General features: G+C 47.5%; 3 protein-coding genes across 5 annotated transcripts in view; all 3 read right to left on the reverse strand.

The window, feature by feature from the left end:
• Positions 1-806: 806 nt before the first annotated feature.
• CLEC19A (C-type lectin domain containing 19A) lies at positions 807-9342 on the reverse strand. Its single transcript, XM_061366753.1, has 5 exons — positions 8885-9342; positions 3539-3704; positions 2955-3048; positions 2095-2227; positions 807-1351 (listed from the first exon to the last, which is right to left on the reverse strand). Exons 1-5 carry the CDS (start codon positions 8973-8975, stop codon positions 1272-1274), a joined length of 564 nt encoding a protein of 187 aa, XP_061222737.1. The 5' UTR covers positions 8976-9342; the 3' UTR covers positions 807-1271.
• Positions 9343-12654: 3312 nt separating this feature from the next.
• SYT17 (synaptotagmin 17) lies at positions 12655-52966 on the reverse strand. Of its 3 annotated transcripts, none has more exons than XM_061366893.1 (8): positions 52837-52966; positions 49744-49761; positions 48192-48340; positions 42017-42165; positions 40992-41611; positions 29946-30066; positions 28997-29152; positions 12655-13832 (listed from the first exon to the last, which is right to left on the reverse strand). In XM_061366893.1, exons 1-8 carry the CDS (start codon positions 52849-52851, stop codon positions 13636-13638), a joined length of 1425 nt encoding a protein of 474 aa, XP_061222877.1. In that variant the 5' UTR covers positions 52852-52966; the 3' UTR covers positions 12655-13635. The 3 variants fall into 3 exon arrangements, with proteins under 3 accessions (XP_061222877.1, XP_061222858.1, XP_061222867.1); XM_061366874.1 differs by lacking the exon at positions 52837-52966 and adding an exon at positions 49901-50009; XM_061366883.1 differs by lacking the exons at positions 12655-13832; positions 28997-29152; positions 29946-30066; positions 52837-52966 and adding exons at positions 38629-39137; positions 49901-50214.
• A 14411-nt stretch (positions 52967-67377) lies between these two features.
• ITPRIPL2 (ITPRIP like 2) overlaps positions 67378-71412 on the reverse strand; it is a 5652-nt gene continuing 1617 nt past the window's right edge. The window contains exon 2 of the mRNA XM_061367754.1: positions 67378-71412. This exon is cut by the window's right edge and continues 1336 nt beyond it. Within this exon, the coding sequence (XP_061223738.1) occupies positions 71076-71412 (337 nt within the window). The 3' untranslated portion in view covers positions 67378-71075.

Genomic DNA, 71412 nt, shown 5'->3' on the forward strand with positions numbered 1-71412 from the left:
GTGGGACCAGAGCTCACACCACAGGGGCTCTGCAGGGAGCACCGGATTTATTGTGCTTGACTGGGACCAGCGGTGCCCTTGCACCCACATCCCCTGAAGGAGAAGCATGCTTCTGTCTCACCAGCACTGTCCTTCCATTGTGCCCTGGCACCACCACAGCCCCACTTGCACCCAAGCCCTGCAAATTCACCCATATGTAAGGACAGGATCCCACCTCCCTGCTAAGTAACTCAGACAAGGCACACTAAGGCCACCAGCACAACCACACACATCTCCCCAGACATGATATACCTGGAAGATAAAAGCACCTCTGTGATGCCAGCATGGAACTGGACATCAGCAATGACCGTGGGGATGACTGTCATCTCACTGGGGAACAGGGTCACACCAAAAGCTGTGAACTCTTCCCCCCTCCCACGGGAAGGTCTGTGAGGGCAGGCTGGCCCTCAGCTGGTGCACATCAGCCTTCACCCACCTGCCTTGTAGTTTGGACAGCTCAAGGCAGCCAGGACCAAACCCTGCTCACCTGCTGCAGGCAGGGATGCTGTGGATGTGTGGGGTGCTGAGTGACTCCACGTGGTGATGCTGTCTGGTTGATGGGGCCAGGTGAAGGACAGGGTCCTTCACAGGGTGCCCAGGTCCCCCAGAACCAGCAGAGTCAATGAAACAAACTCAGGTGTTTGATTCCCCCAACACACCTTTTTAATACGGAGCAGACCAGAGTAAAACCAGGGCCTTTGGCACAAGACTCCATATCCCAGGCAGTCGCTGTTACTCGAGCACTAGAAAGCTGGAGGAGCCTCCACCTGCTGTTTGCTGTTTATTTTAGAGGAGAGAAAAATAACACACACGAGAGGCATTTTGTATAACTTAACAGAAAATAACACTTCTCCTACACTCTTCCTTCCCAGGTGAACCGGCAGAATGATTTCCTACACATGGCTACTCTTTGGTGCTAACAGTTTGGTGTACTGGTAAAATCATGGGTTTCCACTAATACACTGCAATAGTTGATCTGAAACCCAAAGCCAGGCTCAGGCTCGGGGGGCTCCTTTGCTGTTTAATACAGCTCCCATCACTGGTTGCCCATGGGGAGGGTGAGCATCAGGTGGGGGGATCCACAGCACTCCAGGAGGGATACTGCAGCTGGGGTCTGGCTGGGGATGCTGAGCAGCTCCACGCTCTCACCACCCGTGCCACGTCCTGGCTGTTCTTCCCTGCCAATGGAGAGGTGACCCAAAATGAGGGGAGCTTGGGCAGCACCAGCAGCCTCAGTCCAGGGCCAGCGAGGGGATCTTGCAGACGAAAGGGAAGGCTCTGCCACAGGCATTGTCATTCCACGAGCGCAGTGCTACCCCACAAACAAAACAAGACATTAGCTCAGAAAACGCATGAGGGTGTATCCATGCAGCACCCTCCTGCCACTGTGGGAGGCTTTTCCTGCATGTGCTCCCGTTTGCACTGCTCCCATCCCTGTCCTGGGGATGCTGGCAGAGATGCCTGACCCAGGCACAAACATGGTAGCTGGAAGGCAGCTGCAAACACAGCTCTGTACCCTACAGAACATCAGCAGGGTGTCCACGGGCCAAGCATTTACGTATGTCCAGGGGGTCTGGATACACCCGACTGGTCTCCCTGGCAATGAGGGTGGGAAGTGGGATTTTTTGCACAAGCAGAGATTTTTGCACAGTGAAATGCCCCTGGCCTGAGGGAGGGAGGGAAAAGCTGGCAAAGGAATGGGTGTTCCCATGGGCCTCCTGTGTGGGAGGAGAAAGAGGAAAATTTGACCTTTGGCTAAATTTGGTAATTCTTCCAAGTGGATGATGCTCCCCTCCTCATTGACACTGCTACGGGAGGGGGAGCTGGGCTCTGGGCAGAGGGGAAGCAAGCATATGTGTGTGTGTGTGTGTATGGGGTGAAAGATAAAACACATCCCCTCTCTGCAAAGAAAAGAGAAAATAATCAAAAATTAAAATGCAAGTCCTCACCTACCAGCAAGCTCTTGAGAATAGATGAACCGCAGTGGGTTTAATGTACTGACATGCAAATGAAGCTTAAGGTGCCCTCAGTACTGGGCACCTCAACACCACTCACCACTGCTGTGCCGGTACCAGATCTGCACACAGTCCTCCTCCTCTGGGATGGAGTGGATCCCGTCGTCGGGCTGACTGCCATCCCAGTAGTGGTAGTCATAGGAGGAGCCATCCGTCCACTCAAAGTGACCCTCCTGGCACAGGGTGAGCAGAGAAAGCCGTGACTGCAGAGCCGCGCTTGCAGAGTGGGGGTCCCACTCCCATGTACCCCCATTCCCCATGGGAAGAGACTGCCACCACTCAGCAAAGGCCAAGCGGCTTGTCTGCGTTTTACAACTGAACACTTAGGCTGGAAAGCCCCAGCATTCACCGTGTCTCACCAGGGGAAGCTCAGAAATTGAACACATTTATTTTTTAACACACCCACCAAATCCTGTGTTCCTTCTATTTTTCCTTTTCCATTGCTTTCCCAATATCTACAAAACGTTCTCCTGATAGCCTCAGTTTTTCTTTGCTGCATATTAGACTATATATTTCCAACCTGTCAGCTTTGAAAAGCTACAGGGTATCACAAGAAAGCAATGAAACTTGGTGATTTTTGACATTGGAGATGTTTTCAGTTCATTTGCTCCTCTTGGACCAGCAATACAATACTCTTTCCATTAATCCATTCATAAAATATGATGTGAATAATCACTAATTATCAATCTATTCATTCTAGTAACACTTCTCATTCAAAATCAGACCAGAGGGGATGAAAATACAACTTTCCCCCGTGTGCTGCACAACAGACCCTACACCACCACCTGATCAATGGGGCTATAGGGAACAAAGAATAAAACCAAGTGGCTTTCCCAGGGGAAAGCACAGGGCACTGAAATTCTCAGAGCCATTTCCCACATGGCTGCAGGGAGCTCTTGCCTGCCTCAGGTCATTGAGTCCTGTCCAGATGTCGGTGGGGATTCCCGGCACACGGCTGTTCACCAGGTCATACACGAAGACGTTTTCTTCCCAGCTGGAAAACAGAGCAATGCAGAGCCACTGAGGGAGTGAGTCAGGCAAATGGTCACTCATGTCCCTAAGCATTCACCCTGTGGCATGGCCAAATGGGTTCCCCTCGTCTAATTGCTGCTGATTGCTTTCCTGGGTCTGTGCAAGAGGTGTGTAGTGTGGGGAAGAGTGGGGGGAGAGGGAATAGAGGAAAAAGCCTGTATAATCATGTTGTATTTCTTTCCTTTTTCAAGAGTAAAAACCTACAGGTTTGGGGAAATTTAGGGAATAATACATCAGTTTTCCTCCCAGGCCACGAAAGGGCATTTTTCACATTGCCTTAGTGTGCCCAGTGCATGAGAGTTGACCCAGTCGCTGCTGCAGAGGGATGCTGAGGCTGGGACATGACCCTGCAGCTGGCCCAGAGGATGTGCTGTGGGTGTGGGACTCTGTCCCTATTTTCCTTCTTCCCCAGGCTGTGCCAGCGTGGGATGACACATTTCTGCACCCCTCACCTGTGGATGGAGGTCAGCTTGGCTGATCTGATGCCAATGGAGAACTCGGCACAATAGAGGTCAGCTTCAGCCCAGGTCTTGTTGACGGGGAAGTACCGGTAGCAATGGCCCTCGTACTCTGTCCAGAAGAGCGGGCAGGAGTAGGCATGGACAGGCTCCGGCATGGCTGGGGGCAGAGCAGAGGACATCTGGCAGCTGATGGTGAAGCAGCATGGCCGGGCAGCCAAGCAGGCAACGAAGGCAGCAGTTCCCAGCCTGGCTCCCCCTCACCCAGGGCAAACAACTACCAAACACATGCATGGAGAAACCAACTTCTGTTGCAGAAGCCATGCAGAAGTTTGCAAAAGCCAGCCCACATTTTGTCAAATGGGTTTTTTGGTTTTAGCATCTGCCTAAATCAGGATGAGCACTTCAAGACAGTTTGACATCGGGTTAGACAGAGAGTGCTCAAAATAAAGGCACTGATATCTGCTGCTGGGGAAACCAAGATAAGGGCTTCTGTCACCTCTACCAGGCTCTACCGGAGCCGCCGTGCTGGGCTGGGAGCTGATAGTGAGGGGCTGTATGGTTATGGCTGCAATCTGCCCTCCTGCAAGGCCCCTTTGCACCTCCTCCCTTGAGCAACCCCCTCACCATCCCCTGTGTCCCTGGGCCCGGACACAGCCGTGCACGCACGCACGTGTTCAGTTTCAGCCCCATAAATAGCTGGGTGAGGAGCCTGCACCAGGAGCGGTGCCAGCCTATCTGCCTCCCATGGCCAGATAAGTGCTGGAGCCCATGGAGCTGATCTTCCTCCCTCACCACCTTTCAGCACAGCGGGGAAGTCACCCAAAAAGAGGCCATTGAGGGGCAGGACACATTTCTGGAGCCTTTGCAGTTGCCGCTGTGTAAACACTGCAGTGGTGTTAACACATCCCCCTGACCTCCCCCAAGTCCTGCTCCCCCCGTCGAGCAGGGAGGATGCAGCACACACACACACACCACACCACCCAGTACTAACCCCCAAATCTCATGTCACAGTGACTTAACTCTCCCAGCTGCTGGTGTTTGAGCCTTGGGGAACTGCCAGCTCCCCCAGTCAGTTCCTGCATCCCCATGGGGTCCTGGTGCAGGGTCAGTGCTGCTGCCAGAGTGAGGCGGGCAGGGCAGGGGAGCAGGGGGTGATGGCAGATGTCAGATGCCATGAAATTATCCAAGCAGGTAACAGGCTCAAGCCCGGAGAGGTCAGGGTGGTGCTACAGGACCTCGGGTGCTGGGGAATGGCTTTCCCTGAGGGTCTGGAGAGCAAAACCCTGCCAGCAGCAGCATGGGATGCAGGAGCAGTGCGGGCAGCATCAGCAGGGGGAAGAGGAGGCACAAGGTGAATTCAAAAGCAGTGGTGAGAGCATTCCCAGTGCTGAACCCTTCCCTCTGCTAGTGCTGACAGCTCTGGGTGATAATTCCATATTTCATCAGCTCTTTCCACGTGGGGATCTCTGAGAGCTTCACAAACAGCCTCCAGCCAGCCCCTGGGTCCCTCCTGTCACGCACAGTCCCCAGGCAACAAACACAGATGCAAAGAGACTTTTTTAACCTCCTGAGCAAGGGGCAGAGGCCAAGCTGACTGCAGAGCCCTGTGGGGCTATCACCCCACCTCAGCATCCCTTGACACCCCCTGTTGAGGATCTGTATCTGGTAGCAGCTCTGCACCTCACAGCAACAAACCCACCAAGAGCAGTGAGGGGCTCTCCCATCCTCATGGGCTGCAGAGGACAAAAGATAAGGCACACCAGGCTGGGAGAGCAGAATAGCTTTAGGAGAGCGTGGCTAACCTGCAGCTAGCTCAATGGCAATGCAGGGTTCAGCGGTCTGATTCATACATGGACCTCTTTGCATTTGGAAAACCCTTAGAACAGCCCTAGGAAATGGAAATTATTCTACTGTAGCAATAGTACCAGGAGCACTGAGAGGTCTGATGTGATTTCCTGGGAGCCAAGCCCTCCTCCCTCTGTGACACTGGCTAGGGATCCCTGTCCCCACCAAAAGAAAAGCAGAGCAAGGAACAGGGTCAGACTCATGCGATGAGGCTGTAGCTTTACCACCAAATCACAGATGAAGCATGTCCCCCCCATTCAGGAGACAGGACCGGGATCTGGTCTCAGCTTCTGTGACTCCATGTTGCTGCTCCCTCCTGCTGAAGGCACCCCGGCTGCCTGTGGCAGACAGACAACACCATCTCCCCCAGGAACAGGGATTTATTATAGAGACTGCAGCTCCTTGAGGAACTCTTCACCTCTAGCAGTCTGGTGGCAAAATTCACAGGGCTTAGCCCAGCAGCATCCCAGCAAACGGGGCCCTTCGCTCCCAGGTGCTAATTGCAGTGGGAGTCCTGATGCCCTGGCTCTGAGCCACTTCCATCAGCACCCCCATGGCCCATGAAAATCACCTTCCTTCTGTTCAGAGCAGCTGAAACTGAGTCAGAGATGGAGACAGTCCTTCTTTGTTATTCCGTACTGCTTCCCATTAGGTAGCATTAATTTGATGAGCTTCAGTGAACCAGAGGTGCCTGAAGGAATTTAAGGTTAAATATACCAAAAAGGAAAATACAGGAGGTCAGCGTTTAATTAGCATCTTTTCTCTTAGGTCAGGATCAGAGGCTTTGGCTGTCTCTTTGGAGAACTACTGCTCCCAGTTTTACAGGCAGGAACAACTGGGGGTGCTGCTTTATCTGGGGTCTTCCTTCCTTTGTTTATTTACGGTACAGCAGTTTTAATGTCAGGGCCGTGTTTTAATCCAGCGCACTCAGAGTAGGTGTCCTGACCCGGATGAGGAGAAGATTCATATCAGGAAGCCGTTACCAACTCAGAAAAGCTGGAAAATGAGAATTTCGGGCCACAGAGAGTTTCGTGCTCTCTGGGTTTGTGTCAGTGCCAACAAAACTGGAGCCTCCTCATTTCTTTACTAGCTGAGACCCACTGCAGAACCACCGGGAAAATCACTTGTGAGCCTCTTGCAGGAGCTGGCACTGCTTTGCCAGAAAGTTTCACATCCCCAAGTGGCCGCTTTCCAGTTAGAAATAATTCATGGCAAAAATCCCGGCTGGTATCATGAGTTGTTTTTATTCCAGGATGATACTGAACAAGATAAAATGCCAACTGTGTGACTCCCACTGCTGCAGCCAGCGAAGAGCAGGCTTTTTCCTGAACAGCTTCATCCCAAGGTGCAGTGGTGCCCCACCTCCAGTGATCCGCAGGTTTGAGATACAAAGCCTGGGGCTAGGACGAGGTTGGCAAGAGATGTCCATGCAAAGAAGACTCCTGGGGGGTTGCAGCTCCAACAAAGAGTTTTGGAAGCACAGCAGACCAGATCAGTGCTGGCAGCAGATGATCCTCTTGCTGCAGAGCATTGAAGAGCTCTGTTTCATCAACAGCTGATGACTTACCACAAAGTTTAGAGGTATTAAGAGACACCTCACTGAAACACATGGTCTTGAGACACCCTCCCTTGGCACATGCATAAGCTAATGCTGCCATCTGACCTGAAAAAAGCAAGTGAACCTCTTCAGCTCTTGGCAAGCAGCTGGGCCTGGAGGGTGTCCATCAACACTCAAGAGGCTTGTCTGAAGTTCATGCCAATGGAGAAGTGCTGAGGAGATCCCCATTGCGTGGAGGGCTGGGTCATTTCCAGGGCAGAGCTGCCTGCAGAGCCCCTCTGCTGGTGATGCTGAGAGTGTGGGATGGGGAGTGCTCCCCAGCTGACGGTCAGAGCTGGGGTCCAGGATGAGCATCCTGGTTCTCACCAACACTGAATCACCCCTAACCAGCACAGGCCCATGGGGAAGGCCAGCAGCATGGGTTTTACCCCATGTTGGCACTGCTGGGCAGAGGGTGATTATAGCAGATGGGTGAGACAACAGGGAAGGCCCAAGACCCCCCCCCAGAACAGCTTCAGCTAGGGGGTTCAAAGTGCTAGCTGAGCCAGACCTCCATCCCACCACAGCCTTGACACAACAACCAGCCCACACCCTCTTTATTGAATAAACCTTAAGAATAAAGAATAAAACAGGGGTTTGATGGGCAGGAGCATGTAGCAGGGGCTAAGACAGCACTATTGTGTGACACTGGGACACCTCAGGTCACCCATGGCTTTAAGGGGCACATCCTTAAGCCCTGACACTATAGGCATCACAGAGAAAATGTCCCACCTTCATGTTACTTGCAGTATTTGTCTTTCATTAAGAGATGACAAAGATGACCTTCAGAACAAGCAGATCAGGGATGGGGTTTTGGCCTCTGTGTGCCTGAGGGATCATACAGAGCTGCAGGGAATGGTATCCACTGATGGACATGAAGCTCATTTAATAACTGGGCAATATTTCACACTCTGAAGTTTCTTTAGGCACATGTTACAAATTTCCAAGTGAAATATTAAACACCAGTTGAAGCACATTGGAAGTGACATCCTTCAAACAGAGGGCTTTCCTTTTTAGAATCCTGTAATGAAACCAAGCTGGTTTTACAGCTTCCAATCTTCTGCCAGGTATGCTGGGCATTGTGAGGCTCCAGCAGACACCACAGCAGCCCTCCTGCAGCTGGCACTAATAGATAGGGGTTATCTTGCAGGGGTTTTTCCTCCTTAATTAGTTTTGGCCGAGCTCCCACGGATTAGGTGTCTGGCAGGAAAGCCGGGCTTGTATCGATCCTTTTTCTCACAGAGTCACTGAACGACACTCCGGGAGTCCCTTTCAGCTCACATTCCCATATAAATCTAAGCAGGGTGTGAACAAACTAACAGCAGACTCTCACTTGCACCAGCGACATGGAAAAGTTTGCAAGAAACTTCAGTGCACACAGCAGTGGCTATCAGTCACCAACAGCTCAAGAAAGTAAGAGGGAAATGAGAGGAATCCTGTATTTGTGTCCCCTTTTCACATGCAGTAAGCGTGAGTAAATAAACGGGGAGCCACAGCGGATGCCCCAGCCTGTCCTGATGGGCTGTGTGACTGCACCGCTCACACATGTGCCTCCCTGCAGTTATTTCTACCCCGGCCATTCACACACGATGGGGACAGCGAAGATCCACAGCACAGTGCCACGTGAGCACATGTTGCTGAAGGCAAAAGTGAACAGAAACAAAGCCAGCCCAGAGACAACTTCTGTAGCTTGGGAGAGAGGGACTGGGGCTGCTCTTGTCATGTTCCCACAGTGATGAAAGTTGATTTCAAGGCAAATCAGAGGTTTGTGGAGCAGTCAGAGAAAGTGGGAAGCCAGCTGCTGACCCTGCAGGTACGCACCCTCCTTCCCCAGCTAAAGGCATCACAGTTTAAGTTACCTTCACCCCCAGCCACAACCAATCCCTTGCACTCACCTTGGCTGATCTTTATGTTGGTCTGAGGGAACGCCTGGGCAGCGAACAACGCCGTGGAGAGGAGCGCACACACCTCCCACCCGGTGCCCATGGCCAGGAGGGAGGACAGCGCTCCCAGCCCCCGCAGGCAGCCGGCTGCAGGGGTCACCGCTCTGCCCGGGGCCTCCGAGCAGTGCCAGGGAGGCTGCCGGCGCGGAGCTGGATATAGGCGCTGTGCTGCTCCCTCCCCCAGAACAGCGGCTCTCCCGGCGACACACACCTCCCACCAGCGCTGCCGGATCCCGGCCGCGATCACCGCATCCCACCCCAAGGGACCTGCGCCCAGACCTTCGCCCCAGCCTGGCTCATGGGGTGCACGCCTCCTCCCAGAGAACCTTTGTCACACGCTGCAAGCAAGCAAGGAAATCCCTGACCTACCCCCAGTTGCTTCCTGAGACACGATTATGTGTCCTCACTTGAGCCCTACCCAGCTGGCTGCCTTCCCGCAGGGATGCTGGTGGGCATCAGCAGCCAGGTGCAGAGCAGAGAGGGGCTCGGGGCAGACCTCCACCTTGGGGTGACTGAGCAACATGCCCTTTGCCTGCTGTGCAAGGCTGGCAGCCCACCGAGCACAAGACAAGGTTAGGAGCTGGAAGCAAGGGCTGTGTTAACACAGGAAGCTGTGGCAGTTGGACACGCTGGGTCAGGCAGAGAGGGTGCCAGGGCTGCAGGGGAGCACTGCCTTGTGCAGGCTTGGCACAGCCTGTAATTGTGGGGTTTAACCCGTTTTGTGCTTTTATTTATTTATAACCAGCAACAGGCAATGCTTTGACACAATAAAACATCTTGGAAGAGGGCATCACCAGGTGTGCCGCAGGTCCAAGGCTGGTTCAGGGGCTCACACTCTGCCCATCTGCCAGGTCCATGCAGTCCTGTAACAGCAGAAAACCTTCAGCATCAGGCAGCAGTCCTACTGTTAACAGTCTGTATGACCTACCACGTCTCCTTCATGTGGTCAATTCTGGGGGAAATAAAATCCAGATTTTTAAAACTCACTGGTTAGGGAAAACAATATAGGCAAAATACTATGAAATTGTGTGGTCCTGCTCCATTTCCAGTTTACACCTTAAATGAGCATCGAATGAACTGCTTGGGAACACACTCAATGGTATTTCCTTCTTATTCTTAGCTACAGGTTAAAGTTTTCAGTATTTTCTGGGACTTCAGTTGGAACAACCCATTTTTACAGGCACGATTCAACTAGAAACAGTTTGGGGTGACACAAAGCTTTCAGTATAGTAAAACATCCAGACTTACTCCAGAGACAGTAACTAATTCAATTGACTTTCATATATTAAATTTTCTTTGCATTAAGTAAAACCTTCTAGGAAAACTCCTCCCCCTGTCCTCCCATTTGCAGCTCCATACATTCATCTGAAACTGCGTGTCTCAAGGAAAAGTCTGCTGATGCATCAGAGCACTAAAAAGAAGGAATTTTGATTAGGCATGCCTTCTCCCTTCTTAACTGTGTGCCATCCCCAGATAAAACCAGTGTTACAAGCAATTAACAGCAAACCATGGAACAAAACTCTTTGAGCATATTAATCTACTCCCAAAGCACAAGTGTTTATGCTTGAAGAGGGAGCAGAGACCCAGAGTAACTTTAATGCTGTCTCTAGCAGCAGACCCCCAGCGCAGGGGGAGCACTGAGCTCCCCATGCCCGGCACAGCAGCTGGACACCAGCTTTGCTCCCAGCGCAGGGAGAGTACACACACGTCACGCACGCAGAGCTGGCTGCAGCCCCAGCTGCACTTGGGGTTATCTTCTGATTTCACAAAGCATGAGATGTGCTTTACCTGCTGGATGCAGCCCCAGAAGCACAGACACGTCTCGTGTACTCAGCCCTTCTGCTCCTCTCCTGCCTCATGCTGTTTTCTGATTGCCCTCCAGGTCGGGAGCTCCTCAATGTGCTTTCCCTGACCTCCCCTCAGGGTTCCCTCACCAATTTTTGGCATCATATGTACATGACACCCCCCTCCCTGTGAAACAGATACCTCATGTCTCCAAGGACAGACTAAGGGGCAAGAGTGCCTTCTGTTCACTTTTATCCCCAACGCTTGAGCAAAGCATGTGGCAGGTCTCAGATCAGCTTCCACTGACGCCAGAGCTTTTGCTGCTGCCCACAGATACCACTTGGAAGAACACTAATGTCAATGGCAGTGACTGCTGAAACCACAGGCCCTTGTCTGAGCCCGAGTTACAGGAAGAGACTGGCCTCCTACAGTGTGTGTTTTCCCAGGACACACCATGGGCTCCCTCTCCACTGTGATTCATTGATGAGACAAACCAGGAGGAAGCCAGAGTGTTCTCTGGCTATCAACCTCACTGCAAGATTTGCTATCAACCTCACTGCAAGACAGAGGAGGAGTTTCACCTTGCAGAGAGGCAGGTTAGAATTGAAACCCACCATCCACAATATGCTCAGAAAGAGGACATCCTCTATCCAACACCGTGCCCTACCTGGGAGCAGGGTGTCCGCACTTTTAAGTTTCCCAAGCCACTGAGAGATAGCTTCTAGATATGGAGCAGAGACAGCATTTCTTGTAGCCTCTTGCATTCTCTGCATTCCTTCCTCCACAATGGCAGGGTCACCATATCAGACTTTGCTGTTGCATGGAGAACACACGTGGTAATGCTTTGAGTGCAGAAGAGAATGAAACACACACTGCAATGTAAACTGTAGGAGGTCCCAGGCTGAATCCTGGTATCAGAGTTACAACACAGACCTTCACGCTGGACCACAGACATCCTGGACAGCAGCAAGGATACTGACCAACACAGACATCTGCCCAAACAAGCACTAAGCTTTTTAACACTCAACTAACTGCAGCAGCCAAGCAACAAATGGAGGTGAAATAGTCACATGCATGTATTGTTTTCTTTCTAAAAACCAAAATATGAAAAGTAAGGAGACAATGGAACTTCATTCTGTGCCGCACTTGATGAACATAAGGGAGGGAGATGGCTGCTGCCCGCCCTACCACGTGCCAGCTCTAGATGGCTATTGCTCTGGAACCTGAGGACCAGCGTGGCTGCAGGAAGGCTCTGCACTGCAGGGTGCATGGAGTGGGCCATGGGCATGGGTAGAGGCCATGGGCTACCCCCAGTAACTTCACAGGTCACCTAGGGAGCCACAGCCCGAGGCCCTTCCACACCTCTGTTCCATCACAGCAGCACGGATGTGGCAGCAGAGCCAAACCGTCCGTAACACTGTGAGGCTTTCCAGTCCAACACAAATAAACACTGCTGAAGACAGAACAGATCCCTCCTCCTCCACAATTAACACATGGAAAGACAACAAAGTCACGAGCCAGTCCCAGCTCTCTCCTGGGCAATGCCTTTGTTGTTCCATTTCTTGAATGGGCTGTAAGCAAGGTACAGATTTTTATGCAGTCTCAATGTTGATAAAGAGAGCAATAAAAACCAATAATATAGGCCCACCCCTGCAAAGAATCAAAACCCAAACCTAGTGCAGAAACTTGACACTTCCACCTCGCAGTGTGTCAATGTGTTCTGGTTGGGAACCACACAGGTCCAGACCAATGGCTCACTCACTCCACCAGTCTCCATCATCTGGTCCCTAGTTTCTCTCAAATGGCTCCTGGTTCACCGCAGTGAGTAACAAGGGGGCAAAAGCCATCACCTTGGCTTTTCTTGTGCCACAAGTACAACGAATGGAGCTCAACACAAAAATGAATTCTGCCAACAAGTATCACCCCATTCTACGTGCCACAATTAAATAGAATTTTATTTTCAATAAATATACAATCTACATCAATACCAGACAATATGCTGTGAAAAAATAAAATGTACAGAAGCAACCAACAGGACAGCTTGACCGTAGCTAAGTTCACTTGGTGACCTGGAGAACTACCTGGGTTAACACACACAACACAGAAAGAGCCACTGCAGTCTGTGAGAGAATCGAAATCATGTATTTTGGGTCTTCTTAACTGCAAAAGTCCCCAGAGCAGGTTTCTTTTGCACAACACGGGTTTGAAAAGACATGAGCTGGCTTTCCCAGTACAAATGCTATTGGAAATGTTTACTTTGCTACATCATCACTGTACCTACTGGACGCACACAGGCTGCTATTGAGAGTGGCACATCTCACTGCTGACATGACATCGGATCCGTTTGACGCGGGGCCGCACGGCCGCACGCGTGCCCCAGCACACACATGTACATACTAACAGGAGCTTAACTCTGTTAAACTAGAACAAGGACAAAACTGGAGTCAGAATCGATTTCACCACAGGTTCTACCGCTTAAAAAAATACTCTAGCCTAATTACCACGTTCACCAACGAGAGCACACAGGTACTTATATCTCTGAGAGGATGAGCCATGGATTTGGACTGGAAGGACAGCGGAGGCAACTCCCAACTCCTCCACCCGCTCAGCGCTTGCTGCAGCACCTCCACACACAGCCTGCTCACACTCCACCATGCGGGATGAGAACAGCCAAGTGGTGCTGGGTGCGAGCTGCGAGAGGTCCAGCCAGGAGGGACACCGGTGGTCCCGGGGCAACAGCTGGGAGCCGGTGGGACATGGTTCACAGAGGCCAGCGTGGCCAGTTGGGTGCTGGCAGCTGCTTCAATCCAACAGAGCTGCCATGGGGTGCGTGTAGGGTGTGAGGTGGGGTGGTTCGGTCGGTGGTTTATTCATGTGCCTTGTCCACCTGCTTGGCCTGGGTGCTGTTAGTCCCCACCTCATGTTACCTCCAGGGATGCTGGAGACACGCGGTCGCACTCCTCCCGGGACCGCAGGCTGTGCCACTGCTCCACGGCCGTCCGGTGTGCATTGAGCATCCGACGCCAGTGGTTGGACTCAGGCGCCCCTGTTGAGTACTGCCCGATCACGATCCTCCCGATGAAGTCGTTGCTGCTCTTCACGTTGTGCCCATACACTGGAGGGAGCAGAGACAGAGACTGGTCAAGGCAAAAGCATTGCTTGTCCACCCAGAGCCCTGCCCCCAGAAAGCCAAACATCCTGCAAAAGCCCCCTCACCCAGCACACCAGATGCCAGTGTCATTGGTATATAGCTCAGCATCTCAAAAATGTTAGAGACAAATCAGGAGTTTGAAAGGGATAAGATAAGCTGTACTACCAACCGAAATACAATTCAAACAAATGACACAAATCGGCAGTTATCATGGTATTTAGCAAGAGTAGGTAAAGTAGAATCATGGAATGGCTTGGGCTGGAAGGGACCTGAAAGCTCACCCAGTTCCAGTCTCCCTGCCACAGGCAGGGACACCTCCCACTAGACCAGGTCAATCCAAACCCCGTCCAACCTTGCTCTGAAGTAGAATTATATCAGATAAAGGCATGACAAAAGCTCTGCTTGGTCACTGTGAAACAGTAAAAGCAGACAAGCAGCCTACATCTGTGTAAAGGAAGAAGCAGCATCTCAAGCTGTCCTCCTCCAAGCACAAGTGTCATGAACCATTCCAGGCTAATCAGTAGCCTTGCCAACCCAGACAGGAACCATACAGCTACAGGCTGTCAGCGGGATATTTATACAGAAACAGTTTGCCATAATTATCACTGCAGTTACTTGTTAGAAGTCCAGGAAAGCAACCAAAGGAAAGACATCATCCCAACACCCCATCCTTTGGATTAGCCCAGTCTCCTGGAACAAAAGACCACAGACAGCAGCAAACTCTAATGATGGGCCTGATCCCAGGAAAGTTAGCATGCTCCCACCGGACAGGAGCAACAGCACTTTGCAAATCGAAGCCCTGCCTCTGCTCATTAGAAAGTTGAACAGAGTCTGTGCAAGCTGCAGCCAGAATACCCACAGGCACTGGCTGGAATATCAAGGATTTAAAAATCTCCTCAGGGAAGAGAGGGATTTTTAAGAACAAATGTCTGCAGGGGCTCCAAATCCACCCAGGCTTGTGCACCAAGAGCAAGTTCAAAGGGAGGGAGCACCCTGGCATGGAGCCGTGAGCCTGGCATGGAGCCCAGCGCTGCCCCTGCCAGCAGCACCAGCTCCCCAGGGCTGCCAGAAACCAGCGCTGGCAGCAAAGCCGCAACTGGGATCCCTCATGGCAGCACGCCCTGGTGCAGCACGCACACTTCCAGGCGGGCAGCACCCCGAGCACTAAACACTCAACCTCACTTTTAGCTACGTGTCAAGGCTGTGTATTTCCTGTTATACCTGCCCCACAATTACTGTCATTAGTATGCATGCTACTCGGTATGTCTATTGTCTCCTTTCTCTGCAAAGGCTGGTTCCTAGCTACTGCATCAGTATGGGATCTTGCTCTGCGTGATGCAGGTACTACCTGCCAGTCCGTTCCCAAAAGAAGCTGTACAAGGTTACATCTCACTTTATACCTTCTGACAGCTCTGACACACACAGTTTATGGGCAGAAATGCTACTGCTCCTCAAATTACCTGGGGACATTTTTGATAATAGCAGTTGTTGAGATGTCTAAATCATTTCTCCAAACAATTACAATGAATAGCAACTATCCTGAGACTCTGACCATTGTAAGTTTACCTTCAAACTAGTTAATAATTAATTGGGGTACCACCCCCATTAAGAGGACTTCATCTCTTCTGCTTGTCGCCATCACTTACACAGAGGTGATGCTATCAGCTGTCTGTGACATGTTGCCGAGGAAGTGCCCCTGTCAAGAGGCGAGGCTGGTGTTGTTTGGAAAGGCCTCTTGAGGATGTGATGAAGAATTTTAAGCCATTCATCTCCAGCTAGTGCACAGCTTGTCAGTTATTAACAAGTTCTACTACAAGGCAAGGCTTCACAAGCGTTGCTATCATGACTGTGCTAAATGTCCTGCTATGATTTATTATGCTAGAGAAATCAAATATTGTAATAAAATCACATAAAAGTGCCCCCAAACCAAACACCTCCCTAGTTTTTTTATGTAGGATGAAAGAAGATGAAGCCTAATCCTGGGAGACAACACCAAGTAATTTAAATCAAGAAGTCTTAAAGGCCATCAATTAATCACAGGGTAAACTAACAGTGGAGAAGTACCCAAGGCGCACCTATTCTTCAAAACCAGTCCCTGTCAGGACTGTAAAGCAGGTAGGTGTGCTAACCTTGATTTCACTGTTGATCCAAGTACTTTGAATTTTTCTAAAGCATCTTGCTTTAGAAATGTCATCATGTCAAGTAATGAGCATGTTGATTCCTTTAGGGTATTAATGGGCTAATTATACAAGCATTGTCGCTTCTATTAACTAGTTTGGATAGCACAGAGGTAGACTTCTTGCTGAAGAACAGGGAAGACATTCAGAGAATCCCAGAACAGCAGAAGCTTCCCAGGGAATCCCTCCCCCTGAGCTCTGAGCAGGCTATAGTTAGCTCTTCTAAAATACTAACCTGCCTGATCCCAGACTCCACAATACTGCAACCACTGCAGCCAAGGCTGTCGGTAACTGAGATACCACAAGGCAGGGTTTCTTGGTTCCAGCAGTGCCTCGTCCCTGGTTGACACACCTAACGTTTGTGTGAGGAAGCAGTCCTCTATGTATTCCAGGAAGGTGACAGATGACATGTGAGCTGCTGCATTGCTCTTCCACCATTTCCCAAGGCTAAATGCTAAATGCTCACGCACCGACCATAAGAGGTGGCACTAGGTTCAACCTCTTGTATACAACCTTGCAGCTTCACTGCAGCAGCTTTCTGAAAAGATGAGTGATCTTTGTGTGCCAGAAATCCAGCTTCCCAAGCCTTTAAGACTCAAGGACGTGCCTTTCTTCCTTTATTCCCCTCTTTAAATGACCAGTATCTGCTAGGCAGATTTGCTGGTGGTTGAGCTGCACAGAGGTATTGTGTGGATCCTACCTAGGGGAAGGTACTTAAAGTTGGTACTGCAAAAGTAAGCCCTTTCCTTTGCTTACATTTGGGAGCATGATTTCCCCCATTGCTGTCACCAGTTCTTCCAAGAACAGCTTGGAAAGGAGACCTGTAGGAGCTGACACCTGCCCTGGCTGAAGGGGGCCTGCCGAAGCAGCAGGCATCCACAGGAAGACCTGAGACCAAGCTCACACCTTAGGAGGAAAAAGGCTCCTGCTCTTTCCTTTCAGCTTCTTCCACAGCAGGTAGAGGTGAAGCCCTTGTGGTCCAGCCCATGGGACAGCAGTTGGCACTGCACCACTCTCTGAGCACAGGTTATGGTACAAGTAGATGTACTCCATAGATGGAGCTGTATTCCCTGATGTCTGAGCATCCCCTTCCAGAGCCTGACAGGAGCTCAGAGTAGATTTCAGATTAAATCTTCCTTGGCCACAAAAAACCCAGTAACTCCATGGAGCTGCTTAGAAGCAGAAAATGAGGTAATTACCATTTAGGGTTTCAGACTGACCCAGACTCTGATTACGGACAGAAAGACACTGCTTTCCATTTAAGAAACCTATTCTCCTGACAGAAACTACACACCTGATGTCATGTGCTGTTATTCTACCATCACAGTAATTTACACAATAGCAACATCCATTTCTAGGCTAACACAGAACAAAAAGCAATTAAGGAAGCAGAGGTCAAACCAATTCCTTCTGCAGCTGCTCTTTACTGAGGGATGCATTTGGAAACAAAGAGACTTCTCTTAAAAAAAAAATTAAATCTCTTTATAATAGAAATACTGAAAAATAAAAGAAAATTTGGTTCACTTACATTCATTAAAAGGGTTGAATTCTGAGGACAAGTAACGTAATGTAAATAAACCATTTTCACGTTATATACTCATTGATGCAGTGCTCCTGCATGATCCACATCAGATTGATAAGGGCCTGGGTGCTACATTAAACTTTTCTTTGGGGTAGGGGCACATGTCCCTGTGGGGCTCCCATGTAGGAGGGGTGGTTGGGTCACAGCCCCATTGCCTGTCCTGCTCCTGTGGGGCTGAGCAGCATGGCACGGCAGGTACCAGGCAATGAACAGCCCAGAGCTGCACCCCATCAGCAGCAGGGACTGCCAGGAGATGCGCTGGGACTTGGAGCTCCAACATCTGGCTCCAGGGGCAACTGCAGCCTGAGCTTCCCCTTGTCCCCTACCAGCCTCACATGGAATTGCTTTTCATCAGTTTCCCATGTCACTGCATTACCTGGCGCTTGCCCCTGAACCATGAGGTTGCCTGGGTGGCATCAGACCTGGCACCAAATCCAGACAAAATGCCCTTTACCTTCCCTTTACCTCTATGCTGAGACTTCCAAACCAAGTAATTGTGAAGAGCATGACTGCACAGTGTTTGTGATTTATGAGTTATATGCAATAGTAAAATTTAAGCTGGCATTTCAAATATTAATTCATCCTTTGATTGAACACATTAGCTGCTTGAAATGACCAAGAAGGAGCACTAATCCAGAACATTTCCTTTCCTTAAGCTAACTTCAAAGCTATCAGTACCATTATGTGATGGGGGACAAACTTTAGCAGCAGCACCTTGCTCAGCTGGGGCCACAGAGCACCTGCATCTCCTGAAAACCCTCTGTCAGACGAGCCCAGCAGCTACTCAGCAGTTACGTGTGCGCTGCTCCGCTGAGTACAGCCACACCGGGCCTCTGCTGCCGCCTGCAGCTGCCGGAGCCCCTGCGGCAGCCTCCCCTCCACTGCTGCCTCTGCAGGGGGAAGATCTCCAGGCAGAGAAACCTCAGGGCACTGGAGTGGGTAAGAGCTCCGGCACCAAGAGTTTCACTCTACTCCAGTCACCTACATCTGTCCCCTGCAACGCAATTAAAACCATTTAGCTCTGAAGGAAATAACAAGCAGGAATGTGCCTCTGTTTTCCGTCTTCAGTGTAGGCATCATGCAGAACATCTTCATCCAGTTTATACTAGGTTTATACCCCCTGGTTTATACACTGGGTTATACACCTAGTTTACATCAGCTTATTTACAGCACAGTTACAGCACACCACCCCCCACTCTCTAACAGGCTGCCCCCAAAGTTTTCTACTTTTTAGGTTTTTTTTCAATGCAATTTGCTTGCACCCAGCATATTTTAAAAGGCCTTAAACAAGAGAGCACCCCTCACTGCCACTCATGTGCACCCCTCTGACACACAGTGTTGGCACACAACATGCCAGCTGGCACGATTACAGAGCCAGCCCACTGCTGCAGGCACAGCCACAGGAACCAGCATCCCAGTGGGAGAAACCCTGAAGGAATTGGAGGGCCCTGCTCTCTTCCTCTCCTCTACGGGATAAAGCTATTCATTCTAAATACTAGAGAGCAAAAATCCACCTCAACTTTTATAGCTGGTCTAGAGGAGAATATCTGATGCCTGGGTCAACCATCGGGCATGGAAGTTGTTAACTAAACCCTACCCGCCATCATACACCTGCAATTGCTGTTGCCACAGACTGTAGGAGTTTCCCTTGGTACCGCTGGCCCACCAAGCTAGGAACTGAATGAACACCTACACAGTAGATATTCTTACTGCAAGGGCTGTGCAGCACAGGCACACCTAACCCTGTAGCCATAAGCTGCAAAACACCAGCAACCTTCATCCACCAGCATCCTGCTCTAGCAGCCACCCTGCACACTGTGCCCAGACAAATCCTTGGAGTATAGCCAAACCAGGGGAAAAGGGAAAAGCAAGCAAAGGCATGGCCAGGGCTGCACACTGGCGATTGTGTCTCAGGTCTCAGCAGACCATGGGGTCTCTGTCAGGAACCACAATCTGTTGGCACTGACCCATCAGCACTTCCCCACCTTAGCGTCAGGACTTGGCAGGGGCTCAAGTGCTCTGTTTCACACACAGGCAATGCTTCCTCCCCCATCCTTTGCAGGCAGAAACCAGTGTCCAGGCTTTTCTATGCTGGCTGTTGAGCTCTGCCACCAGCTATAGTGGGTCTGAGCTATGAGGTTAAGCAGGTCTGAAAACTACTTCTGAACTGCTTGACATCAATATTGAAAAGCTGTTTAGCACAAGGAGGCTGCTGCTAGGAGCAGGCAGCAGCAGGACTAATAATGCATACTGCGAAGGTCACAGGTACAGACCAAATTCTGCCCCTTGCTCCGTGTGCATGGACCGTGATATTTAGTAGAGAAAAAAGAGAAGATGCAGTGATTTCATATCTATCCATTTAATCTCCATCAGGCTCTGATGTGCATGTAAATCTCGCTTCCCAGCATCTCCTCTATGAGGCTGCTCCCTGCAACATCTGCACCTGCCCAGCTCCATAGGGAATCAGGACCTCTTGAGCACATGGCCAAATCCTGGCCATGCACAGACCCATCACAGTATGCAGCTGCTGCTCCATAGAGGGGAACGCTACCACGGCAAGGCAACTCCCTTTAGAAAACCACTTTCCTCCTCCACCTCCTGTAAGCACAGCCCCTGTGCTCTGGCTTTGGCAGCTTGCGAAGGGGACCCTGCAGATGCACCCAGTGGTGCCCCCAAGCCAAGCATTTGCCTAACTGGGGTCTGACGTCAGACAGGGAGAAGAAAGTCCCATAGGAGAGAGCAGGGACCCAGGGAGCAGGGGAAACGCACAAGCATGTCTCACAGAGGTCTCAAGGACACCCAGGGATGACACCTCATGAAATTACCTCATCAGGAGATGCTGGAATAACAGACTGGATGCACCCACTGCAACAGCCCAGAGCAAACTGAAAAGCAGCACCTACAGCTGCCTTTTTTCCACCTCCAATTCCTCCTTTTATTTTTTCTTTGTTTTAATTGCATCTCCATTCTCTGCACTATGAGCCCCAGATCCAACAAAGCACATGAATGGCTTCATGCATATTTATACACCTCACAGGAGCAGGCTCCAGCACCAGTGCTGTACAGCACCTGTAAACACGGGCAGGGATGGTCACACAGGACAGGCAGCCTCTGCCAATAACTCATATGTTTCCTCCGACAGCCATGGAGCCAGGCACAGGCATTTCATCTCCAGACACTGCTCTGCCGCCCAGAGCGGCTCCTGCCATGGACATTTTTCATTTGATACCCAGAAGATTATGGCCTTGTGAGACGTTTGAACAATTTCTCTCACCACGGCATGAGCCAAACAAGATGAAACACTGAGGTCGAGACAGGCATGACACTGCTTAAATTAATGGGCTTGGCAAAATGAGCAAGCGCTGACGAGCAGCCTGGACAGAGGAGGGTTTGCTGCTTTCTTCAGGAGAAAAAGATTCCCAAACATTCCAGAAAGCTCCAGGACAAGTAGCTTCTGCCATGTCTGCAATGCGGTTATTAACTAAGTCTGTCCACTTGAAGAATCTAATTTTGCCTTCTAAGCAAGCAACAGATGAGCTCAGGAAGCGTCAGCATCTTGCTCTCACCAGGATTAACAGTGTTTCCTCCTTGTTAAAGCAGCGAGTCTGCAAAAAAAGCCAAAACCATCCCTGGAGCATCTTCCCTGGATGAGCCTGAACCACGATCGGGGCTGCAGGACCCACTTAGCACCTCCAATTGACCCCCACTGCCTGCTCTGCTGCCCGCTGCTCCAGGCTGACAAACACCACCTATCCTGGAGACCAGGAAGGCACAGGTGGGGACCTGGAGGATGGAGAGCAGTGGAGCAGGACTTTGAAGCCCATGCATCCCTCCTGCTGCACAGAGGCTCCTCCAGGCAGAGTGGTCACCAGGAGGCCAGGGTTTCCCACTGCGAGCACATGTCCCTGTGCTCCTCTCCCACCACACCAAGAGCAGATGTCCCCACAGGGTGCTGGGTGGGAGCACTCTGCCCTCTCCAGACCCGAGCACAGAGCATATGGTGTCTGGTGCATAAATACATAAGTATTTTATAACACCAGACACAAAGGCCAAATTCTGATCTAAATTAAACAGGTATAAATCCCCACAAAATCCAGCACTGACATCAATGGGTTTTTCTTTTTTTTTCCCTTTGGCTAAGATAGGATTACACAGGTTTAGCCACAAATTAGATTCTGCTTCTGAGCTCCAGATCTGTGGAATATACAGACAGTCCAATACTTCAGAAACACACGTCTAATAGACAATAAGAAACAATTTTCTAGCAGCAAGTTGCCTAATTATCTATCCATCTGAGAGACATTACAGTGCTCAACATGATAGCATTTCAAAACAGAAACCACTTCTTCCTCCTGCATCCCAGCACGGGAAAAAAAACACCTAATCATTTGCCTCATATATTAGAAAACATTCCCCTCCACCCCTCATATTTGTGTGCAAAAGACAAAATACCTGAATACTTCTTTATAGGAAAGGAAAAGCAACAGGAGAAAGGAGAGATGAGCACCTGTCTGAAGCAGCAAGTCAAAATGTACATGTGCAATGACCCCAAACACATCCTGGCTTCCACCCATGCAAACGGGCACCTAAGGATGATGCTGGCATCTGAAGGTCATGTTTTCACACAGACAGGCAAATCAAGATTCAGGTGTATTTCTGGAGAAGCCTGAGGAATAAAACCACTACCAGCCTTCAACCTGCTCAGCTAATTGGGACATTTGGAAAACAACCTGTTATTTACAAAGGTACCACTAAAAAGCCTCGCTATGTCTGCATGCCATCCATGGCACTTTTACAAATCTAGTGCAGCACAGGCAAACACCAAAAGCATCACCTTGTCTCCAGTGTCTACACCACAGTCTGACTACCAGAGCTGATGGGGAAAACAGGAACAGTTTTAAGGTAGAGGAGCCTTAGCCGTCTTCTGCTCCACCAAGACTTAAGAGATCCAATGCCTATGGAACCAACTTTAGGACTCACCCTGAGTGAATCCTAGTTAGCTTTACTTCCAGCTGCAATGACTAAGTGTGGGTCTGCGGGCTGCAAGCCTCTGGTGCAGCAGCTTTCCCCTCCTCTTAGGCCGGGCTCACATGGAAGGTGAGGTCTGGAACTGACGATCAACTTCGGCCCATCTCCAAGCAGCCTTTTCTGCCAGGTCAGGGCTGTCCTCCTTCCCCCCATCTCCTCCACCTCTGACTGACCCAGAAACTCTGCTATGTTGGTCTAAAGCAGCCCAAAACATTTTCTATAGAACATCCGACTAATGTTCATTAGACAACATACAAAATCAAACTGGTCTGCAGCAGAGCATCCCCGGCACCCCCAAGAGTGAAGGGTGACAGTGGGCAGAGCTGTGCCCACCAGGGGCTGTCTGTGCCATTAGTGACCACTTTTTCCAGATACAGAAACATCCCAAAGTATCCACCTCCAACAAGAAGTCAGGATTTCAAGACTCAATTCTTCTCCTCTCAAACTGTAATGCCACAAAAGCAATGACTCTGCTCAAACAGGCAGCATTTGATGAAAGCAAACCAAACTACCCAGAACTGCACCATTAGCAACACACACCAACAGTGACTTTTTTCTCCTCTAAAAACTCCAGCTTGATTAAATGGTCCTTAAATTTTCCCAAAGGCCAAGGGAAAGAGAAAATGAGCCAACAGAGGACCAGGTATATTGCTATTGAGGAGCAATCTGTTATTTTAATCGAGTACTCCCCATTACGGGAAGTTAATTAGAGTTAACTAATCGGAATAAAGCATCAAAGGGATTTGGGGGTCTGAAGACATGCATTGCTACAGCACTCGGTGCACAGACAGATTGATAGTATTGTCAGTGCCCCTCTGCAGTAGCTATTGAAACCCCAGGTATAGGTGTGCAAAGAGTCACTGCTCAATGCTACCTCAGGAACTAAAATACGTGAAGAAACTACATTTAAAAATTGGTCCTAAATCTTTATAGAAGACAGGCACAGTCCATTTTTAAAACATAGTGAAAAGCAAAGAGAATCATATAAAATCCTATAAATGGTTCAAAAGAGAGTGCCTGTGGGCTGCATCCTCAGCCAGTACTTCAGATGAAGATCTTACCAGCTTTCACACATGTAACAAGGCTATCTCTCCATCAACACGTAAACCCTATCCCAGCCCACTTCCCTCCAGAGCATCCTGTCCCGCTGGAGCAACGGCCACCTTTCACAGGGGATCAGTGCAGTGCCCCACCACTGCTCTCCATCAGACACCACCAGCCCTGATTATTGTCCCAGCTCCTGCTACGCTCTCAGTCAGTTCCAACAGCAAAGGTTTTCCCTCTGGATTTGCACAGACCAGTACCCAGAGCATGAAAATGATTCTTCCCTTTTTGGGGACCCTGCTTGCTTCACAAGCCCTGAAGATGCTGTCATGTAAACATGTACAAGAGATTATTTAGATGGAGAGACACACACACAGACTCACCACAGGACCTCAGGGAGATACATGCTCCCTATCTGTGAGCACTGAAGGTTGTATTTTTTATGGTAAGTGATCAAAAGATGTTAACGACCCACCAAGATGCAGCTTGCCCTGGAGCACTGATGGCTTTTATTGGACCATCTGGGTTTTACTTCAATACAAACAGCATTACCAATGATTGTTATTAACAACATTATAATCACTAACAAAATACCACAGTGCTCAGATTTCAGGTGTTGTCTCACCTCCTGCTGCACAGCCCACGTTTTCCAAATGTTAGGCTGGGATTTAGAGGACAACCTGCACAAAACCCATCAGTGAGGAGAGGGCACGGGGTACCAAGCCACCCTGAGCTCAGAAGCTGCAGTCGCACCTTAAATACCCTGACAGCAGCTGACAGCCCTGCTTCCAGGGCCAAACTCCACCTTCCTGTTACCATGGGACACACATACATATATATATACATATATATATATATATACCACAGGTATATGTGGTTAGGAGAACATACCATCTTTTAACCCCCACCCCATTTCTCTGCAAGAGGTGAACCCAGACTTACTTTCATTTAAGCAGAAGATGGCACATGGAGGGTATGCATCAAGTTGCCAAAAATCCCCCAAAAGTGGAAAAAAGAACCACCCAAAAAGTGCATTTCTATTACAGGATGTGTCCTGGCTTCAGCAGTAGCAATCATTTTTCTCCTTCTTAGTAGCTGGCGCAGTGCTGTGGTTTTGACTTTCAGCCTGGGAACAACGCTGATAACACCGATGTTTTTAGTTGTTGCTCAGGAATGTTTACTCTGACCAAGGACTTTCTGAGTCTCACCTGTGCCAGGGAGGAGGGGAAGCCGGGAGGAAGCAGAGACAGGACACCTGACCCAAACTAGCCAAAGAGGTATTCCATACCACAGCACATCATGCCCAGTATATAAACTGAGGGGCAGTTACCCGGCAGGGCTAGATCGCTGCTCGGGTTGGGCTGGGTATCAGTCAGCAGGTGGTGAGCGGTTGTATTCTCTTCCCTTGTTATTCCCCTTGTCCTTATTATCACTGGTGGTAGCAGCAGTGGTTTGTGCTATACCTTAGTTACTGGATTGCTCTTATCTCAATCCCTGGGAGTTACTTTCTTTTGATTCTCCTCCCCATCCCTCCAGGAGCAGGGGGAGGAAGGAGGGGAGTGAGCAAGTTGCTGAATGGTTCTGAGTTACTGACTGGACTTAAACCACAACAGGATGCATACAGATGCTCATTACCCAGACAACATGTTTGATGGAGTAAATGAAAAACAAGTATCTTCTTCACTAGCTGTTGCCTCATTCATCATCTATTTTTCTGTCAGGACATTATACTTGCTATATACTTGTTATGATTATCAGCTGCTTTCCTGTTTTTAGCCTATTATGGGATTCTGTGACACTTGCAGCAGCGATCCTGACCCTAGATGGTTCCTGCTGGAAAGGACATCTCCACCTAAGCTCATCCCATCTCATCGTAGGCACTAAACAGGGACACATGAGTTAGTGACAGTTCCAGCAAGCACCTGAGGTAGGAACAGAGAGGAAGGCAGAAAGACAGCTTGCACAAGGTGTCCTGCACCAGCGTGGAAGGAGAAGCATTTTGGTCTGCAAATGCCAGTAATTTACAGTGTTGAATCCTAGTATGCCTGAGGAAAGAGCTAAGAACCAGTTCAAACCCCTCCAAATGTTGCCTAATGCAGAGCTCACCCTGTGCACCTCTTCTTGGAGGCACCCACTGCCTGTCTCCTAGTAAAGCTGCACTTCAGTCCAAAGCCCAGCTCTCCAGAGCACCACCAGGAAAGCACTTTATGGAAAACCATCTATCCACAGTGTTTGTGCACACAGCCCTTGCTAAAGTTGCAGCAAAACTGTGCCTAAATTTTTACTACAGTAAGAACCAAACCCAGACTGTTTGATTCAAGGTGCACAGGAGAAAAATACACAGGGGAAAAAGAATTAATCTTACTTAGTCTACATGGTGCTTTGCTTTGCAGTGTGGTACCAACTGCACAGAGGGAACCAGGAGCCTCAGTTGATAAGGACTGGCACAGCTCTACTGATTTCCAGTGAAGCCAAGCCAATGTAAAGACAGCTGCAGACTGGGTCCAAAATATGAAGCCACAAAAAAGGTTCCTTTAAATTATTGAAGATATGCTTGACTCCTGGCTCCCATGACTGCTTTTACAGCTCGCTCTTCATTCAAAGCATCATCACCCACCAATCAAGCAGGACTATTTTCCTTTTCAATTGGACTTTGACTCAACAACAAATTTAATTAACTGACCTAATGGACTAGAGCTGTGGATTGAAAAAGTAAGAAGTGCAAAACAACTCCCACACAACACACAACAGAAAGACCCATCACTGCAGCCAAAAAAACCCCGACCCCCAAGTGAAAGCAAAAACCTAGAAAAGAAAAACGTGCCTCATTCTCCTGCTTTTTGGAGATGCAGAGTAGTAAAAAGATTCTCACGTTGTGAGGTACAGCTTCTCCATGGGGGCAACCATTTGCTCTTTATTGTCTTTTAACAGAAGATCCCAAAGCCCTCTACAAACTTATGCTGTGCAATACCCTAACATGCCAAGAAGGCAGCTATATGGGGAATACCACCATGCCCAGCCCAGAGCTTCAGCCAAGCTGTATGCTGATACTCATTTTATTAAAACCTCATAGATGCACGCAAGAAGAAACAAGTGCCACACTCCCTGTTGAGGTTAGGCTTCCACCAACATCCGGAGCATCTCCATCACTTAAGTGAACACTAAATGTGGCTCAGCATCTTCACCACCACCACGTCCCCTGAACTACCTCACTCTTGTGACACACAGAGTGCCAATTCAGAAAGGTCCTCACAAGACAAGCTCTTGGCTTCTTTAACAATGGGAGGCAGTGCAGACACTGAACCAGAAGACTGTACACACACAACAACATGACCAACACCTCTGGTTCCAGCTATATATTGGCTGCACAAACCACGTATATCAAACAACAGAGTCCCAAACACAGCAAAAGTGGCAAGCCCAATGATGCCTGCAGTGCTGTGCCCAAGCCACTCATCACCCTTCAGTGTGACAGCAGCCATGAGAACCCAGCACTGCTGCTCCTCCAAGCTCTGCATGCTCCTTCCCAGCTTTGAAGCCCTGGTGACATTTCTGGCCTAGGATTATTTATTGCAACATTCAAAGTGAGCAACGTGTCACTTCGAAAGTGAAGCACCACTTAAAAGGAACACTACTGACATCTGACTGCATTATGTGTGATTATAAATCAGATAACTATCCCCTGACTTGCTTGAGAATACATCCACCTGCACAGAAAAAAATAATCAGGCATCCACTCATTAATGCTAAACTCCATCAGCCAGGGTGAGGAGCAGCATATTCCCCTCACCCTTCTGCCTATATACAGCTGCTACTCTGTTTGACTTTTCTTCTTCTATTAGGAAAAGGGGAAAACAAAGCAAAGCATATTTTACAGCAGTCACAAGATCACCTAGATGGAAGCTTCCAAGAACAAATTCATCATAGCACATGCAAGGTACAGGCAGGGTGACGTGCATGCAAAACAGTGATTAATTATAGACTTTTTGTTGAGGCAATTTCTGAGCATGAAGGGTAACATTTAAATTGCTCATCAGCATCTCTTTTGTTATAACATGTTTGGAAACAGACTAATTGGTTGGAATTAGGCTCCTTGTACCAGCTTTGACACCTGTATCAGCCACGTAAGAAATAAAATGAAAAACCACTTCAAAATATATTCCTTCAGATGTGGATTCCTATCTGTTCCTCAAAAGATGGTGAGTAATGGGTGGAAAGTTGCCAAAAAACATGCTTGTGAAGCATGGGAACCCAGTGTGGCAGAAAAGCTGGGTTCCACTGCCCAACCCCTCTCTTCTTCCAGAGGACAAGAGGGTCTAACCCTGGTCCTGACAGTGCCCAAGCTCCACAGCACACACAGCCTGAGTGAAGCCATGGCATGGGAGAGAAATCCACTGCTTCTTCCAGGTCCCTGCAGCCCTGCCCATAAGCTCCATGCCATGGAACAGCAAACAAGGCCATTGCCATGGGGGGTCCATGGCCCCAGTTCAGTTCCAGCACTGCCGCCCAGCCTGCAAGTGAGAGCACAGCCAGAGACTCATTGCTGTGCTCTGCTCCTCCTGCTCTGAGCAGCACACCAAGTTGCCAGCTTTACTGACTGTGTTCATGCCCAGAGAACAAAAATAGGAGATTCAGAAACTGCATAAAAATAAGAATTCCTATCCCAGCCAAACATGCCCAGTGCTGACAGAGCTCTCGAGTGAGGTTAGCTCTAGGACTCCTCCTGGCCCACAGCCTGTGCAGTCTGCCTCTTGGTCTTTCTCAGCTGTGCCATTCAGGTCTTGACACCAAGTTCCAGTCCTTTAAACAAAGGCATGAACAAACCTGTTTACAGAACAGGTAATGCCAGTGTCAAACACCTGTAGCTGCATCACCTCACCAGCAAATTATGTCAAGTACCAGCAGTTATCCTTGCCTGTGTCTTGGATTGTTCAATATTTCCCTCTCATTCTTCCAGTATTTTACTTTATGCCAAGCTCGTTGCTGCTTAGAAGTGCAGTCAGCGCCTCCTCCTCCTCTGCACAAAACCATCCCAGATGGCACCAACTAAGCACAGGATGACAAGGTGCGCTCCCAGCCAGCTCCAGCCATGAGGTGGCAATGCTGGGACCATCTTCTGCAGAGGACAGAGTGCTAATTAAGCTTCCCTGGAGACCCCACTGACTGTCACCTCCTGCAGGGTGGCTACTGGAACAGACACCATCCTGCACAGGTTCATCTGAACACCCACAACTGCTTCTTTGTGGATGCTGGAGGTAAGCACAACCATGCCAAGTTGGTAACACCACCACATTTACCTGTGAACACTAGGCTGGCATTTTCCAGTTCTTCCTGTGGAACCTTGAAGCTGAAGGACTCATTGTAGAAGGGATCTATTGTCCCCCGCATGCAGGAGGTCTTCTTGGTTTTTGTGAGTTTTAATCCGTGAACAAGCTGAATTTTCACAAAGGGATCTGGCAAAAAACACAAAGCACAAGCTCTGCTTTATGGGCATCCTGAGTGAGCACCCCAGTCTGTGAAGGTTGGGCACCACGGGGACGGATCATGCTGGAAAAGAGCACTTGGAAATGACTGGGACTTGTACCACTGTGCTGCTCCCAGGGATTTGCAGTGGAGACAAAAGTCAGGCAGGTGGATTAAAACTGCTCCTTGCCAAAACTACAATTAATGGCAGCCTTGACAGAGGCTGAGCGGACTGTTCACTTTGGAAAATGCCAATGTTCTGGCAGCAGCAGCAGCTGGGGCAGGGAACATGGGAAAAACACCTGAGGACATGCATGAAGGAGCAGTTACCAGCCAGCGCGCTCAGCAGGGAGCAAAGCATGGGCTCTGGAAAAGCCTAACAGCATCCACAGAGCAGCTAGATATTATAAATGAAACCGCTGCAACATTAATAGTCAGGCAGCACACAGCATCTGCAAAGCACATCACAGCCACAAATGGGCTGCCTCACAGAACACATCACAGGGGTAATTTAGAGCTCCTGGTTCCTCACCTCACCCTGGTTCAGAGATTTTAACTTAAATATGGCAAAGGTATTCACACCTTCCATTTTATGTCAGGGTTCCAAATACTTTCATTATTGTTGGCTATATATACCAAATTAATATCTGGAGCCTTATATCAATAGGAACTGAGCTTCTGAATCCCCCTGGGTCCCCCACAGACTGCAGCCTCACCACAGCTCTGCTGCAAAGGCACATACAATCTGTCCATGAGTAATGTGAGAAATGCACTGCCCTTTACCTGAACCTTGGCTCATGTCTGTCTGAAGAAGCTGTTTTGCTCTAATGATGTCCACATTCAGTCTTCCTGCACTGGGTAGGTAGTTCAGTGACAACAGCAGCTCTCCCAGCTCCACTTCATTCTGCAGGAAAAAGGGAACATGGAAATTCAGAACAGAGCTTGGAGGGGAAGGGAGAAACAGGAAGAGAAATTAAATAAATCCTGTTTATCAAAGTGCCTGAAAACCAAGTTTCAGTTACGCTCTAAACTGCAGCCAACAACCATCTGGTGGTACCTCGTGCTGAGCAGAAACAAGAAAGAATACTATCCCCAGGTGAAGATCGTTCTTTAACTGCTGATCCTTCACCAGCTTTTCAGCAGCCTTGCAAAGACGACCTATAAGGAGGAATGAATGTAAGGTCAGTCTCTTGCCTTCTTGGAGAAGACATCCTTTTTACTTACCAGCCCCCAAGGACCACACCAGCCACTTGGGAAGTCCAGGCATGAGACAACTAATGCACCCCTGGGTCACAGGAAGGTAATTCAGAGGAGACATCCCCTTGGCATCCAGCCCGTTCTATTCAGACCATGGCACAGTTTAGCTGTGCCCTTGCTGTTCATCAGTCTGCACCAGACATAGCCTCACATCGAATAGCTGCTCAGCCAGTATTTCTTTTCACTTTACTTAATGATGCTTAAAACTATTAATTAAAAAACAAACCCCAAAAAAGAGCTGGAGCACTGACATCACTGCTCCTCAGACATGACAGCTTAAAGTAACCTCTCCTCCCCTAGCACGACCTGGCTCCAAGATGCTGTTACTCTCAGATGCAAAATGCAGACACCGAAACAACTCTGGAGACTGAAGACACACCAGCCAGCCCAGACAGTGCACCAATCCATCCACCCTGTCTCAGGTCCATGTCAGAGTGCACAGCTGGTTCTTCATCCCAAATAGCCAAAAAGTTCAAAAACCAAGTCACAGCCATTCCCAAATGGAAAAGGAGCTGCAGTGGTATTGCAATTGCAGCAAAAGGCTTACATGTCTTTACTGATGCCCCAAATATTAAATTACAGAAACCCAAGACTAAAGGACTATGGAGACAATAAAGAAAAAAGCTCTGAGACGCAGTCACAGCCTGAACTGACCCAAAGTGCCAGGTTCATCAGCAGATGGGCCAGCACATGCAGTATCCATCCCTGGCGAAGTTACCAACAGTACTGGGGAAACTGACGGTACGGCTGCCAGGAAACCCAACCAGCTTACAGCTGCTCAGCTGCAAAGGGAAAAGCACAATCTCCACTGAGCACAGATGAAGCAGAGGGCTTGGACCAAACCTGAGGAGACACGTAGGGAAAAGCCTCACTCCTCAGGCAGGAGCAGCACAGGATGGCTCCCATTGCCCATACAGGCCACTCAGCTCCTCACCTAACCAGCCAAGCACTAAAGCTGACATCCAGTAATGGTATTAAAAGTTCTCCCCTAGGCACTTTGTCTCCTCTCCTGTTCCTGTTGACTACTCCCGGGGAAGGCAGCAGGACGTGCATGGCATGCAGGAGTACTGGCAGGCTGAGGAAGTCCTGCACCCCCGATGCTACATAATACAATTCAATTTAAATCAATATCCTTTTTTTGGCTTTCACAGAAAATGTGGCAATAGGCTGCCCAATTTCATATTAAAGGTCACTGCGTTTCAGAAGCTAGCAAAGCAACCCCCCTGTGTTTAACCCCACACATTTAATGAGCAAAGGACAAGGGAAGCACCATGCGGGGAGCAGGGCAAAGGCTGCAAATACAGCAGCATCCTGACTCAGCCCCTGGGTGAAGTGTGGATCCACATCACAGACCCTAAGGCAAACACATGGGCCCTCCTCACACACTGCACTGCCCCAGGAGCCAGCCCCAGAGCCAGCCTGGTAGCATCCATCCCAAGCTGACCCACCTTCTGCCTGACCTTCCCCACAGCCCTTCTTCCCCACAAGGAAAAGCATCTGATTTCTTACCCCAAACTTCTTCTGTCACAGCATCTTGTGATGTGGCAGTATACAACTACACAGCACACACACTCACGTTCATCATGTGCATTTTCTTCCATTGCTACAGTACGGCTTCACTGAGAAGGCACCCCTCTTCTGTCCACCTTTGCCAACTCCCATATCACAGTCCTGTTCAATATATGATACTATAAGTTCTTTTAATCACCATTCCCCAACACAAACCTGACCCGACATGACTTCTGCGAGGTCAAGCCATACCTATATACACCACTGTGCCCAATGCTTGAACAACGTTAGGATCTAAGAAAGCCTGACATCCAAGGTGATTCAAACATCATCTATCTAATTCAAGCTACCACCTTTGGTTTGATTTTACCCAAACAACTCTTCTCTGATCTTGGATCTGTGGCTGGAACCGCCTGTGAAGACACATTCATCACAAAAAACAGTTGGCAACTTCTAAATCTATTACCAGGACAGAAATGAAGCATCGCGGTGCCCACAACAGGATCCAGCTGAGGTACCCCTTGAACTCATTCGTTATAACATATCAACAACATATCCAGCCCTACTTCCACTCGCATTAACTGCTGTGTCAGGTTCCATGCAGTCTTTAATTCCTAGAAATTCAGGTACATTTGGACAGCACGAATTAGGAAACTAATTAGTGACGTTATTACCTGCTGAGAGGAGACAATCAAACAGCTCCTGCTGCAAATACCAAACTTCTGGCACAGGGAGGAGGCCGGCTGGCACTGGGTAGGGATGCAGGACCTTTCAAGTCACCTCAAGCTTAGAGTGCTGAAAATCCACATTAAGATTTGGGGCAATAACTCCATTCATCCATTGTTGGAGCCTGTTGATCTTATCCAAGACCTGCGGGAACTAAGGGGCTTCCCTGGGTCAGGGAGGAATGGTGAAGCCCAGCAAGGGAAGGCAGATCTCCACACTTCCAACACATTTAACATTGGACACATCTAACTCCTGACTATATTTATGCATGACAATATCAGACTGGGTATGTAACACTCGCTAAGGCACTGCCAGGGGAACCAGGCATCTACCCCCAAGCAGAACCAAGCATGACACCCACCTGAACCCTCCCCAGCACTGCGTCCCAGCACTGCGTCACATAACCCCTGCAGAGGTTACTGGAGCAGCCACTATAACATAACTGTCACACTGCTGCCTAACCCACAAGCCTTCCATAGGTAAAGGTAAAGCTAAATCCCTGATTTTCCATAGGATCTAACCTAACAGGGATACTGGCACCTCCAGAAATCTTTCTGACTATCTGGGCTTAAATTTGAGTAAGGGGAGATATAAAATGCTGTATTCTGTAAGTGTGATCCACTGAAGTCAGAAGATAGACTACCACTAGCTTTAATGAGTCTCAGATCTGGACTAATCACCTAAATCTCAGTAGCACCTTCTGCCCCTTAGTGCTTTTCAAGCATTCCCAGATTTCTGCTAACTATTTTAAGGGAAGGAACATCCAACCCACAGAGGCCATGGCAGGAAGAGTATGTTCAAAGCCAGCCAGAAAGCAGCAGCTCCATTGTAGGGTGAGCACCAGCAGTGTTTGCAGCAGTAACAAAAGGTGTTTTCAGAAGGAAACCCAGATCCCTGGATAGCTCCTTCCCAGAACAAGTGACTCAGCCTTTTCAAGGCACTTAACCCAAGCACTGAACTGCCTCTGCTCTTACGAATGCATTATGTCTAGCTTAGCTGGAAGGATCTAGGAAACAAGCTTCAAATCGTGCCACAGTGCCTGAGGGACATCAGGCAGTCAAGAAAATGAGTTGGTGGCCAGCAGCCACCACATATTCCTCCCCAGCATGTCAGACCAGCACTGCCTCCACTGCACCACGCTCACTAGCTTTCTCCTGTTCTTCTGTTCCCTGCCACCATTAGCAAGGAATTAACATGTTGCTCCAAGAAGCACAAGGTACAAGGCCTCCTTAGGTTTTAAAGCTTCATTCTTTCCCCAGCAAGCTCACGCCGTGGCATACTTATGCTGATGTGACAGTCTTGCTCATAAGACATGCTGGTGGCACAGTGTGTGTCAGAGATGAAGATGGAGATGCAGACAGAGCTGCGGCTTAATGGACTGACCGGCTCAGCATGCAAAACATAGATAACTGGAGCGCACAGTTGGATCCACTGCGAGATGGAGAAACAGGACTCTACAGGTCAGGCAGGAGACTCGGCTCAGGGAGGAATGAATGGCCATAGAGGTCTTGAGTGGCTCGTGGGGCCATAAGAGCTGATCAGAGAGCCTCTCCAGCTCACTTGCACCTTGGAAACACTCTGTTGCCATAACCATGGACTCCCATGCCCATCATCTTGTTCAGAGGCGTCTTTATTGGTGTTAAGACATGTCTTGTTGGGGGACCGCAGGCACGGAAGCATGGCTCCTGTTTTGTCACACACTGCAGCATCCCCAACCTCAGACTCACGTAGAGGCTGAGCTGAGAAGAGGGATGCAAGTTCATACACAAGAGGTGTCATCAGCACCTTGTTCACTATAGGGAAAGGAAGTGCCTGAATTTTACTTTTCCTAGGTCTTTTCATCAGGAAACTAAAATGCTGTTGGTTTTACTTTGAATATTTTGTTCATAGAATACAGCTGCAGAGGTGGCCCTCAGGCACCACGGTGCAAAGGCATCATTTTAGTTGCCATTATCATGTTGATGATGTGCTGATTTGTGCCGAGATCCCAGATGACCCTGAAAAAGCAATTTCCTGTTTGATGAGGTGCCGGAGTGACACCAAGTCTGGGACATCCAAGACCCTCCTGAAGCTCTGATTTACATTTCACTCCTGGCTGTTCCTCTCTGCAGCTGCGTTACAGAGCCACACGTTTGGATTTGCAGCCTCGGGCTCGCCTGTGATCCAGAACCTTCTGCAGTTACTGACTGGGTGGAACCAGACACCCATAAGAAACCTGTTTTTCTTTTTTTACATCTCTGAAACACAAAGAGGCCACCTCAAGGGAAGAGGAGTTTATAATTAGGGCCATTTGCACATCTGGTTTGGACCAGGGCCATTCTTTCCTCACAGCCCACCCCCCCACCCCAGACTGTTGGTTGTGCATTGTTACAACACCAGCACAATTCTGCAGCTAAATTCTGTTCCCGACGGGAACCAGAGCACATTACATCAGCACAGACATCTATGCAATGCTCCTAATGAAGTTTCAGATTGATTTTCCTCCTCAAGGTTATCTGTGACGGTACCTCCAGGCACATCAGAAAACTAATGTTTGCAACAGTTTGCTCCAACAGGCTTTCTACAGCATCCTGCAACACACAGCAATCATTTCAGGAAGGCCAAGCTATTAAGGACCAGAACCTGAAAACAAATATGCACTTACCCATGCCTCAGAACAGTGTTACTTGTGGAACAGAAGCTGGCTAGATGTATCATGAGAAGAGTCACAAAATCCCTTCTAAAGCCTGACTGGCTTTGCATCAGTTTCGACAGCCATGAGAAAAGCTCTCCAGAGCAAAAACATGTGGGAAGAAGATTTCCCATGGAGAGGCCCAGCCCACAGGCCCCACCTCTGGGCAGCTCCTCTGCAAAATACACCCCACAGCATCCTGTCTTACACAGAAAGGGCAAGGAGCGAACAGCACCGAGGGGAAGGGACGAGGTGACTGGGTCAACAGCTGGAAGCAGAAGAGACAGATAAGAATGGAGAGCATTTCTTATGCTGGAGCACTGGAAAATGAAAGCGGGGGGAATAACACAAACAAATCTGGGGAATAAAAAACAGACATAGAAGGAAAGATGGGAGAATATCATAAACTAAAACACGACAACAAACCACAGGTTAGGAGCTAAAAATGTCATCATGACAGGCAAGTGCTATCACAGCATCCCATCACAGTTCCCTCAGCTCCAGTGACCTGCAGCGTGGTGGCATCCCACCTCCAGCCAAGCTTTGCTCAGGACATCTCTCCTGCCTGACACAGGCAAACTGCCAGGTTGATTTTAATATCCTGTTAATGAGTGAGCATAGCCCTAAGTAACCAATCCGCATGCACCATCAGTGATTATGATGATTCCTTTAATTAAGCAGCCACTGAGCTTTGGGGCACGACAGAAAAATAAAAAATAAAATAAAAAAAAAAGGAAAAAGTAAGAAACGGACAAATCCCTGACCCCGTTCACTTTCATGTTTCATTTCCCATATTTAACTGTCACGAACATGCACCCCCATTGCACTCTGGCACACACAGCCTTGAGTCAACTGTTGTGCCAATTCTCTGACCCAAATCTCTGCATGACCAATGCTTTATGCCTGTATGAGAGATGAGTGCAGGCACTATTTTCAATGATATGCCATGCTACCAAACACAGGGCATCATCCAAGTTCCCCAGGGATGGCTCCTTCTCAGGGCTGCAATGGATAAGCCAAGGAACAAGGGTGCTAAGAACAAACCTGGTACACGCACAGCTGGAGGCCTCCAAGCCCATGCCATAACCACTTGCCCGCATGGCAGAACTAACGTAGCACCCAAGAGGAATGCACCCAAATGAGTCATTACCTGAATTTCAAACTCATTTCCCCCTTTTCCTTCCCAAACACAGCATGGTGAGAACAGCGCAGTACTTGTAGGCTTATCCTGAGACAGGAATCTACTATTGCAGAGAGCTGCCATAGCAAAGCCACTCCATTCATGGAGCACATACCATGCTTTGAATGTAAAAAGCGAAGAGCTCATTCTAGTGCATTCATAGTGCAAAGTCAAAAAAGCAAGTCCAATAGATAATCCCTCTACTACAAAAATGGCTTAATTTGAGAGGAGAAGGAATTTTTACCCTACTTTGTCTCCATGATCAAGCAATTGTTTTTTCTTTTCTGGAATGATCTCCAAGCTCTCATTACTGCTGGTATACAGCATTTATCCCTGCCTACTCAAATCTGCCGAAAGAGAAATGAATCATATGTCAATAAAACTTGGGGTCCTAAACACGTGTTTCAGAATCAGTCTGAACGGTGAAATACGTGAACATGAGCCCAGCTACAGCAAGGCCTGCCAACTTCATTCATGGTAATTAAGCAAAGCCACACGCGTTTAAGGGGATATTTAAGGAGAGCAGAGTGTTCCTATGGGGACTGGACTCAAGAGCTACTTCAGAAGCTGCTCCTACTGTGCTTTGGAAACATATTAATTACCCTGCAAGAAAAAGCCTCCCAGAACTACCAAGGATAAAGGATTTGGCAATACCTGCACTGACATTTTCCACAAGGAATAAGTCCTTCTGCTTAGTTGCTGGCTCTGATGATACACTGAACAGCAGCTCACCTGGTGCCTCCACTTTGGACTCAATCCCCTATGTGCTCAACAAGTGACCCAAACTAAAAAGCACTTATGTACAGGTGCAATCTTTTGCCTGAAGCTTACACCAAGTGGTTTAGTGCACTGATTCCCAAGGCTGAATGAACAGAATAATGTTCACCCATATTGGGTTCTCTGACAACCCCTTTAGGCACTGGATGCTGCTCTAAGATCTCCCTGGAGCCTTCTTTTATCCAAGCTGAACAGCCTCAAATCCCTCAGCCTTTCTTCTTCACAGGAGAGGTCCTTCAGCCCTCTAAGCATCTTCCTCCAATTCATCTTATCCTGGTCCAGCTCTTAGTGGAGTCAATGGAGTTGCTGGCTGCAGAAGCTGGACCATGCCTCAGAATGGGAGAAATCCACCCAGAGCTGTCAACACTGCAGCACCAAAAGACTGGTGGCTTCCCCATCTTTTTTAGCAGGACTCACTTGTGCTGGCACAGTCCTATGCTGAGGCTGTGTCCCAGCTCTGGGCTTGATGGGGCTCAGCGTGATGGTAGAACAAGGACTCAGCACCTGACTTTATCAGCACACACTATGGCAATGGCTTCCAGCTGGATACAGCAAGTACAAACAGATGTTCATCCTGGGTGATACCATTTAGACCACTTTCTCTGCTCTTTCACAAACCTTACCCCATCCCACTCCCACCTGTATAAAGAGAAAACCTTCTCCATAGCTCCTGCCATCTGGATTCACTTTCCTCCACGTCTCCAGCTCGTGATGTTTCCGTCTACATATGCCAGTAAAAAAACCCACATATTTTGTGTCTTTCATCTTTACATACCACGTCTGTGGCTGTCTATTTTTCTCTCCCTCCTGTTACTGGTTTTCCAAGCACTTGCTTCAGGATTGTCTCCAACACGATCCTTATCACGGGGGGGGGGGGTCTGTTGCCAGCTGCTGCTCCATGTCAGAGCCCAGGGCAGGCAACCCAGCCTGGCAAATTTTCATCACCTAATGATCAGAGCTGCAGCACATCGGCTTCGTGTGGCTCTCCAGAGTCTGAGGACACCTTCTGCAAAATAAAATGCTATTGCACAGAGACTTTCTTTGTCCCTGTCTATCATGAGTTCAGAGCACAAAGCACACTTCAACAGACTCCAGTTCAATCCAGCAGGAAATATAGGTTGTCTGTCCCTCAAATCATCAAGCAAAAAGAAGTATAAAAGTATTGTCAGCATGTCAAGCATATCATTCTGCAGGCAGAATCTTCCAACCAGCAGTCAAAAACACCTCACAGATTTCTAGCTCAAGCATCACTGTTATTGAAAAACATTCCAAAGCAGGTTTGTTCAAAGGTCTAAGCTTTATTGTTTTACTTCTTCCAGGCTTTATTTTAACCCTCTGATCAATTAATTTAACTTTAACCAAGATAAAATATGTCTTATTCATTGAACTTTAAAAACCTTATCATTGAGGAAACATGGGAAGACGATACCAAACATCCTTTCTGGATGTCCTAGTAAAAGCATTGCTGTTCCCTTTGCAGTTGCAGTCTGCCAGCCAAGGTAGAAGAACGAGGAAGTATGAAAAGACCAAAACAAGGCACTGTACTAACCAAGGTACAGAGGACCTTTCTGCTTAAATTAAGTTTTTCCACACGATAGCAAGCAGATAAATGCAAAAGGCGTGTAAGGTTAGGCCTGCCCATCCAAATTGCGTTTTGTCTTTTTCTCCTTCCTTTTATAAACATCAGAAAAGCCGATTTCTGAATAAATTTATCTTGAATCCCAGTGAAGCAGACAGCACTGCTGAAAACAGCAGCAGCTTTCAATGAAACTTTGGGGAGGAAGGGAGGAAGGGCTGGCTCCGAGCTTGGCACACAAAGGCAGAGATGATCTTGTCTAACCAGAGTCTGTATTAGCTGTGGAATGAGTCCATGTTACTAACAGAGAGATACATAACACAGAGAAGCACCTATCATGCAAAAGCAGGGGGAGCAGGGCAGAGCAAGGCTGCATGATGTGATTCACGGGAGGATAACAGGATGCAACGAGAGCTCTGTGCTCAGATACACAACACAGAGCCCATGACGAGCTGCTAACACACAAAAAAGGTGTGTGTATATATATATATACACACACATATATGTATATACATACATATACATATATACATATATATACATATATATATAAATAAATTATTGCAGGCATTTTTAAGTAAATATCTGGGGGAAGGTTCAGGCAGAAAAGGCAGCCCAGGAATATCTGTCCTTGTTCATTCCCCTTATGAACAGCTTTGTAACACAGCCATGCCCTCAACCCCCCACTGCCACTCCACTGAGCAAAACAGATCCAATGACACAAAGACATGTCCTACATAAAGCTATGCTCAGGGACCCCATGATTTTGACTTGTGCACAGCATTCAAAACTTCTCCTTTTTGCCTGAATATTGTTCAGGGTAATCCCACAGTGCTCCTAATCCTGTTACAGTGAATTTAGTTAGCTCTCTCGCAGTTATCAGGGGTCTTGATCTTCTTCCCCCTTGTACCCTGCAGAAAGTCTCAGCGAGAAGTAAAAGCACTCCCAGCCCCTCTGCACACAGAGAGGGGACAAAGCAGAGTCAAAGACCAGTTTCACTTCACGTATAAACACCATTGAGTGGATTTTACTTGTACAAGTGTCTCATCACAAGTTCCCACTCCAAATCAGACTCTCAGACCCACACTGTACATGAGCAGTGAAGTCAATGATTTACTGTTCATCTTGTCTAATATCTCTGGCTATGCCATCATTCTGTGAACACATAAAAATCAAAGAAAATGTGAACCGTCCAAGTTCAGAGAGGTTTGATTCAGCAAAGGCTCTAAAACATAGACATTTCAATCCCAGAGCTGGCAAGGAATAGGAAGAGACAACCCTCTCATACCAATTTTGAGATACTGCTCACGCTATGCTCTTAGTGTGGCTTTCTATGGGGGTCCTGTGCCTCTAGCTACTCGAGTGATACTGCTGGTAGCAAATCTGGTAGCTAACTGCCATTCCTGGCTGCAAAGCTCAGACCTTCTGATTGAACAACTCTTTCCCTGGCTGGGAAGGAGGTGGCACTGACCAGGGTCCTTTCCTGAGAGCAGATATGGAAGCACACAGACCCTCTGCATCGTCTCTTCTCATCCTATCAAAGGGTTGAATCTAGTCCAAGACACGCACTCAAACTTCCATGCATGCAATGTGCCACGTACATTAGAGAAAATCCATGGCAAGTTTATTTCCTTCAGGGACATGACAACAAGAAATCTACCACTACTTTGCAATCATTTGCTACTGCATTATACCAAAAGTCTGTGGAGATTCTGACTTTACTGAATCAAATCATTAGTGAACTGGCATGTCCCCAAAGCACAGTGATGCTGCCCACCACAGGAGTGACCCAGATGGGACAGTGTCACTGCAGTGTCTGGGAATGGATGCAGGTCACTGCAGTGACAAGGAAGATTGTCTAAAAGGTGCAGACTTCCAAAGCAGTCTTGAGTTATTGTCATTAAAGCTGACATAGGATCATGCCACCTCCTCTGAATATGAAAGCCATCTCCTCTACTTCATGGTTTTAGTTATAAGACCAGTTATAGGCCCACACTATTTCAACCCAGCAGATGCTGTATTAACAAGATGGCAATGACTAATTGGAAAGCATGTTCCTTGCCAACAAGAAGAGGAACCACACAAAAAAAACAGCGAGAGAATTTGTGTCAATAATCTGATAAATTGTGTTACCTGAGAACTAGGCACAAGGGCTTTCCACCAGTGCCCGCCTTTCACAAGGTCTACATCACTCAAGGGCATTGACACTTTGCCAATAACACAGTGGCGTGAGAACTTGTCAAAATCCACTACGGTTAAAAGCAGAGTTCTTCTCTGGGCTTCTAAAAAGGGGATTTCAAATGTGTACCTCTCTTCAAACACCGGGTTCTGCGTTTTGCGCTTCACCCCGGTCTGCTTGGAGTTCTTCTGATCAGGAAGAAGGCAGATCTTCACGTAGGGGTTGGAGTGAGCCATGTCTTGCCTTGAGCCATCATAAGAAATTGGAGGAGGCAGATCTTTAGCCTCAATGACTCGCACTATTAGGTAGTTATGCAACAGATCGTACTGCGTGCTAAAATGCAGCATGCCCAGCTGGTACTTCGATAAGATCTCCTCATCTGTCAAGGAGTCCATATCGTCGCTATTCGAGTCAAGAGAGTACAGTCTTGGTTCAAATTTTCTAAAATAGTCATCTGGAGTGTAGGTTTTCCGCAGGATTGTTGGCTGAACTACTTCTTTCTTAGCGCCTATTATTCCAAACTCGATAGGTTTAATGTCAATTAATGGAGAACTTGGCCTCCTCGACTCTAAACCTAAAGGAGAGGAACACAAAAATGCAATTGTTAGAAACTCAACTGAAGCCGTTAAAGGTGCAAGTCAACTTGTGCTTCTTTGGATATAGCTATTGTCTCTGTGCAACACCTCGCACAGCAGGCCTCCCAGTGGGACTTTTCACCACGATTAGTAGGACCCTTAATTATACTGAAGTCCAAGCCCACCTACACTTTCTCTTCCTTGTCCGTTTTCACACGCAATTACCATGCATATGCTTTAGCAAGGAAAATAGAGCTAGCCATGTTCCTGAAGAACAGAATGAGATTTTAATCAATGTACCTTCAACTTGAATTGATTCCCTGCCTAAAAGATGAAAGAACAAACACTACAGTTTGATTTTCTTCCCCACAAGAATTACATTAATGTTGGAAGGATGACCTTACTTGAAATCCGCCTCGTGAGGCTGTAAGTGGACCGTGATGTATCTGAAGACGACCGCCTTCTGTCAGGGGAAACATCCTGAAGAGTGGGAGGCAGCTCACTGATTGTATTATCAGAGTCTCCATCTTTGTCCTCATTTTGGCTGCTTATCCTGTTATAAGAAGAGACTTTTGCGTGATTCAACTCTGTAAAAAGGGTATACAGAATAAAAATGCATCCCGGTATTGTGTCTAATCTCAGGTGCACATCCCTGGATGCTGTGGGTATCTCCTGATCTATCTGGCAAGCAAAAGGCTGAGCAACTGACTTCAGACCTCTGTGAAAAACAGACTCTTTATCCTTCTGCCTGGCTTTCAAACAGAGTTGTATCAGTATTAGAGCACAACACAGGCCACACGGGCAGATCTTGACCAAAAGTATTATCTTTGTCTTTAGGAAAAAAGAAAAAAACAAACACAAATCACAAACTCCAAAAAGTAACTTAGTGCTGTAAACTCACAGGTACACTTTGGAAGCGCAGATTTCGCTAGGAATGAGCCAGCATGGGAAACCACCATGCTCAGACATCTCAAACCTACAACACACCTCTCTCAGTAAAATACTGCTTTGCAGGTATGCCACCAAGGTTTCAAAACTCGATCCTATAAATACATTCATTAAGAGCTATTTATTGACATGGGGAGGGTGTTGTTTAAGTAACTGTCTGCTTTTTATCCACTTCTATAAACAACAGGTGATTCTCACCAGACAGTAATTTTACTGCCCTGGGGCCTCGGGAGGAGCAGGGAAGTTGAAAGGATCTAAATAACAAAGGGAGCTTTGATGAGAAATGTAACATAGAATCATAGAATCATAGAATAGTTAGGGTTGGAAAGGACCTTAAGATCATCAAGTTCCAACCCCCTGCCATGGGCAGGGACACCTCACTCTAAACCATATCAACCAAGGCCTCCTCCAACCTGGCCTTGAACACCACCACTGATGGAGCATTCACAACCTCCCTGGGCAACCTATTCCAGTGCCTCACCACCCTAACAGGAAAGAATTTCCTCCTTATATCCAATCTAAACTACCCCTGTTTAAGTTTTAACCCATTACCCCTTGTCCTATCACTACAGTCCCTAATGAAGAGTCCCTCCCCAGCATCCCTATAGGCCCCCTTCAGACACTGGAAGGCTGCTATGAGGTCTCCACACAGCCTTCTCCAGGCTGAACAGCCCCAACTTTCTCAGCCTGTCTTCATACAGGAGGTGCTTCAGTCCCCTAATCATTCTCGTGGCCCTCCTCTGGACTTGTTCCAACAGTTCCATGTCCTTTTTATGTTGAGGACACCAGAACTGCACACAATACTCCAGGTGAGGTCTCACGAGAACAGAGTAGAGGAGCAGGATCACCTCCTTTGACCTGCTGGTCACGCTCCTTTTGATGCAGCCCAGGATACGGTTGGCTTTCTGGGCTGCAAGCACACACTGAAGCCGGCTCATGTTCATTTTCTCATCGACCAGCACCCCCAAGTCCTTCTCCCCAGGGCTGCTCTGAATCTCTTCTCTGCCCAGCCTGTAGCTGTGCCTGGGATTGCTCCCACCCAGGTGTAGGACCTTGCACTTGTCATGGTTAAACGTCATGAGGTTGGCATCAGCCCACCTCACAAGCAGCATGCCAAGGTCCCTCTGGATGGCATTCCTTCCCTCCAGCATATCAACTGAACCACACAGCTTGGTGTCATCGGCAAACTTGCTGAGAGCGCACTCAATCCCACTGTCCATGTCAGCGACAAAGATAGATATATATATAAAATTATACATATGTAATTATATCAATACGAAGTATAAAGGAAAAAATATGTGAAAGTAACATCTATTATATACCTTATAACAACATTCTGGTTAAAACCCTCATTGTGTCACAGCCACAGTGGCTCACAAAAGCAGTCAGGACCTCCCAGCCTTGACCGCAAGAAGAGCAAGAGCAATCAGTAACAACTACAGGAGATAAAGTCTCCAACTGCATGTTCAGAGGGGAGCGGCTGCCAACGGAGATGAAATCACTCAGCGGTACATGACGTGTAGTGCATCGTGCAAAATAAGCCTTGGCTAATCCATGAGACAGAGCACTCAAAAGAAAATAGCAGCAGATCACAAGGAAAGCATCAGCATGAAATGAGCAAAACAAAGGGGAATACTGTGTGAGTTTTGCTCCTGATTCACCCTTTCTACAAGCATGGCACAGTTGGGTATAAATGAAATATATTGAATCATTTGCTTTAGTAACCAATGACTGGAGCAGAGCAATAAATATATTCTGCAAAAAGCAGTAATACTGCAGAAAAGTCATATCCATCCCATCTCCCCACCCCCCATAGGAAACAGAGTTGAATTGGAAATTCTTCTCCAAACCCACATAGGTCACAGCAGAATCCATGCCAATCTCACTAATTCAGTCACACAACTTATCCACATTAAAGTCCGTTAATAATGAAAACCAAACCCTATGCTAAGAGGGGCATGCAATATTTGCACAACTCTGCAGCCCATTAAATGCAGTCCAAATCATGTGGTTTGACATATAATCAGTACCTGGAACACAAATAGCTTTTTCATGCCTAAGTGCAGGTCTACACAATCATACGTAGCATTTGGCTATGCTTGTGTTTGAGAAGAAAATGCACAAAACAAGGAGAAGGCAGGGTGAAAAGGAAATCAGGAAGAAAAGCATTAGGGATGTTCCACAATGGGTAAACGTAATAGTGAGTTAATAACATACAGATGACCTTTAGTAAGGAAATTGCTACTGAGCCACAATAATTTTCCTCAAATAAACTTTGGCTCTGGTTAAAGCAGCTCTGTTTCTGTTTAATCCAACCCTTTGGGAAGAGGAGCTGTATCCTGATTGCCATTCAGTCTCACAGAGTGTGCACCATTTATCCATTTATCTTTGGGGTTTCTGTAGAATACTCCATAACAGGCAGCTCCAACATACACGCTCGTTCCCAGCCCATTGCTGCAAGGACCAGGATGCAAATGCTTCTCAGGAAATAACAAGAAGCAACTACACATTCAGATCAATATAATTACACTCACTTTTGTAAGGAATTTTTCAGTTATCGCTGAAAAAAATCAGGAAGTGATAAAATTCAACAGTCTCCCAAGAGGAAGGGCTTAAATATGCAGCTTTAACATCCCATCCTGAGTTTCCAGGACAGCAAGGTGTGTCAGAGCTGCCAAAGGGGAAACCTATAGGCAAAAAATAAATGATGGATTATTAAGCATGGGGTTCAGATGTTTGCTTGTAGGCCAATGATGACCACAGAAGCAGTTTCCCCCTGGGAATTAGGTGGGGTGTTAAGAAAGGAGCAAATTGCATTCTGCATTATGCCAGCGTCCTGGGCCCGTGAAGAAGTGGCAAGATGGAAAGATCTCAGCTGAAAACCTAGGTCTATTTTTGAAACACTTTCAGGCCGTGAGTATGGCATACAGTAAATGGATTTGTTCATATTTCTAGTGCATGCATCTAAACGCAGAATATGGTGGTGTCAAATCCATCTTCCATTTTAGGAATCCAAAAGCCCCATTTTAAAAAAGAAAAGAAAAAAAAAAGGATGAGGGGTCAACTGACATACACAGATCTATGAGCACTTAAAAACATACCCATTAAACACCTAATTCCTAGACCAACTCCAAAGTCTTATTCTGCTCACACATCTAACTCCAGACAATATCTTACCTCCAAATACGCATACGGAGATTTAAGAGTTTAAAATCAACACAGTGAAAACAGAAATTTTCGGCTCCTGAATTCTGAGCCAGCAGAGGCTGCATGGGATCATTTACACCTTAAACCTGCACACACAAAAAGCATGGCACTCCTATCAATCAGCAAACAAGTCACCATTTCTGTCTCCTGCCTTTTACTCTCCTTTCCTCTTCATCTTCCAGGCTCTCTTTCCTCTACAGGCTCATTTTTTCCTCCTCTCCTCTCAATCACATCCCCTCAGCTCCTTTCACTCTCCATCTCCTCTGCTCTCTTTGCCCTTCTCACTTGACTAATTTCTGGGTTCCTTCACCATTTTCTAGCAAAGTCACCCTCGAAGCTCAAAGCATCACCATCTTCCCTGCACCACCCTGGGTCCATCTCAGCTCAAGACAAGAAGCCAAAAGCCTCTTCAAGCAAGCAAAGCCTGATCTCCAGCTTTCATATCAACATGTGTTAACAGGCATAGGTAGAGATCAGAGGATTTGCAACAGTGCCAGAGGAGATGGTGACTTCAGTGAACCTAAGGCATGGCAGCATTCATGCCTCCTTGCAAAGCTACTTGTCTCATGTGTCTTCTTCTTTGGTTCCTGCTGCCCCTCTCAGGCATTACCTTTGGGAACTCAACTACTCTCAGCACTAGAGCAGAACAGGGATACCCTAATGGCACCAAATCACCTGAGGCTGGAAAGAAAGATGAATACATGACCTAGGATGGGGTTCCAGGGACCCTACCCAGGGCTGCTAGCATGAGTAGGTGCAACATAAATTGCACCATGGCTGAAGAACTAGGCTTGGGATTTTTTTGTTTTCAGAGCACATTGTCTTCTGCTTGTGGCCATTCCAGTAAGTTAATTGTAGAGGCTTTCAGATGGAGCAGGACTGGGGGAAAACTATACAGGCTGGAGAGAGTATTTTATGAGTCCAAAGGTCTCTGTGTTCTCTGCCTGTGGCAAAGTCCAGCTCATCTGCAAAGGCACCATACATCCTTGTTTTGAGACCAAAAGAAGAACAGAGCTTCAATGCTTAAAATGCTCCTTTACCCAGACAGAATCCAGCAGTCAAAACCAACATCACAGGACAATGACTGCACACCCTCAAACACATATAATGTCCCTTCTGCTTCTCAGCACACCAGAGAAACCCTAAAACAACCTCTCACAACAAGCCTAGCTACTTCTTCCCAAGTATGTAATTGTTCCTGCAGCAATCTTTCTACGTCCAATACTGCAACCTCATCGCTCTGTTCTGTGCACAGTGCTTTCCTATTTAGCATTGATTTTACTTCCATTTCCCATTAACTGCAGGTGAATCCATTTCTGGGCATATATCAGACTCTTAAATATGTTACGCCACATTTAAAAACCGCTCTAACACATCTTGAACATCTCTATTTTTATTGCTTGGTATTAATTACCATCCTGTTCTACCTGGATTCAGAAGAGCATACAGACGAGATTCAAACATGAGACAAATTATATTATGCAGCACCAAGATATGGACCTTCCAGACCTGACAGAGAATAACCGCAGTTACTCACAGGAGCAGATAAAATCAACCAAGTGTCTCAGTGCCTAGGTATGAACTTCTGAGCATCAAATGATGCACTGAACAGGCATCTCCTATGCCACAGCTTCTGGACTCACTGAAACTGGACTCATCAAACAATCTGCTCTCACAGAGACAGCCCAGCCCAGCCCAGCTGACAGAGCAGCCACTAAAAGACAAGAGACCTCTGCTCCCTTCTTGGTTTCACTAATGTCTCCACAGGGTCACATTTGTGCTGCAGACTCTCAAAAGAGAGGGATTAAAACAAGCACAACTTCACTGACTTTCTTAGTGATAGATTTGCAAATACACTAATCAAAGCTCCAGATAAAACCTGGCGCTGCCACTGTTGTTCTTTAATGGTTCAAGAGGAAATCTTGAAGAGTACTGAGATGACACAGGAGATCAGGTCTTGCTAAATGAAATTTTAAATTCATTTCCTTTTTAGAGCATGTACAAGGTACACCTTTCATCTGCCTATATGATAATCACCTTCATGCTAGGGTAAGAAAACATTTCAAAACAACCTCATCAGCATTTAAGCTAAGTTGAAATGCTCCAAAGGGCTGGTCCATTTGAAAAGGAAGGAGGTCTGAAGATGAAAAGCATCTTCAGAAAAGGGTGCACAGCTAAACCAGTTGACAGCTTGCTTGCTAAATAACTTCCATCTTACCCATCTAGCCTTACTATTTGAGCTAATAGGGCTGCCCTTTTTCACCTTGCCATTGAGTAGCCTACATTCCCAGCCTCAGCAGAAGGTTCCTCCTTTTTAAGTAGCATCCTCTGAATGTCCTGTCATCATTTCACATTAATACTCTCATCACAGCCAAGCAGCCCTACTCCTCAGTTAAAGCTAGGAAATTGTTCATCTAAACTTACAGCCAGGCTGGAGTTTGAGCAGGAAAAGGTCCCAGGATTTCAACTTCATCTTCATTTGTTTGACAACAGCTACAGTCGAAACACTTCTGACAACAATTTCTACAAGTCCACCGGCACAGCAAGAGATCCGAGATTCTAGCGAGCAGACCCTGAAGCCATTGGAAACCAAAGTACAAGATTACAACCCATCAATAGCTATTGGGAAATAACATTCAGCTGTATTTATGTTTGTGTTTCTTCAACAGAACATTAAGAACTATATTTATTCCATCTATATCAACAGACAAATGCTATGCAGTTACCAGCCCAACTTCACTGATGCCACAACAAGGCAGAAAAATAAGCATTCACTGCAGGTATTTTCCCTCTAGTGGCAATGTATTATTATATAGGTTGGCAAGAAGGTGATTTACAAAACACTATGGCATAGCAATATGCTAGAGTGGAAACATGCTTATTCTTTCACGCACATCAACAAACTAATAGATCAGCAAATGTACAGCAGAAGGAATTTAACGGAGAAGGTAAGGGAAAGCTCCAATTTAATTCAATAAGGGTCTATTTAATTAACACAGCAATGTGAACACATTCTGTCGCTGTAGATCCATCAGTACGCAGTATTTGTATGATCCATACATATACAGCATTACAGCCCAACAAGCTTGCCACTAAAATGGATTAGCAAAGGCACTCTGTCCACATGCCTTCCTCTGCTATTATGATTAATTTAATGAAGAACCTTCAATGGGTTTTTTTGTAAAGAAGCTACTTGACCCAGAAAAGTATTTTATTCCTTAGGTTTCCATGGTGGTACTGACAGCATCATCTGTAGCAGTGCTCCTTGACAACATTACAACCACAGGGTGCACCCCATTGGAGGGCAGCAGGCTGCTGCCCCACTTCCATGCCATCCCTACAGCCTTCCCTCCACTTCAAAGCTCTGCTTGCTTCAAGAGGAGCAGAAAGCCAAATTTCAGCCCATCTACCACTCACACCAGCTCCAACTTCTGCAGGTCATAAGAAGGCTCGCTTAGCCAGCACAAGGGCCCTGCTAATAAAGGGCATCACACTGTAGTAATGCGGGTAGACACGCAGCTGCAAGAGCACAGCATGTGCACATACAGGGTTAAATCACTTTATGATGGTATGTGACCTTGAAATGTTCCTATGAAGCTGAAGAAATAAAGCATGTGAGATCTTCTCCATAGATATTCCACCAAAAATATTTGAGACATTGCAGTATTCATGAGTGTGCAGACACAGGGGCACTATCACTCCACACAAAGGGGATTCCTCTGAGAAACACAGATCTGTAGAGAAGACTCCACAGGAACATTTCTTTTTGCTCCAGTAAAACACATGTTTTTTCTATAAACAAAATCTGAATATTGGGGGAGAAGGGAAAAAAAAAAAACAACCTAAAAATTACCATTCCAAAATGCAGTGCATCACCCCTATCTAGGACATCAGTAAAGAGTCAGAAAAGACGAGACAATCCCCTCAGGATGGAGCGAGGAGACAGAGCGGAGAGTGAATCATCAGATTAACTCACCTCATTTATTGGTTCCAACTGTCCTTTTAGACATCCAGGATGAAGCAAAGGGGAACAAAATTAAAAAGACAAAAGCAGGTTAGCAATGCTCAAATAACTTTAAATTTTCTGCCATGACATGGCCTGGCCTGCGATAAGCCTGAATTTCAGACAGCACCTCGTAGATGTTAGAGGAAGGAGAAATCTCCCCACCAGCCATCACCTTCTCTTTCCAGTCCTTCCCCACCAAGCTCCCCCTGCTCTCCTTCCCCAGGAGGGAAATTCCCAAACCCAACATAAAGCAATGAAAATCCTCCTAACTGCCCCTTACAATCAGGGTATCACATGCAACCACTCACTTTCCTCTTTAACATCCTGTCTCTAGCTGCAGCAACTACTTGCTGCTGATAGCAAATGATACCCAAATTTTTCCAGTTAGATGCCACAGTGGAAAAAAAAGCTTTCCTCCTGATTCAGCCCACATAAACACAGTTTCGATGCCAACTCATTAAAAGCAACGTTTCTAGGAAGAAGTAGAGATGCAGCATACTCCCCATTAAGTACACAGCACTTGAGGTAGCTGAGCATCTTCAGTCTCATCCTCAGGCGTGACTTGAAGAATACAAAAAATAGAAGTGCTTAAAACTTGAGCCACAAACTCCAGTTTGCAGCCACTTCCCCCAAGCCATGGAGAAAATCTACAGCAAAGGAAGAAATCATTGCAAGGCAGTGTTTTATTCACAAAACCACCTTTAGAATATTATACTTGACCCACTTCATTTACAACTGGAGACTCAAGCATTTCAGGTGCCTCTTGAAACATCTTTCTTATCACTCTCCCTTGATAATGTCTAAAGAGCTTCCCAACTGTCCTGGCTGTGTTTCTATAGGGGAATCCTTAAAAAAAAAACACAAATCAAACCAAGACAAAACCACAAAACAAAAGAGTACACACTCTACTCTTCCATGTGTAGATACTGGCGCCTAGCTTTACGCTCATGGCAAGGACAAGAGCAGCCTTTTATAAAGCAACCAGGTCACAAAAGGTGTCTTTATTTCCAAGAACTCTCCCATGGGCCATGTTTTGGTGCAAGCCTCCCCTTTAAAATTCCTGGAAGCCAGTGCTTGCTGAAAAGGCCACCACTTGTTGGAAGTATGAAGTAAGAGGCTGCAGTGCTGCATGACAAGACAGTGATTACCAGCCAGCCATGGACCAACTGTTTAAGAAAACCTAAACGGTTTAAAGGGCTTTATCATTCCTCATTAATGCTAAGTTGCAGCCAAGGCTACAGTGGTTTAGCAAAGCTGCAACAAGAATATTTAAATCACTCTGAAACGAAGAGGCTGGATCTGTGCCACACAATGGAATGCCATAGCACGTGCTGTGGGAAGGAAGTGGCATTTCAGAGTGGCCCATGGGGACACACTGTGTCAAACAGCTCTCCTGGTCCCAGTCAGCCAGTTGCAATGTGAAGCCATGCCTGTGTGCCGCCAGCCCCAAGAGCACAGTGGTCCTGTGGGCACCATGACAGAGTTAATCCACGACCACCCACAGATCTCCATCAGGAAATGGGACGGCAGAAATAGGAACTAAGTATTATAGTGCAGAAGAGGTAAACAAGTAACCAGCAACTTCAATACAGGGGTCCATTAAAGGAACAAAAACACGACCAGCCATGTTCATCCACCTCGCTCATGTCATGCCAGGCAGAAGGGTCAGGGCTGGGAATGGGCAGAGGTTTAGGGAAGGATGCACCGGCAAGCAGGTGCAGCAGGATCTCAGGGTGCAAAGTCACTGTGCTCAGCACCCCCAGGAGAAGGGCTCAGCCCTTGGGGTCAGGGAGGCACCATCATGCCCTGCCACATCTTCCCAGACCGGCCAAGCAGAAAACAACCCTGCTAGGGAACGTGAGTGAAGCCTCATTGAAGGCCAGCCTTGAGTGCCCTGGATGCAGGCAGCTCTGGGTGCAAGGCAGGACTTCATCTCCACACCTTGATACAGAGCCCTATCCCCCTGCCTGCCTGACCCATAAGGGGTCCCCCTGCCCTGAGCCAGCACAGCTGCCATCACAACCGGGTCAACAGACCAGTTACAACAACCCCTGTGGCCATGTCCCTGCTGGGGGATGCTGCAACAGGGTGGGGTCCCCAATGTGTCACCCCCAGGGAAGGCTCACCACAGTAGGCACCACAGCCTAGGAAGAGTGTCCCACCCCACCCCACCCCAACGTGATTAACACTACAGTGTGGGGATAACGGGGTGTCCCCGCTGCCCTGCTCCCGCCCCGCACAGCGGGCCCCGACGGCAGCGCTGCCGTGGAGCCCTCCCGGCCCCACTCGAGATCCCCGCCGAGCCGAGGGTCCCGATGCCCCGCACACACCCGCGGCGGCTCAGTCCCGGTGGGAGGCGGTCGCGGGGACACAGCGGGGTGGTTGGAGGTGGACGCGGCCCCACGGGAAGGCGGGTCACGGGTGGCGGCGATAGCGGGTGTCTATACCAACGCCCGCACTGCCAATGCTCCGCTCGGGTTTATCTGAAAACGGGGCGGCAGCCTCGGGAGCTACAGATGGGCACAGGCAGCTGGGAACTGCAGAGCCGAGGAGGGGGGGAAACCGCTCGGGGTTTAAACCAGCCCAAAATCCAGTTCAGCCTCACACTGCCGGGGGTCCCGAACTGCAGCCGAAGGCTGGCGCCTCTCGACCCTTCGGGCTTGGGGAGAGGATTCACCCCCAGCGCAGCTCGGTCTGCCCGCGGGGTTTCGCATCCTCCTCCCTCCAGCAAGTCCTACTGCCGGCCCGGGGCCACCCGCTCCCCCCGGCAGACAAGGGCGCGGGCCGACCGCTGCTCCCCGTCGCCCGCGGGAACCCGCTCCCACCGCGCTCCTGCCCCGGCCCCGCCTGCCCCTCTCGCCGGGGGCTGCCGCCGCCGGGAACTCCTCCCCAGAAGTTAACCCGAAGTTGCGCACCCGCCGCGGGCCAGGAGCACGGGGAGGGAGGGGGCCACCAAGGCACCGACACCCATCCCGCGGACGGAGCAGGGATCCCCCTGCACACGCCCCAGACGTGACACTCATCCCTCCCTAGGACGCGGATGCTCCGCCGCTCCGCACCCACCTGGATGTACGCCATCTTCCGCGGGGCGCTCCGCGGGGTGCGCACGGCGCCTCCCGCCCCACCCGCCCGCGCCGCAGTACGCCCCGCGGTGCGGCACCGCCCCGGGCGGGGTGTGTGTGTGTGTGTGTGTGAGAGAGAGAGAGAGCGGCTCCGCGGCCGCGCAGGCACCGCGGGGCTCCCGCCGCCCCCCGCGGCCGGCCGGGTCTGTGAAGGCGCCGCGGGGCCGGCGCTCCGAGGGGCCGGCGAGCGGTGAGGCTGCCGCCCGGCCCGCCCCTGCCCGCGGAGCCTCCGCGGGGCTGCAACAGGTCCGCTGCAGCGCGGGCGAACACTGACCTCCAGAGGGCCCGGCGCGGAAATTCAGGGCTGGAAACCCCTCCTGGTCCCCGGGGGACGCGGGAGGTGCCGATGGAAGCGGAGGCTCGTACGTGTGGAGCGGTGGCCTTGTCTGATAGAGCAATTTCTATAGCGGTGTTTTCCTCTAAAGAGTTTGTCTGTGAGAAGATGATACGAACACACCTGAGCTTCACAAGGATGGAGTCGTTTTATGAGGTTGAACGGACAAAGTTAAAACATGTATATACTGGTGTTCTCCCAGGCAAAGACGAGGAGCCGGAGTGACGAGCTTGTAGCCCACAGACCACACTGAGAATCACATTGCTTGGGTTGGTCCTAGGGGAAGTGAGGGTGGGAGGGGATGTGGTCCAGCAATGGGTAAATCCCACCGCGTGGGTGATTGGACCTGGAGAACTCACGTGGGAGGAAAGCACTCTTTTGAGGTCAAACTCCAGGAAAGGGAAAACACAGGAAAGGTGGAAATTTAGGGCTGCTCCCCTCGAGCACCACACTGGTACCATACAGGTTAGAAGCTTCCCAACGTGCTGCTGGGAGCAAAGGCTCCTGCCAACAGCTTCGGGGGAAACCCTGGCTACACTGCTGGCACCTTCCTGGCATGTGGATTTATGCTAAAGCCTGGGTAGAGGCAAAAGGCAGCAGCTTGCAGCTCAGCCCAGCTGGATGGTCGGTAGTTGTGCCACAGACACATCCCCGACTCACACCAACCCTTATACCTCAGTGTGCTGCGGTAAATGGTAAAAACATCTGCTCTGGAGAAGGGGCCATGCACAGCCTCGGAGGTTGGCCCGCCTAAAACCATGGATCCCTACTGCTCCTAGTGGTAACAATGAAGATTCTGGGACAGGACAGCTTTGGAAAGCTTTTGCATTACTGATCTCGTTTAATGGCCCATTTAAGTTCTCATTGAATTCAGTGAAGAACTCCCGTTGACTTCCGTGGGAAGGGCCATACTCTGAATTGAATAAATAAATTCTCTTTTTCCCCAGGGAGAGCAGCTTTAGAAGAATAATGACCACAGTGGAGATAAGCAAGGAAAAAAACCCAAGCCTGTAGTTGTTTCAGACAGTTTGGGGGATATGATTAAACTGTGGTACAAGTTGTTTGTCAATTTTTGCTTTGCAATTCTTCTTAATTCCCGTTCTTTCCAAGTGCCAGTGTTTAAAATGCCAGCCTTTACTTTGAATATCGCTGCTCTTTTCATCTTGACTCACCACCGCCTTGATGCAGTTTGCAATAAGCGAACACATTTTGGAGGCTTTTTTCCCCCTCATTGCAATGTAGCAGAGAGAGGCTTAAACTTTTCAGACAGATTTTTTGACTCCTTGAAGGCAGAATGCTGTGAGTCACAAAGCCGATGGCGTGCCTCACTGTATAAACATTATGTGCATGTTTGTACTTACTCCTTTAAAGCATTTAGGACAGAGAAAGATCAAATGATGCATCAATTGTCACTGCCTTTTTGGTTTTGGATGACATATATAAGCATTGTGAACCCAAAAAGAAGAGTAAAACAAGTTAGACAGGGGGGTTCACTAATACATAGAAAAATGCCCTTTTTTTCCCCCATATGCTTTAGTAGCTGACTGTAACACAAAGCCATAAGATAGATGTGCTTCCCTTGCACACTCATACATATCCATGCATTTAAGTGCCTTTTTCACTGCTGCATGAAGGCTTTTACATTCCATTCTCCCAGCACATCTACTCACTAAGCAAATACAGCTCTAACCCAAAGAATATGATGGATTCAAAACGGCAGACAGGTGGTTATTGTAAAATCTAATTTCAAATCTGCATATGGCTGATGCTCTGATTAAGCTCTGCTTCTAGAGCACTCAGAATAAACAAACCCATTTGACATGATGACAACATAACCTTTGGATGTCCTTTGCTGTGCACACTCTGTGTCCGATAAGATACATTCCATACTTCCCATATGCAATGGCTGCAATGCAGATGGCGAGGCTTGCAAATGCACAATTTCTACACAGAAAACAAGGAAATTAACACTGCTTTTGCAAAATGTGATTTTATGATAGATTTCTATTCTGCTGGTATTAATAAACATTGGGAATAACATCAGCTACATCCAGAGCATGAGCTTGAATCATTACAACCAGCCCAGCAAGGAGCAAAATCTACCTCCAGCACAGCAAATCAGTTCAGCAGCGTCTCAGACAAACCAGAACAAGGGCTGCTGGTATTCAAGATGCCATGTCTGCATGTGTCTTCCAAACCCTAGTCAAAGACTTACAGCTGCTTCATGCCTTAAGGGAGAAGAGCATCATTCCAAAAAAGTGAAGAAAGAAAGGAAAGAAAACTGATGTCTATTTCAAAGGATTTTCATTTGAATCTTCCTAAAGCAACAGACGGGGCTTTCTGCTGCAAGGGGGAAAATGGGGAGAAAAGTGGCAGGGCACAATAAGATGAGATGTCTTACTCTGCTGTCCATATGCCAAATCCTTATCATCACTTGAGCCTGCTGGAATAGCCGGCTACCACTCTGCCTAAAAATAAGCTTCTTATCTCCAGATGTTTTTCTAAATGGCAAACTACTGTAGCTGGTGCTTCCCCACTGCTGTTGGCAGCCCATAAAGGTCCAGCTTCAATCATCACTGCAAGACGAGCTTTGCTCCCCCGCAGCATCATCCCTCCAACAAAGTTATCTTCAGTTCACTTTTCCAGTCATATCTATCAACACGTTTGTCTCCTTGAGGGTTTCATGGGAACACAGTTTCCCTCTGTGGTTTTCAGGCCTTTTTCTGTCTTGGATTTTTACCCTGAAGAGGCAAGTCCCTGAGGCTTTATTCAAGAAGTTCTGGGCAAGTGGGATCAGGACCTGCACCCAGGAGAAGTGAAGGGCTGGAGAGCACTGGCACAGAGATCCTGAACACTGGAGTTGGGAAACTGGGCAAATACCCCTAGCTGGGAGTACAAGCCAGGCTCTGAGCTGCAGATCTATACCAGCTGTCAAAGCAGAATGTGGCAAACTCTATTCACCTGCCTTTACCCCCTGCTGCATCCCAGGAGAGACCTGACACACAGTGTGGGTAAGGGGGTTGGTTTGCTATGGGGTAGGACAGCTCTGTCTTGCTGGCTCCTTGCATTGCGGGCTTTTGGCAGCAAGGATTAGCTTTGACTTTGCCATAGGAACCTGTATTTATTCAAGCTCAAGGACTGACTCAGTGTCAGGGTCTCTGTGTTTGAGTGCAGAAAACACCTGAAGTGACCTGAGCTGAATTCCACCCCCACTGATGGCCAAGGTGCAAGCTAAACCCTGCTGGCTGCTGCCCCAGCTCACGTGTTGATTGATCCCTTCAATCTCTTCTCCCAAATTCCCATGTAGCAGCATGCCTAGATAGCTTTGTTTGAAGTAGGGAAAGGTTATCCCTTTCTCCCAGATGTGCTCCAGAGGTCAGTAAGAAGCCTCAGCTGCAGTGCCTCTGCCGAAGCTCTAGCCCCCTGAGGCATGTGAGTGTCATAGCAGCAGGTCTCATGCCAGCGATGATGCAGTTCCCAGCAGGAACTGGGCTGACATCAGTGTGACAGAAACAGATTCCAGCTACTGACAAATGGGGAAGGTGCTACAATCCATTTCCAAGACTCATCCAGCCTTTGGTCTCAACTGTCTCTAATTAGCCCATCAACACGGACATCTGTGAATGTGCCTGAACTGAAGCCAAGATACAATTTCCCAGGCTCCTGCACTTCCAGTAGCCAACTGTCTTTAAATATTGCATTCCCCTCCTCCTTCTCTGCAGTTTTCCTAAGCTCTTATCCCTGTCTGGTTTGGCATTACCTACCACAGGATATCCCTCTCGTCACATCTCCCATCCCCGGCTCATGCTGTAGCTGGGAGGAAGCCGCTGGCGCTGTGCCCTGGAAAGCACTCCTCTGCTCCACTTCAGAAACAGCCTCTGCTGATGCTGCATCTTCTGCAGCACATCTGGGTTATTAACTGGCCACCTGGCAGCTCCCTAATTGGCAATATCAGTAAAAGCATATTTTTCTCTTTTCTTAAGTCTCCAGATAAAGTGGTTAAATTTGATCTAAAATCCTCCGGTCCTCAGTGCCTCACATAATTCATAATGGCCTTGCTTATGCCATAAAGATTACTGCTTGCACTCACGTGCTTTCTGTTTTGTCTTTACCGTACATCCTGGCAGGGTACTGAATGACACAGCACAATCTACTAGAGCTACTTCCATAGTAAACAGAGATAAAAACCACAGCCAAAGGTCACACAGCCTCTGAGGAAGCAGGCACCACATACTACTCTAACAAGCACTTGAATCCAAGTTCCCGCTCTAAAGAAACCTGTCCCAGTGGGAGCCGTCACTACCCGGTTCAGCTGTGCTCCCTTCCAGCATGCTGACCACATCTCAGCACTAGTTATAGAACCATGCAATCAACTAGGTTGGAAAAGAGCTTTAAGATCATCAAGTCCAACGTTTACCCCACCACTGTGAAGTCCATCACTAAACCATGTTACTCTAAGGGCCTCATCTAGATGGTTTTTGAACACTTGAAGGGAATGGTGACTCCACCACTGCCCTGGGCAGCCCGTTCCAAGGCCTCACCACCCTTTCAGTGAAGAAATTTTTCCTATTATCCAATCTAAACCTCCCCTTATGCAGATTGAGGCCGTTACCTCTTCTCCTATCATGTCCTGTAATGGCAGAGCCCTCAGTGGCTTCACACAGTCACTGCATGCGAGCCAAGTGTCATCAGCTGATGGTGTTGAAGAGAAACGGGGACTGCCAGGTCCTTTGTGTAAATATGAGTTTGAGGTCATGTTCTTCCAACAACCTGATTTTGCAATAAAGACAGGACCTCTATGACCCGCTCGCTCACAGGTCCCCCTGACTCAGTGCAGTGGGAGAGTTCCCTGGAGAAGTGACAGTGCTGCCAGGACTCCTCTGCTTTGGAACTCACTCCTTGCATTGAGGCCAAAAAAGCTTGGATACGGTACACTTTGGGTCATGCTAAAAAGCCCAGAGTATTTTCAGACTTCCGAGGAGAGAACATTATATTTATAGAGAAGTTCAGCTTTTCAGTTGCTTTTGCAATTCATTTTGTTTATGACTGGTTTATTCAAGCTGTAGTGCTGAGGAGTTAAGCTGCTAGATTTCTTTTCCAGGCTTGCATTTCTAACTGTTTGCAGACATAGGACAGAGCTATTTTTGTAATATAAATCATTACAGAGAGAGTATCTCACAGGCCCCACTGAAGCAAATTCCTAAGGAAGTGAGCTCTATTTTTAAAGAAAATTTCTACTTGGTATTTGTTTTAATTTAATGACTGAGAAACATCAGCCTTTCTGCAGCAGAGACACATCTCCATTTCTCAGGAAGAAATCCAGCAGAACAAGAGCCATTCCTACCAAGAGGAGCCAGATGGGAGCTGAAGATGTAGGTTCCCCCACCCTGGGGATGCAGTGTGACCCTGGCAAGCAAATGGGGGACCCAGGTCTCCAAAGAGACACAACTTCAGAGATAAAGATACTCAATATACTTCCAGTGCCCATCTTAGAAAACTGAGAGGGTATTTCCTATGAAGGTCAGAGTGTGGGATTTTAAAGAACCAGGCAAACTCAGTCTCCCACCCAAGGTCATCTCTCCGAGACATGAGGATAAGATTGCAAGATAAATGCTGAGCAGTTTGGTTGAGTTACAAACTCACAGATGACTTTCTTAGAAGAACACTCTGATCCCTGGAAGCTGTTTGAGTAACTGTGCTATGACTCTTCCCATTTGATTCACACTAATTTAACAAGTCAGTTTTAAACTAAACATTCATTTTAAACTAAATATTCATTTCCTATTCATATGAACATTAAAAACTCTATCAAGCCTAGAAAGAGGCCAGGGAGGAACTGGCTTTTACAGTTTTCTCCTTTCCAGCAGTGACCTAAAGACGTGAGTTAACACAGAAACAGATGTGGTCAAGCACACTTTAACTAAATCATCAAAGCTTTATAACTGAGCCCTGGCGCTGGGCAGCTGTAAAATGTAGCAAAAGTTACCACAAAAACATTTAAATATGGCTGGTAAAAGTTTTTAATTTATGAATCAAATGGCCAAACCAGAAAAATAGAGATCGCTTAAAGCTTTTGGAGAAAAACACCAACATCAACAGCAATCAGACTGACTTCTGAGCTGCAAAGGAACACCTAGGGGACAAGTTTAGGATCATTCAGCTGCAAAGACCAAATCATCATTTGCAAAAAAAAATAAATAATGCTCATGTCAGCTTCAGAATTCAACAGGTTCAAAAGGGCAGGACTATTTTTATTACAAAAGGCTCCATTTCCAGTCATTCCCTCACAGCAGCAGAGACCATTACATCTGGTTTTCCCATCTCACTAAGCAGATGTGCAAAATACTGTATCACATAGTAGAGCTAAATCAGTGAGCTAAGGGGTGATTTGCATTCTAGAACATTGCAGTGCTGTAGCTGAGAAATAAATGGAATTACTGAATCTTTGTACCTCATAGGGACCTTGGTTTTACCCATCTATTTCTGTTTGATTCTTTTTCCCTCCTGTCCATTCTTATGCATTTACCCTGTGGTGTTTTCACTAGGATACAGCTCTGCTGAAGAGGGAGGCTACAAATCCAGCTAAATGTAATCAGTATAAATGAACCGAGTCCTTTCTGAATTAAAATTTCCTTCTCATGAGGAATCTCTTTCTCTGGACATTAATGGAAACCAAAATCTCCACACACAGCAACTAACACTGTGCTCTCTGCATTCAGATTCAGAGATGCACTTTGAAAACAAACCTGTCTTCATCACAGATTGAACCAATCTTATATGTAAAAGTCTGCTCAAATCCAGGTGGTAGATGTCCTCCTTGCCACTGGGTGCTCCCCTGAGTGTCTGACCAAAGAAACTTGCAGGTTAGACAGTAACACGCTTGGTCCCGGGTTTGCTCCCTGTATTACACAGGTAGCAGCATGTTATGTTCCTCCCTCACGTTCTGCCCAGTAACTTGTAGCCGATCAGGCAATGCTATCAGGGAAGATGTCTCTGCTCCTGAGCAATGTCCTAGTGTATCTCCAGCCCTATCTGCTGCCTCATCCCACTGTGCCAATGGCTCAACCCACATCACCTGCCATCCCGGGTGACAAACTGCATGCCCACTGACCTCAGAAGAGCAGTTTATGAGTTAAGGACTGCATTAGCCCTTTCCCAAGGGAGGAAGCTTAGTTCTCCTCCTCCCTGCAGCATCCCTTTTACGGCACTGAACTGGGGACCTCGTTAGCAACACAAATAAGTTTCCAAGCAGAAAAGGGAAAAAAGGAGATCTGATCTCATCCTGGCTTCCTCCCCCACTGGAAGAAATGGAGTGGCTGTGGCCAGCACATGATCCCCATCTTGTTCCCATTCCACTGGGATGCCATTGAAAGGTTACGAAAATACTACACAGGAGGGAGTTACCCATCTGCTCCCTCCGCTGCATGGGCCTGCTCCTCTGCAAGCCTGGACCCATCACAGAGGGGAAAATCTGCTGAAAACAAGTCCTAGTTGTTCTTGAGGGGCAAAGATGTGCCAGAGCAGCCAGGACAGTGTATCCCGGTACGTGCAGGCTCCTGAGTTCAATCAGAGCAGCACATTATCCACCCAAAATTACCCTTTTGCTCTGCAACACACAAGTTTCCAGGGCAGCTGTGTTTGCTCACCTCTGAGAGCATGAGTATTTATTCAAATAAAATACCTGTGCACTTCACATGCAGCTACTCCCATGGCAGTCAAGCAAATACTCAAACTGTTGTGCTGCCAAAGCCCTTTGATATGAGAGTCTCATTATGAAGGTCTTTATCAGCCAAAGAGATTAATTTCACCACCAAACGGCCCTTTTTCAGACAGCCGGCACTGTACCCCTCCAGCTGCTAGAGACGGGTGAGCAGTGCTTTCACCAGCCAACATTTCCGAAGGCAGAAAGCAGTGCCCAAACCACATCTTCTTCCACAAAAGCTACAAGCCCGGAAAGCTTTGGCTGAAGGAGTTCATGCAAATCCCAGGGTCAGCCCTCAGAAAGGCTGTCATGTTTTCCACCGAGGGCTGACTCTTCTGCTGACCACCCAGTTGGTTGCCATCTTCCCCAAGATGATTCACCTAGCCCTCCTTGTAGCCCAGCTGCTGTGCTCCCTACTTTTCCCTTTCTCCCACCATCTCCTCTCCACCTTACCTACATGGATGTTTCTGTCATCTCTCCAAGTTTGATACTAATTTCATCCTACAGCATCTCATTATAATTAGTTCTTAATTGCCACTTAACACAGGGATCACTTTGGAAGACCATAATCATTCTTCCTTGAGGAATAATTTGAAAGTTAAAAGCTCATTATGTGCCCCTGTACACATTTTGGGTAATGAGAATGATTTCAAGAGGCAAATTTAAACACCACTGCTCTCACAAGCTCTGCACACAAGATTTGTACAGTTTTTTGCAACACCAGTAGCATTTTCAAGGGTTAAACTACAGAAGTCAGTGTCTACTACCAGCCTCCCTCCCTCTGGTATCCACTGTGTCTTTATACTGAAGGAGAACCTGTAAAATGTGAGGGATAAATGTCATGGCAAAGCTGTGCTGCCACTGCTCTGCTGGAATTGATGCCCTCAGCCAAGTGCAGGACATCAGGAAGTCTACAGGGCAGACTCAAAGAGACGAGATAAGCAGACTGATAGAAGAAACTTATCCTTAGGCATACACAAAGCTTTGGCCAAGACCTGCTTCATTCCTGAACAAGTTGGACTCCTGGGAGGTTTGAAAACAAGCAGTTTGCCAAATTCTTACCAAGATGTCCTGTGTTCTCACAGCAGAAATTACAGCTGAGTGCTACTCCACTTGATTTAGTCACCTACCTGCCAGGGCAGCAGTGTGGAGATAGAGGACTAAATGCTTTCTTGCTGGGTAATGCCTCATATGCACAATGCCTCTTAAACCAGCCATCCTGGCAGCTCCCTGGAAACCACCACACTGAAATAAAAAGGAAGAAATTGATTTATTGATTCATTGGGTTGTTGGAGTCTACTGATGCTGTTCTCCTTCCCAGCCCCATTTCTCATGTTCAGGATATGCCACTAGTTTCGCTGAGCTCAAGCAGCTCTGGGAAAACCCTTAGAGACTCTGTACAGAAGTACAGTTTTGGAGAAGTGCCCGTGATTCACAATCCTTATGACTAGCAAGTTTCTCCCTTTTGAAACACACTGAAACAAGCCTCCAAGGGTGTGTGACAAAATGAGATGCTCAGAAGACACACTAATACCCCCAGACAGCCACCTCTTTGGCAGGAGCCCCTCCAGCAGCAGACAGACCTGGAGGTGAGAACTGCATCAAACACCAGCTTGAGGAAGACCCTGAACAACACTTCCCTGCAGAAGCCAAGCCTGCACTACACATTTAAAATGAAGTAAAGGTCTGAAACACACCTGTTAATTCGCTGATGGTTGTATGCCTAAACATGGTCCTAGAACTTCCAAGCAGCAACAAGAACATATTCCTAAATGCACTGCACAACACAGAGAAGTCTCCTGCAACAGAAATAGAGGAATGACTCATTTCCTCTGTAGCTGCTGCTCCAGTGCTTCACTTGCACAGGCAGCAGAGCAGCTCCCTGTGCCATGCCAGCCAGAACTGGGAAGCTGCAGTTTCCAACATAGAATCATAGAATAGTTAGGGTTGGAAAGGCCCTTACGATCATCCAGTTCCAATGCCCCTGTCATGGGCAGGGACACCTGACACTACAGCATGTCACCCAAGGCTCTGTCCAACCTGGCCCTGAACACCTGAATTTCAACTAGGACTTGTCTTTAAAACGGGTGATCCCAGATTGTCATTTGGGATAGCACAGGAGGCAGGCTGGTGAACCATTCCCCACCGCTCCCTCCCTCCTGGGAGTATTTCAACATTTTAATTTTGCACAGAATAAAGCACTGGAAGAGCTGCCCTCTCCCTTGCCTTGCCTGAAGCATGGCTAGTAAGCACACTGATTTGTCAGCGAACTCAGTTCTAAGTTTCTCTTCTCCCCTACCTGAAACTGGAAAGGCACGGACTGAAACAGCAGTGGAGAAGTGGGCTATCTTGTTAGATTCTGCTACCATTCTTCCTCTGTTTCTACAGCCAGCATGTTTCTACGTGTAGTGAGACTTCAAAGAACCTCTTCCATTTTCTCCACTGGGAGTCCATCATAACGATAATTTCTCTTCTTTAATTTGATAGCTAGTAACCCTCACAGCATAATCCCCATCACTCCTGTCTTTTTGATTCCTTACCTCCCCACTTTTCTTCCCCTGCCCAGATTATTGTATGGACTCTTGGCAGGGATAGAAGCCAATAAAGGACCACAGGTATCATGTAAACACTAGAAAACCCTTATTACATGCTGTCACAGTATCACAGTATCACAGTAGGTTAGAGATTGGAAGGGACCTCAAAAGATCATCTAGTCCAATCCCCCTGCCGGAGCAGGAACACCTAGATAAGGTTACACAGGAACGTGTCCAGGCGGGTCTTGAATGTCTCCAAAGAAGGAGATTCCACAACCTCCCTGGGCAGCCTGTTCCAGTGTTCCGTCACCCTCACTGAGAAGTTTCTTCTCAGGTTTAAGTGGAACCTCTTGTGCTCCAATTTGTACCCATTACCCCTTGTCCTTTCATTGTTTGCCACTGAGAAGAGCCTGGCTCCATCCTCGTGACACTCCCCCTTTATATATTTATATACACTAATAAGGTCACCCCTCAATCTCCTCTTCTCCAAACTATAGAGACCCAGCTCCCTCAGTCTTTCCTCATAAGGGAGATGCTCCACTCCCTTAATCATCTTAGTTGCCCTGCGCTGGACTCTCTCCAGCAAGTCCCTGTCCTTTTTAAACTGAGGGGCCCAGAACTGGACACAATATTCCAGATGAGGTCTCACCAGGGCAGAGTAGAGGGGAAGGAGGACCTCTCTCGACCTACTAACCACCCCCCTTCTAATACAACCCAGGATGCCATTGGCCTTCTTGGCCACAAGGGCACAGTGTCGGCTCATGGTCACCCTGTCGTCCACCAGGACCCCCAGGTCCCTCTCCCCTACACTGCTCTCTAACAGGTCGTTCCCCAGCCTATACTGGAACCTGGGGTTGTTCCTGCCCAGATGCAGGACTCTACACTTTCCCTTGTTATATTTCATCAAGTTATTCCCCGCCCAGCTCTCCAGCCTGTCCAGGTCCCTCTGGATGGCAGCACAGCCTTCCGGCGTGTCGGCCACCCCTCCCAGCTTAGTGTCATCAGCAAACTTGCTGATAGTACACTCAATTCCCTCATCTAAATCGTTAATGAATATATTAAATAATACTGGTCCCAGTACCGACCCTTGAGGCACTCCACTAGATACAGGCCTCCAACTAGACTCTGCCCCATAGACTACAACTCTCTGGCTTCTCTCCTTCAGCCAGTTCACAGTCCACCTCACTACCCGATCATCCAGACCACACTTCCTCAATTTAGCCGCAAGGATGCTGTGGGAGACCGTGTCAAACGCTTTGCTGAAGTCGAGGTAGACCACATCCACCGCTCTACCATCATCCATCCACCGTGTTATTTCCTCATAAAAGGCTACGAGATTGGTCAAGCACGACTTCCCCTTGGTGAAGCCATGTTGACTGCCCCTCATAACCCTCTTATCCTTGATATGCCTTAAGATGGCACCAAGGATAAGGTGTTCCATCACTTTCCCAGGAACGGAGGTGAGGCTGACTGGTCTATCGTTACCAGGGTCCTCCTTCTTGCCCTTTTTGAAGACTGGAGTGACATTTGCTTTCCTCCAGTCCTCAGGCACCTCTCCCGTTTCCCAAGACTCGGTGAAGATGATGGAGAGTGCTCTAGCAATGACCTCCGCCAGTTCCCACAGCACCCGCGGGTGCATCCCATCTGGACCCATGGATTTATGGATGTCCAGACTGCTCAACTGGTCTCTAACCCATTCCTCATCAACTAAGGCAGACCGCTCCGTTGACCTATCTTCATCCGGGGTCTCAGCGGTACAGGGCTCTTCAGGCCTGCCTCCAGCAGAGTAGACAGAGACAAAGAAGTCATTCAGTAACTCTGCCATCTCTGTATCTTCTGTATCTCTGCCATCTCTGTATCTCTGTCCAGCCCAGAGAACCGAGTATTCTCCATGCAGCTTTGGTCCTAGTTTTAGGGAAAGGGGGAAATTCCCAGGGGTAGGGGTCTCAAGAAATGCATACTGTAACTTTAGTATACAGAAGTTTTCTGAGACTCTGCATCAGCGTTGTTATTCTTTCAGAGGAAAAAGATAAGGCTCCTTAACACAGAAGACTGGTACATGATGACATCTGACGCACACACATTTGCAACCTTTAAGAGTTTTGCCTGTAAATCGCTATTTGAGTCCTAACAGACTGTGGCACAGAGACACAACATACGTTATCTATAGCTGTGTTGCTGATCAAGTACTACAGCGCTTTGAATCTCTTATAAAGTAGTTGCACATATGCCAATTCTTGGTTACATATTTAAAATAGGATGTTGCAGGCACACACACCAGAGCACAGGTAGTCTCTTAATTAGGGATACCATAAGTTTGAGAAACCCACAATATACAGACAGATCTGTCTATGGTCAGCCCTCCATGTCCTGCTTATTGTAGAGTTGTGTTACTCAGACCCCTTGAGTAAGCCCAGCGCTGTGCCCTGAAGCATCAGCAAACACTGAAGGTGAATCTATGTACTTAAAGGGGTGCAGGTCCTTCCCCTACATCGACTGCCAGCTTCCCAGTGCTATCGGTCCAACAAAAATGGGGCTGGATGCTTTTCTGCCAGCTACTCAAACTAATTATCACCAGTCGGAATGTCACTTACCTCAGGGAAGACTCACCAGGCAAACATCTGAAGAGGTGACACAGGAAATAAGCCAGCCTAGGAAAACAAATTTCTCATGTCTGAACTCCTCTGGAGCCTTATGAAAATATGCACAAATAAAGAGTCCCTTCCCCTGCGGGCAGCTTTAACCTGCATTTGCAGAACTTCATCAGCAATTCACTGCCGACCTTGGCTGCATTACAAGGGAGTTATTTGCACAGGGATGGAAAGCTTCTAAACAATTTATCCAGTGAGTTGGATGCAAACAGGCTTTTCTTTAAACACCAAGCATGCAAGTCCTTAGGCCAGTTAATTTGTTGTTAACAGATTTCCTGCAAAAGGAAGGTCCTGTGTTTCTTTAATGATTTTTTGGCTGAATAGAAATTTAGGCTTCAAACAGAGAAATTATTTCAGAGCAAGGAATGAATGGAGACCAAAGGATGATTATTGCTCTTAAAGGAAGCCATTACAAGAGATTATCTTGTTGAAGAGGTAAAGATCTAAATACACTTCCTCTGTACTGACTTGGGTGGCTGAATGTTGACACTAAAGGAATGACATTCTTCCAGCCAGTGGGGCTGCCTCAGCACTGCACCATCGGCTGCTGCCCCTCTTGCAGGAGCTGTTCCCTGCATGGTAAGAGCCAGGCAGACAAAGAGCTGGAGGTAGTAGTTTTCAGCCTGGCTTTGACTTAATGATTGAAAAGCAAGGGGTTGTGCTGTAATTTCATTCTTCAACAGGGGACATCAGCACAAACAAGCCACGAATGTGGAGTTCTGGCATCTTACCAAAGACTAATAAAGCACAGGTAACTTGCTGGCCCATCCACAGAACTCCTGCTGGCTTCAGCAGGACATTTTCCATCGTTAGTAAAGCGCGACCTACACAGTTTGGAACGGAGACATGTCTGTACACGCCACACTGAAAAGCTCACACACCCATGCTGTGAAATGAAGTCCTAGCTCTTCAGTAAGCACCAGAAAAAGCAAATTTTATGCAGCACCCTTAAACTGGAGCCACAGAAACGCAGAATGAATCCTTAACCTCTGAGCAAGACAGCCATGAACAACAGCGTGCTCCATTTCAACAGTTGGCAACGTCACTGATGGTGCCAGCCCTGCTCTAGTCTCTTTCCTGGCTCTTCTCCCACATCCCTCTGCACAACTCCCAAGGCATGGACTTCCTGCTTTCCCATGGATTTGCCACTCAAGGATCCTCCTCCTAAAGAGCACATAATCCTGCTGATCACAGTTTTGTAGCTGCAGGTAGCTTTTACTGAGGAAAAGATAACAAGGAATTTAAATCTTGAGGCACAGGCGCTTTAGAACAGCTGTTTATTACTACAGTGAAATATAAAAACAAGACCACCCACGTTTTATGGAAACAATAAAAGTGCAAAAGTATTTTGGTATTAAATAGGAAATGAATTTATAAACGTTTCATTAAAATGGGCTGACACCTTGAGCCTAGAAACACTTTTTTTCTTCTTTTTTTTTTTCTTTAAAAAAACAATAGCAGCTGAACATTTTGGTTTAATCTTTGGTCTGATTATTAACCAGCAAAACACAGTTGTACCAAGAATGTCCATTGCAAACAGACACTTAAAATTTACATTACTCTGCAGATACTCAAAATCAAAAGAGGAATGTTTCCAAGATACCTAGTCAGGTAAAAAACAATGACACCTTTCAGAAATACACAACAGTTTTCAATACAAGATAAAGTCACATATATGCATTTTGGTTCTGTAAATAAACTTATTCTTTTCCAGGTGTGACTCCTCTTCCCAATCAGTGTTCAATGAAAACAACTTCATTTGCAGTCTTTGCAAAATTAGGCTGCAATTAGATAAAGAGAACCAAGAACACACATAAGTGCAAATTAACATGCACTTTCTTCTGTGTTGTGTTTCAGTTTACACACACAGAGGCAACCACGCTGAATCTATGATACACTATAACAGCTAGGACCTTAACAAATAGGTATTCATAGCCTTGTTCTGTGTACAGTATCCATAGGCTGAGAGAAAAGGGAGAAGGCAAAAGGCTCACCGAATTACTCATGTAGGTCAAGTTCTCTGTACACCTCCTTGCAGATAAAGCCCTGTAATAGCTCCACCATGCTGTTGGTAGTATCACATTTGTTGTGGAGTAGGATAAACACCGTAACAGAACCCAACTTTTATCAGCTCCTTTTGTCAACCATATTCATGAATGCATGCTTTATAGCAGATACAGAAAATACACTCAGCTGTACAACAGAGCCGCAAGTTAGTCTGAGAGACTTCCTCAGACCTCCCACCAACGCATGCACACTGCCTTACTGGCAGGAAGCCCCCTCTCCTCAAGAGAGCATACATTTTCTCCCATCACCAGCCATCACAAACTCAGAAATGCTTTGCTGAGCAAAAACTTACACTGATGATCTGCCTACACGGCTAATAAGCTGAGGGTTTGCCTCACTGTTCAGCCCGGATAGATTGAACCACTTTGGAAATACTGTCAAAGCAAAACCTACTTAACCCTCATTTCCCTACACTCCAAGTACACCTTGCTTTCAATAGCTCTCCTCCAATTTCATCCCATGTCCTTTGGCTTGTTCGCCGTATGTCTTCACTGAGAGTTTACCATCACTCTCACTCACCCCGAAGCCCAACTTTCATTTTCTAAACTATTTATATCCTCCACCATCTTTCCTTGTCATGCATTTCCTGATGTGACTGCCTCTTCCTGGCATTACTACATTTTACCGAGTCTCTTACAGATTTCTGTGTACTGCAGCAATACTAAATACACACCAACTATGCATCCCTTTTCAGAGCAAAGATCACTTTTCAGAGACAGGGATGCAGTGATGTAAACAAACTGACAGCTGACTAAAGTGGTTAAGATGCCAAAATTAACAGTTATAAAGGGGTTTTATGCCATGAGTTCAGGCAGCCACAATAACCTAGCTAGTCCTTCTTTGGGCAAGAGATTCAATGGCACTGATCACAGAACTGCATCTTATTTCAAACACCAAGTAACACAAGCCTGCAAAAATAGTATGTATCATGGTCTACTACCAAAAAAACCCAACCTCAAAACACCAAGGTAGCTAACTTAAATACCACGTGCAAAGAACATTGATCAATACCACCTATAAATACACTATTTGTAGAAAGAAGCACAGTGCTTCCTATATAAAAATAACCCAGTTTACGGGTGTGACCTAGGCTATAATTACCTGAAAATAAGACTGCAAGCGCAGTTAAAACAGACAGAAGTAGGCAAACATCTGCCTAGGGAGTGTTTCCATTTAGAAAAATAGATTTTTATAAAGCTTCATAGATTTTGAAAATGTTTGCTTTGTGCTCTGATGCACAGAGCTCTGGATAAAGCACACTGGTATCGTTATGTACAGCAGGGAGAGAAGGAGTGTATTAGTAACTTCAAGTTACCCTAAAGCTTCCCAGAAGGCACACTTGGTCATTTGTAACTTGTTTCCAACTGTTCCCCTAGGACCCAGTATAGTGGGTAATGAGGCCTCAGCCTCCTGAGCACCAGCAATTCAGCAACACATTTTGTGTCTTAATACATCAAATACTTGACCAGGTGGCCCAATAATGCAAGGACTGAAATGCTGAATTTGCTGACACCCTGAGACACATCAGGTTCCCCTGCACGAGGTACCTACACCAGGAGCTAAGGACACTTGCAGAACTGGCTATGTTACAACTCAGCAGGTTATTCCAGAGACTGAGACACAACTGGGCAAGAAATGGAAATTATATGGCTGATGTGAATATTTAGGGGGCACTGGAATCCATAGCCTAAGACTGCCACTGTACCATGAATCAGTGCTAAATAATTTGAAGTACCCTGAAACGCTTCACTTTCTCCTCCCCACAACAAGGTAATGATTTGCTATAGCACAGCACTAGAAATTCCCATCAGGTTATTTGGTCAAAACACTGCCACAATCAGACAACTGCCTAGGCAGTCATCCAAAAATCCCCTCCAATCTCCTATCAGAGAGCAGGAAGGCGCAGCAGTCAGCTTACAGCACTGAGATTTGGGCTCGTTTAAGGTTTGTTTCAAAACATAATATACAATTTCTTAGTTTTGTTTTTGGTCCTTGAGGTAAAGCAAATGCTAAGAATATAATACTTGAAGACAGAAAAAATAATACAACTCAACAAGAACCCACAAACAAACCAACCTCTTTGGCATTTCCTTAAAAGAAGGTTTTCCTGGGGATGTCAAACATCATTCCCTTAACAAATACTAATGCCTCCTAATGCAATATTTAGTGCAGCCAATTATCCTAAAGAGAAGGCCTTTGTGAAAATAAAGTGCTATTTGTTTCCTTTTACCTATATTTCAATCCTTCAGTATAACCTTCACAGAGAAACACGCAACTAGATTCTTCATACTGTTATCAGAGATGGTTTGGAGGAAGAACCCCCAATTTTACATTAACATATGCACTGTATTTCTATGCAGAACAATGTACTCAATTACACAGGAAATTTAAAGCATGTCATTGAGCATTTCAAACTGCGATCCACAACCAAGCTCCACTGCTCATAGCATTTTAAGAGCATCTTGGTACATTAGGGGGGCTGTTTGCACTTACAAGTTTTAAATCCCAAATGGATTTTGTATCATAAAAAGCAAATATCATAAAAAGGTCAAATTTGCCACTAAGACAACAAGTGAAAATGGATTTCCAGAAATGTCAGTTTGAGCCTGTTATAGTTAGGTTTGCAGACAGCTGACTGAACGTAACGCTTCTCTACTAATGCATTTCCCCAGAAACTTCACAATTTCCCCATGAACAAGCAATGAGATTAAAAAACAAGAATCACAAATTCCATAAGTCTTGGCCTCTGGTTTCCCAGTCTTCTCAGGGCAGGGACAAAACCACAGAACCACACTGAAACAGGTCCCACCTTCCTCAGGCAGACACAGGCTCTCAATGGACCAGCGGACTGCAAGTGTGTGCTGCCTGGCCGGGTCCATGGACAACACCAGCTCACTCTGCTGGTGGCTCCTGCTTGGCCTCGGTGACATGCCGGCACGGGGTGGGCACTGGTCGCAAGTACCGGGGGCTGCTGTACATCCTGATGATGTGCGGGGCCTGGATCCAGGTGTTGATCAGCTGGAAAGCTGTCAGGTCCAGCATGAGCCCATCGAAGGCAGCCAGCAAGTTCACAGGGGCGGCTTCCTTGAGGAACCGGGGCAACGCCACGGCCTCGGGGAGGCTGGTGTTGCCCAGGAAGAAATGCATCAGCACCTGCTTGCGCAGGCAGTCCCTGAGGTACAGCACCAGGTCCTCCAGCCGCTCCACCAGGAACCGCTCGTCCCAGGCC

This window comes from Neopsephotus bourkii, unplaced genomic scaffold (genome assembly GCF_033783945.1).
Source record: "Neopsephotus bourkii isolate Nb327-2 ecotype Australia unplaced genomic scaffold, CSIRO-AGI_Nbou_v1 NB_126, whole genome shotgun sequence".
NCBI lineage: Eukaryota > Metazoa > Chordata > Aves > Psittaciformes > Psittacidae > Neopsephotus > Neopsephotus bourkii.

Excerpts from the sequence above, each read along its gene's own strand:
- CLEC19A (XM_061366753.1), bottom strand. The coding sequence starts at position 8,975 with ATGGGCACCGGGTGGGAGGTGTGTGCGCTCCTCTCCACGGCGTTGTTC. Across the intron at positions 3,705-8,884 it reads CAACATAAAGATCAGCCAAG|CCATGCCGGAGCCTGTCCAT; the intron begins GTGAGTGCAAGG and ends CTCTGCCCCCAG. Across the intron at positions 3,049-3,538 it reads AAGCTGACCTCCATCCACAG|CTGGGAAGAAAACGTCTTCG; the intron begins GTGAGGGGTGCA and ends TCTGTTTTCCAG.
- SYT17 (XM_061366883.1), bottom strand. The coding sequence starts at position 50,020 with ATGTTGGGTTTGGGAATTTCCCTCCTGGGGAAGGAGAGCAGGGGGAGC. Across the intron at positions 42,166-48,191 it reads GCTCAAACTCCAGCCTGGCT|GATAAGCAGCCAAAATGAGG; the intron begins GTAAGTTTAGAT and ends TTCTTATAACAG. Across the intron at positions 39,138-40,991 it reads CCCTTGTGCCTAGTTCTCAG|CTAATACAGACTCTGGTTAG; the intron begins GTAACACAATTT and ends CTCATTCCACAG.